This window comes from Varroa jacobsoni, unplaced genomic scaffold, assembly GCF_002532875.2.
Source record: "Varroa jacobsoni isolate VJ856 unplaced genomic scaffold, vjacob_1.0 scaffold_1346, whole genome shotgun sequence".
Classification (NCBI taxonomy): domain Eukaryota; kingdom Metazoa; phylum Arthropoda; class Arachnida; order Mesostigmata; family Varroidae; genus Varroa; species Varroa jacobsoni.
In genome coordinates, this window is record NW_019214248.1 from 79108 (window position 1) to 150584 (window position 71477).

Consider the following 71477-nt stretch of genomic DNA (forward strand, 5'->3'; position numbering starts at 1 on the left):
CAGAACTATTAAAAGCCAACTAACTTATACGTTAAATATTTGACTTTATAAACGTAAATATTTGAGTTTATAAAGTTAAATATTTAACTTTACAAAAGTTAAGAGCCGCAAAATTCTATTGGGCCGAAAATATAAAAGGATATTTTCTACGATGTAAACATACATGTGTGAATGAGTATTAAACCAATTGAAAATCCTATAGGTTTCTAATAAAACATGTCAACCTTTTTTTATGAGCAGGCTATCATAATAATCACTATTTTGTTATTTAAAAGTTGCCAAACTTCACTGGCTAGCCATTGTAGCTATGGTAATGGTCCTACATTACACAATTATGTCGTCGAATTGTAACGCATCGGAAATTACAGAAGAGAAATGACAAGCAAGTATAAAATGAATTTTGTACAAGCCCAAAAAAAATAAAACCTAACACGTCGACCATAACGATAATAACAGTAATGTAACAAAGAGTTGAAATGAAGCGATGAGACACTTTAGACAAAATAGATAGATTGTATGCATAAGTGTCCAATGATCTTCTGCTGCTCACATACAGCTTCCAGCAAGTTTCTCATGGTCCTACTGATCATGTCTCAGAGACGTTTCTGGTCATGAAAGTGTACCTTGTTATTGGTTCTGTTATCAGATAGCTCAGCCAGTGAAGCATATTGTATTGTGGGTATATCTCATGTAGCCCAGTTTTTATTTATTATATATATATATATATATATATATTACAGCTCGCAATACGCAATCATCTGCCAAAAAGGTCAGGACTTCGATAAAGTGAACAGCTTCGACAAGGTCCCTTGTCTAATATCTCTTGTTTAATGGTTATTATTGGCGGAGCCAATAATAACCATTAAAACACAACATCATTAGCGAAATTAGTTTTTTTTTTCAGTATCAATAAACTAATAAAGTGGTTCGCCTTATTATCCGCTGTTTGATTCACTCAACTCGGTTTAGATGAAAATTTGTTAAGAAGCACGCCGATCGTTTGTGCTGTGTATCTTTTTTCATTACGTCTTGTCATAAAAATTTAGAGTTTGTTATAAAAAACGAGACTATGTATACAATTGAGAATCAGTGATAAAAAAAGGCGAGTAAACATCTTTGTCCTTCCAGATTCAATACCCGCTCTGATGAATAGGTTAAAGGTCCGTCAGCTTCTTGTCACCGCGAAAATAACGAAAACATATTTTCTTTCAGAAACAGTATGTGAAATAATATAAACGGAACCGCTCTCAGGCGAGGCACTTACTGGATGTACCGTCAAAAGCTGTATTTCTTGTTCATATTCATTGTTTTCAGGCACACAAGGCCGAGGGGCGAAAACAACAGTGTGATCTTGTAATTCAGTGACGAACATGACACGGTCTTAACACACTTTAAGAATTCTGTTGGTTTGAGTTTATAAAGTCAACACCGATGTCATCAATTCGATATTGGGTCAGCGTTTCGTCCACATATTGTTAATGTCCACTAATCAGTAAATCTTATCATTGTCTCACCAAACAAGCTAGTGAATTTTCCTTTCAAGCTGTGAACTCGTTTCTATTGTGTTGTCTGGATTTCAACAAGGCTTTATGACATTGTATTTCATCCGACCTTTTCGTATGAACGCGTCTAGAACAGACAGGCATGTACTGCACGTAGAAGGAACTTTACTCGATATTTGTGTCAGCTCAACAAACGTCTATAGCGTGATATTTGCTAGTATCGCCTGTCTATTCTATGGGCTTTGTGAGCGAGTTGACCGTAAGATTATTCTAAAGCCGGTGAAGATGCGCATCAGTTTATGCTTCTTGCTTGCTTTTCATTTGGCCAGCCAAAGACAACAGGCCGTAGCGACTGTCTTCGCTACTATTTCAACGACAACAACAACGACGTCATGTTTCCAGAAATCTCTCTATTTAGGCACGGCGGCGGTGCGGAACGAAGTTGAATTGCCTGTCATGGGGTGACTTATTTCGGCCATTTAGCGGTGACGCTGGAACGGAGCTGAAGACGGACAGCCAAATAAACTGTTTTGTACGTCCAGCTGGCACCTGCCGTTTGCGGATAACCATGACGGTACGAAAGGCAACAGCAACAACGAACCAGATGGGAAAGATTGACTGCATACAGTTTACCAGAATAGCATACAATGCTATTCTGGTAAACTAATTAAACTACAAGATTGTAGAACAGTTGGACGGAGACATGTGAAACGAGACGACAAAGCGAATGCGCTACTCAACGATGCAAAAAAGAAAAGGTTAATTAGAGATATCGTTTGTTGATTGTTTTCTCCGTTCCTGTTGCCATGCTCCCTTTGCACTGAGTTTTTTCCCAAATTGAAACCCGCTAGTTAATTTACTTCCATCCATTGTTAAAAACGCCAATGTATAAACGTACTCAGCTGAACAGTTTTTATCAGAGATGAGTATTCCGTCCGCAGAAACGATTCTTCATTCTCTAAGCGATATTTTTACATTTGGTGCTTCGTAACATTAGTATCTGGCAAAAAAATAGATGTTATACCACTGGCCAATGAATCAGAATAGGCCATCTTGGTAAGAGTTGGTATCCTTGTCGTATGAATTTTAGGAGCTGTTATTATCGGCAAACCGATCCGTAAAGGTAATGATTTCATTACACTGTTGACACTTTTACATATAGGTATCTATGAGCAGATTGTCTAGAAATGCGAATTTTACAACAGTCACACGATAATGTTATGACGATAACCGAGATAAATGACCGTCGGCACCTGCAAGCCTTTTGTTTTCACCGAAACAGGCGGATCTTAACTGTTGAACGGGGACCTTACCCAGTAGCTTCAAAATCAAGAAAGGATATTGAACGAGTCACATGTCTTCGTTTTTATAAGTCACTTTTTTGCCTGCGTGCGCTTTTTGTATTATGAAACGACGGTTGGCCTCCAAGTAAATTAAAAAAAAAAACTGCTTGAAACAGAGCACCGCAGGAGCCACTTTCACTATTTTGTTAGTATATGATCAATTGACGCTCCGCTCACGCTGCTAATTTCAGTTCGCTATTAACTAGAGAAGTGAGCGACATCTGCAACTACGAACTTCATAAACTGTCTCTAGAAAAATCCTCGGTGAGGTTTACTTCTAGTATTATGCAACGTCATCATAATCTTATGATTCACCTTTGTTAAGAAAAAACTTAGAATTTGTCCGAAATCGTCATATGGCCTTGAGACAAACTTGCTAGTACTGTTGAATCTATCGGACAACTTTTCGTCGATATAATATTTGTTTAAGAATAAATTCGATAAGGAGTCACGAACCTACTTTTTGGACACGTACGGGTTGGTCGGCCGACACGAAAAGGATCATCATGCTTTCCAGTTTCGTGAAGAGTGACTGTAAATAAAATTTAGCTGAGCATGAGGCTATCGAGTCATATTTTATACATCATTAAATTACGGCAACACACACGAAGGAAATACTTATGTCAGCGCACGCTTCTTAGCGCCATCCTGCCGTGAGACGGCGTGACGCACGTCTGTTCGACTCGTGTCAATTAAACCATTCTATATCTGTTTTGACACGTAACAGAAGAAAAGCGTGCGAGCTATCTGGATTTCCCATTTGTCCTCCTGACCCATGTTTACATTTGCTTTGACCTATCGGCACCTCTGTAACATTTTGCCGGGCGAGAAGACAGCGCCTCCTAATCTGTTTGACAAGAGTGCTATTGTCTTGTGACGAAGGTCGGGCCTGCTGTAAACAACGCCGACAGTGTGACTCCAATATAATCATTGTAAAAGAACCAAGTTTAATACTTATCCTAAAGATACTCAGATCGAAGAGCAAAGGGCTGCCTTCGTTGTTCTGTAATAGTGTTTGGTTGAAGTGAAATGCGCTTTAACACCTGTCCGATGACAAACGACCGCGGCAATAACGATAGCAATTAACATGTTAAGTCGAGCATACATAAATGTACAGCAACAGAATAAAATTTAGAGTAAAAATAACTGTTGTTAAAATGACAGATGATAATGATGTAAATTAGATAATAATTTAAATTATATTATATTAAAAAAAAATTAAAAAGATAAAAATTGATATCTTAAGATGTAGTGACCTTCGAAAGGGGACAAGGTTAACAAGATCTCGCTCTGAGCTCAATCTAATAGATGAGTTTCTCATAGATGTAGTATAGTATAATATTCTTATAAATGAAATTGCTTAGTAAATCAACCGATGCAAGGTTATGACGACACAAGGTATGCTGGAAATTTTTTGCCGAGTTGTCTAACCTTGTAAGACTACAAGCACAACCTGTCCGGTTACCGAAAGTAGGCAATCTGTCTGCAGCGACCGACTGTTTTTGAGCTCCTGTTTCAGGACACGCGATCTTGGTAATGTATTAATTATGGCGACAATACGCAACAGTGAAGATACTTTATTTTTCTATGAACTACAGGATTCATTACCATGCAAGAGTTATCTGGACATCTATCGCATTTTTTCGCTGCCGTAAATACTATCCATACTTGGAGAAATAAATTTTCGCGCGATGCAGCTGACAAGAATACTGCAGCCGTCCAGACTGCTACTTATCATAGTTGGTAGGCCTCAAGCAAGTGCCAGCTGGACAACCTAAAAATTTTCTATAGAAATGTATTTTTCGAACATTTCAGCTGGCGAAATTTTCATGCAGTAGTAGCAATGCTAGACAATTTCTATAGGTATAGTGTTCACAGAGGGCATAAAGTAAATAGTTATATTTGGTGGCTCCAACAAAGAAGAATTATGGTAACTGTACCGGTGGGTGTGGACGCACCGTAAAATCGTACTGAGCAACGAGATCCGAAGTAGCTCTCTTCACAGACCAATATGTTGATGTGATCAAAGGTGGACAACGTCTCGAGACGATAATCCAATTGAGCAGAAGCCCGTTATTGCGCTTTGATGATGTTCTAAGATAGCGGCGCTCGATTGACGTGTTCTTGATCATAAATAACATTGTATAGTACTTCCTATGTAACCAATACTGTGGGTACACAAAGAGAGGCCACCGAATGACTACTTTTTCTACGACTACATCAATGTTACGTAACAAGTGCTCTCTTATCTTGCAATAATCTATCTGAGAATATTACGGCGACCATAACTAAACATTAACAAATATGAGACTTCTCCGCTCAGTTTACTAAGTTGCTTAAAATTCTTTATTACATGAATTTTCTTTATTGACAATATTATTGCTTAATTGCGAATGGAAATATTCGGAAGTGGTGAAAAGGGGCTACGATAAATTCATCTTATTAAGGGACATAAAATAATCGAATTCTATTTACAGCGGGCCAGGCCGGGTAAATGTTAGTTGACCTCTCAAACGAAATGGTTGCCGGTCCCTCTCATTACCCCATTAGAACAAAGACCGCAATACCGTTTTGCATATCAACCACCGACGACAGCAAACGATATCGGCGTCCGAATCCGCTTCTGTAGCTGCAGGTGTTGTTCATCTGTCTGTTATTCTGTCACTTTTGCTGAACTCGGTGCCGATTCGTTTGTGAGGGTATCCGTACCCGCAGGTTTGCCTCTACTAAACAAACGATCATAATTCTTAATCACACACACAGAGACATACCACAGAGGAAAAATAGCTCTTGTTACAGCTGCCATAAGAGAACGCCGGCAAAAGAGCCCGGTTTTCACTGAGATGTTCAAAGCCTGGCCGAATTTGACTCGATGAAATCCAGCGTCATAAGCCCCTGTGAAGCCTTGGATCGTTGCTGTGAAGGCTCCCGCGTGGGTGTATCTGGAAGCAGGCATCAGTTACAACATACGATACAACCACGATCCGACGTTGCCAAGTCACTGGCAATGAGCGGCTAGTTATTAACCAAACGCGAAAACTAGATGCCATGGTACCAATGGTGAAGTCAAGCAGAAGCAGTTCTCGTTTGTTCCATTGGTTCATATCATCATTAAAAGCCAGCGCTTTTCTCTCTCCGGTGCGATACCGGCGCGATCTGTACGCGCATTTGTTCATCCGTTATGTACGTATTGTATACTGTATCACAACGGTAACAAATGATCATCGAAGATCCGAGTGGAAATAAAGTCACCACTTTACTAAACAACATCCAGGCTACTTGGGAAAAAGAGATTGATACTGACGAATTAGTCCTTTGACCTTCATTTTTCGTTACAAACGGGCGAGAACAGCTGGAGCTATGATTGTTGTACGTCTCGGCCCATAAAATTCTATCTGGTCGTCACACTTTCGAACATAATTATTCAGAAATGACAAAATATCAAGGAGTAGTAGTATGGTATGAGACACCGGAACTGTCCACAAGTTGTAGACAATATAAGCACAGCCTTCGTAAGATTTCATGGCACATATTTATTGGCTGTTATATATAGTGTATACGCGGAAGACAGATCTGAAAGTATTTTGAGGATTGATCCGATTGAAGGGTGCAATAATGTGCCCAAAGGAAAACGAATGACCTTACATAAATTCAAGAAGTTTTTTATTTAATGCACGGCCCAAAAATAGGTTCTACTAGATGGGACCACCACCCACAGCACCGTGAACAACTTTAGCTATTTAAAATCAGTGCTCTTTACTGTTATCAGTTGCCATGAAGCATTTAGAAAACTGGACTATTATTTTCCAATATCTGCAATTAAACAAAAAATGAAAACTTGAAAACTCATACTTATCACAATGACACACTTTATTCAGAGATTTATTACAGTGGTGCGCATATGCATATGACAATTTGGCTAAAAAATATAGAATTTTTTTAGTAATTGTTTAAATAGTCCATTGCTCTCTTATTACTTTTTTAATCAATTCAATGCTCATGAAAAATGACAGCGAGGTTTCCAGCCTTAGCTGGTCCACCTTTTTCAATACACACACATATTTATTATAAACCGTACGATTTATCGTATATACTTCATAATGTTAATTCATTGCATATAAAAGTGACTGTAAATTTTATTTATTTTATGCTATTTAAATTTTATAGTAAGTTCACAGGGAGAAGGTATGTTTTAGTCTTAATCTATAACAAACATCGAATGCATCGAATGCGATAGTATATATTTTAATTGCTATTTTAATCTTCAATGCGTATGCATACTTGTGATTTACGCACTTATTGTAAAATAATAGATTTTTAGAATTAAAAGCCATCGAACAAAAAACACGGCGCACCGTCTGTAGTTTTTATTACCACTTGTTTATACATAAAATAAAAAATTGGATCAAAATGCACAAATTTTAGAGGAAATTTTATCCGTTTGTCTTCAACTTTGCACGCCAAAGTCAATTCCTCCCCCAGAAAATTTGGAATCGACCGGTTGAAAGTTAGGACATTTTGTTGACTTACACATTGAGCTCGCATATGGAAATGCCCCGGGGTTCAAACACAACTACGAATAAAAAAACTCAATTTCGTAGGATCGCTGCTTTCAGATCGACTAAGGAAAACTGTAGTTTGTTCACAGAGGAAGACCATAAATCAGTTAAATTGACCAGCATGCATATACCAGTTCTCGGTTTCCAGAGTAACAAAACGTCTTTAATTAAGAACGTGTTAACAAACTAAATAAAACGCAGAGCTTCCTGCTTGAGTTGGCGCTCCAATGAAACGGTTTCTGCCACATTTCACAAATGAAAAGTTCCATTCTGTTCAGAAATAGCACAATGTCTATAGATAGTAGGTTTGTATAGACCCATTAATTCCGTCGTTTTATCGGGCTCATCGCGATTGCTGGCTCCTCATACGTATCACAGTTTTGTATTGACAGCAAACGTTTTCCATTTTTATCATAAAACACTTCTACGGAAAATGTCAAAGCAAATATGTAGATCTTATGGTAGGCAATGTAACCATCCCGAGCTATTTGCGATCGGACATAACCATCGGGCACCGGTACGAAGCACTCTCTCGTATCCATATATTTTTAACTATTTCATTAATTTGATTCGTTCACCCGCTATCAACCGTCGGACCATCTTCTGTGAGACAACAACGGCCATTCTGTCAGAGCTACTCAGATTAGAATTGCACCGAGATATTTCACACCTCACAGATAGAGGATATCGACGTCCTACTAGTTCAGTATTGCGGTTATTATGACGTCCTGTGGACCGATGTATTTGTTGTTCTATAACAATTACACTTATTGTTGTGACTACGACTCTGGTGTTGATTATGATGGTGGATAATACGTAGGCAGTTACGCATAAATAATCGTGCAGAAGAATTTTCGTGGCACTACCACGGCCATCATGGCAGGCTGTTAAACAAGCGCGTGATGTCTGGCATTGCTGCGGCTGCTCCACGACGCTTTGTGTGAGGCTAAATCGCAGAAGGTGATCTCCTTCTGTATCGCTTCTTGATGACTGATCGTCGATAGCAGTGATCTTGTGGTCTTCCCTTGATGACGCATTGGTAGATTTCTCAAGTAGGGCGGTACCGGCTACAAATAAAGCCGTGGTCGGTACCCCACAGCGCATACGCTTTTCCTGTCTGAGTAGCAGTTGGTTCACCTCAGAAGCACCACGGTCACTGCCTAGTAAGCGCTTTAGCAGTTTAGTGAGACTCTGCCCTTGCCCCTTTAGTTAACATTTTGGTGGCAATCGCAATTTCTCCTAAAGGACCCCCCGTCCCCTGTCCCCCGTCCCTGTGGTTCCATTAAGCCCATCCAGGTAAACAGCAAAAATGCATATACGAAGCTGTTATGTCGCGTAAGACGCACCTATACAGCTATGTATATATATATATAAGGGGGTCAACGAGGCAAGCATTAGTCTCTTGCGTTAGCTGTCTGAGGCAGGTTTCCTATAGTTGCTTCTTGTGTTATGCTCTGTTGTGTCTAGAGGTAAGAACGAAAATCAGAGCGACCTAGGCGCTGAAGAAGCACAGCGTAATTTGGAGTAACTAAAACTAAGTTCGTCGAGAAACTTCCCCGTCTTGGGGTAGCGGCAAGCAAATACAACAGTGGCAGCGTAATCTTTGGAACAGAAAAAAGCCATCATCGACCACATACCATGCGGCCTTCTGTGGTAGTGATCACTGTACTTATGGAGTTTACTATGATTCCAGTTTGCTTCTGTGGACACGTAAGAACTTTAGCTTTCTCGAGTACGTTATGATTGCACGATTGAGTTTATAGCCAATAAATTTAAAGTGCGGTAATTGTAAGCAAGTACGTCAAACAGCAGAGAAGGTTCCAAGGCTCTTGAAATGAGAACACGTTCTATGTACGTAAAATATGTGCCAAAGGCTTCAAAATGAAACAAAGTATGTGGACATGGAAAGGTCAGTAGAAAATTCCTAAGCGAGAGAGGCTTTTAGCAGACTTCGATATCATTCATATCGTGCAGAATTACCTTATTGACTTATCAAAAGATCTCGCAAGTAGCTCAAATGTAAAGAGCTCCACTTCAGTAAATTCGAATTAAGTACACTCTCATATTAATTAGTGCACTAATCGTTGACAATCTTGAAAACTCACGTTTTTTTAATTATTTGCTCAGAAGAGTGTGTTGACATATACATAATTCGTTGATCAGGGGCACAGATAGAGCGCACTCTACATACAAGATATTCAGTTAGTGATTAGGAAGCTAGCTAGAAAAATGTTTTTTGGGCGATTTTAGTTTATTCTTAGCATATACGAAATCGAACAAATTTTCTAAATCATATTTAGTTCCATGAATGATAATGTTCAGGCCGTGTGCGGCATTGACCTGATAAAACCCTACACTGCTTTGGAATCTCTGTACAACACTTATGCAGCCTCGCCATAACGACTTGAGCTAAAAAATAAGCCTTATGGAAACCTCAGTCTCGTTCACATGCACACTGACTGTGGAAAACACTATTTCTATTTAAACATGCTACACAATATGACTGCTTCCGGCGAGCTTCGTCTGAAGAAGTAGCCAGTTTTATTGACACAACACCGCCATAATAACTGTGAATTTTCGATTTTCTGCACGCAATTTATGTAGAATGGCGGTGGTGGTGGTGGTGGTGGTGGTGGATGGCATGACGGAGATAGCGGGGGCTTTAGTTCGTCGTTTAAGAAAGTCGGGCCTCCCGTCGTTGGCAGCATTGGGGGTCACGGCGGGGGAAGCTGGTCCAGTGGCGAATATGGGTCTGGTCACGGCGGGGGAAGTTGGTCCAGTGGCGAATATGGGTCCGGTCAGGGCGGATCGTCAAGTGGAATCGGAGGTAATAAACAGTACGGAAGCGGGCATTTTGGCAGCGGATGGTCAGATGATCAGAAGGGAGGCCACGGAGGTGGCTGGAAAGGTGCGGAAGAGTGGAGGCCGTACCACTTCGGCTACCAGACACATTCACATGATGCAACCACTGCTCGTGAGGAGAAAACTGATGAACATGGCAGGGTGTCGGGATACTATACACTGATGACTGCTGATGGACGAAGCAGGAAGGTAAGTATGTGCTCACTTTGTTTCCTTTTTTTTTTAAGTACGTGTTTGAATTTTGTTTGATTATCGAAGAGGGTCTACACCAACGGTACATTCGTAGCCGCACGAACTTTGCACGTATCGAACGTGTTTTTTTATCGTGATGTTGAAGGTGTCGTATGTGGCCGATGAGCATGGTTTCCGAGCAAAGGTTGACACCAACGAGCCAGGAACTGCCAATGAAGATCCTGCTAGCGCCCATTTTCGGTCATCCGCTCCAAAGGTCGTACACTCTCCAACAGCGCATAAAAGTGGCCATGGAGAATGGCAAGACCAGGGTCAGAGTAGTTGGTCTGGAGGACATTCGAGCGGTGATGAGAGAGTACGTGGCGGTTGGCAGGTAAACAGCTGAACAAAAAGCGTTTATCATCTTTTTCTAAGTGGTATAAAGAATTCTCATTCATATTCGCTCATCAGTACCGAAATAGCAGTTTGTACAAAAATCGCAAAGCTGCCGTGAGCTCTTAAACCGTCTCTGTTGACAAAATCAAATTGTGAAACTCATTACCAATTATAACCCGATAGGTGAACACCAACGTTAATCACGGAGGTTGGACTGGTGGCAACCGTCAAGACCGGAACAAGAGATGGTAAAGGCCAATTTGCTAAGCCCGAGAAGAATAATTTACCAGAGTGCTGTGCCGGAATCTCTGAACGGTGAACGATTCATTAGCATCCGAGAAATAATAATTTTATTATGCTATTTTACTTAACCAGATCAAGTATTCAAGCTAGCCACTTATAGCTTAGCTACCTGGTGTGAAAAAAACTAAATCTTCCATCGACGTTCTTCTGACAGTGAAAGCTGAAGCCACCGCCCGTTTGAGCGTGTTTCGAACTTGTATTCGTACGATCTAGGTTGCTACTATCAAGCAACGCCATAAAATCATATAGTCTAAAACTGCATAGAGCGTTTGTTAGATGAATCCCATAAGGGATTTGGGTAATGTAGCAGAAATGCACTCAATGTTTCAAGACCTCTACTTGTACATTAGTTAACGTTTCGACTTATATGTGGTCCATCGTGCATATGGGCGTACATTCGTTAAATTTCGTGCTCGTCAACGACGAAACTTTGAGGACTCGTACTCCCTGCATGCATGCATGCACCGTAACCCTTTGCATCCTGTTGTCGTTACGTTTCACGAACGTCATTTGGTCTATTATATGTAGTTGAATAAAACTGCTCTATTAACAGAAGACCTTTATGATATATAGTCTTTGAAACGCTTGCTTATGAGCTATGCGCTCGTTCCTAGATGGATTTACATACATACATACATACATACATATATATATATATATATATACGAAAAATAATTATAGCACAGGCATTTCAAAACGCACGACTAATAACAATACAGACAACGTCTATATCGAAGAATAGTTGTAAAAACAAAGCCGACCGGAAACAAATCGCTATACACGCTGGATATGAATGTATTATGAAGCGAATAAATTGGACATATATGCACATATAATCCTATAATTGTGTGTTCAATATTCGGCAATACAGTTTTTATTGCTCTATTTGAAAAAACTCTTATACAATGGAACCTCTCTCCAGCTTTTGCTGTGTAATGCTCTATGCTATCGTGACCTGCTTACCTGTAACGGCCTTAAAGCGAGCATCATCAATATAGAATTGTGGATATCTCTTCAATTATACAGTATTTGAATAAGGTATTCTTATTCATTACGATGAATATGACGCCTTTTTCTGTTACTTTAGACTATTTTAATTCAATGTTTGTTTTTTAGCTGTTGCTGGTTTAAGCTTTGTGATGCAAGATAGATTTTCCTAAAATTCCCACCATTGTAACTTACATCTACTTGGGAAGAATATTGCTAATATTATATTTAGTCACCATATCTACTTCCTAAAACGTGTCGATGTGGGCTGGAAGGCAGTTGTTCCCTGTTCCTCATGCGCTTAATAATCTGCTGTATTAGTGTACGAAACCCTTTGCATTGTTAGACTGAAAAAAACACCCAGTTAAACACACTAAAAGATCTGTTTTGTAAGCCATCGCATTACATTACATGATTCAGATAAGTTTACATGGTAAACTTATTTGATCGCCCTTGTCGGCGGGGGTCTCCGGCTCTGTCGGTTAATGGCTTCGTTACTCTACCACTTACTCTGCCGATATATACACGCTGTTTAGCGTAGTCAGTGGGGCTAAGTATCCGTGATATCCATAATAGACCTATAAAGCCAGCTTACCAATTTTTGAGCACTTAATGATTTCCAGGCTACGAGCATTGGCAAATTTAGCGTTCACCATATAATGGCACAAAGCGTACGAAATGTAATGTTCCCCACAGACGCAGTCTTCGATTTGTCTCAGCTGTTGATAAAGCGCACACTCGTATACTAACAAACCCGATTAACGAAGGCCTCAGTGCACTATCGATCTATTCAGTTAGCGAACAGATATACGCTCGGTAAACTGAGTTCAGTGACCATCAGTCTCCGTACCAATAGAATGTATGCTCAACCATTTGAAAAATCCTATTGGTTTAAATCACATTCGGACTGCCCGTATTTTACAACGGTTATATTTTGAAATACGTCTGCTGTGTTTTAATACTATAAATGTATTTTGCATTGAATTAAATACTACTAATCTGATTTGGTCATTTCATTTCGATCTCATAACGACGAAGCTATGAATGATCAACAAGAGTTTCAGTCAACACAGTGTCCGAAGGTCTTAGATGCGAACACCAATGGGGTGTCTATGTCAGCATGTTATAAAGAATCCACTGATGTTCCAGCTAGACCCGCAGATGTGGCTTCTGGACAAGCACAAGCACCTGGACAGGGGATGTCAAAGGCCGTTTCATGGTCTAACATTTATCAAGAATCAGCAAACACCCGAAATTGTTCAAATGTTACGGCATCAACAAATACTGCCGCAGTGAGTACTCTACCCCCAGCAAAAGATTCAGGAACTCTTCGAGCTCCTCCTATCGTAGGAAGTACCAATATAGAATTACCTATGCCTGCCGCGCTACCACCGGTTGTTTCTGCATCTTCTGTGCATTTCGAAATGACGACTCCGTCTCCAGCGTCAACATTAGCAACAACGACTATCCCTGCACTGTTTGCAGCCCCTGCAGCCATAATGGCCCCAGTGTCTACACCGGCCTCAGGAATAGCTTCAGTTTCGGGTCCGGTTCCTACCACGGACCCTGCCCCGGTAGCAGCTCCTGTTCTGCCTGCGGTTTCAGGCATGCCTCGAATTCAAAGTCCGACGTCAGCATCCCTTCCAACGTCGACTTGCTGTGATAGTGCAGGCGTTTTACCCACCCAAACGTCTACTTTAAATCCGGCTGTTGCTCAAGTTCAGACCGTAGTACCGCCTGAAACCCACTCTGCAGGCTCGATACCCATGAAAATACCGATGTTACTAAAGAACTTAGAGCCAATGATGCTTAACAGTGGTTTTAACAATGCTGCGACTGTTTCATCCCCAGGCACTCCATCGACGTTGCAACCACCTGACACATTAGCGGAAAATTTGAAGGATGGAGGCCAAAGAGCCAACTTGATGGAAGCTCCACAGGCCTGTGTGACGAACCTCAAGCCAGAAATAGGGAAACTATCTAACGCGGCCGATGTCAAATTGCAGATGTCCAGTTTAAGTTCACCAATGGGATCCTCGATTGAGGAAGGGATTGAGGCCAAAAATGCAGTTGGACTTGCTCGCCCTCAAGTCTATGTCGCCCGTACCCCTTCCCGTCATAATTCGCAGGACCTACTAATGGTACCAATGATTTACAATGCAGCCAAGTCTTCCCAGCAGCAAGTTTCTTATCCGTCATCAGTTCCGCCATCTCCAGAAAGGCTCGCTCAAGATGAAATTCTTCATGGCAGCAAGGAGAATCAGTCAATCTTAAGGGAACCGCGCAGGCCCTCCTGCACGTACATGAATTCATCCATAAACGAGCCAGCTGTGTCTACTCTCCCAGTGGTTCGTTTCACTGGTGTCAAGAAAGTTCAGTTTAGCAACAGCGGGACTTCCCTGCCGCGTGTCAAATCTGCTACGCCTTCAGACCTCAATGAAGTTGTGTCTCGTAATTCAAGCAATTCCAGTTTATCGGGAGTGTACGATGAACGGCCCGAGATGATCATACACCATCAGCTGATGTTACCAAACCCTGTGATCGTTCGTCGGACTTGTGCTCACAAAAATCATTTTATGTCTCTCGAGCTGTTCGTCTTCTTGGTGGTGATTCTGAACCTCGTCTTTCTAAGTTCGGTCGTCTACCGAACTCTATACGATGAACTCAAGCCTGCCCAAGAGCACGTCGTAAAGTGGACTGCAACGGTTTGAAAACGATTTTAATCTTTTGAAAATGTGAGGCACGGTTTCAGCGTTCGGGTACCCGATAATGTGCTGTTAAAATATGCACTGAGTAAGGCTTTTAGGTTCAAATATAAGATCAATTCTACTGTTTCTGTATTGTGGATTGTTTTTATATTGTATTTATCTTAATTTTGGCCACATACACATCCACAATAGAAACATACTGTAAGGTGTTGATCTTTAGAATGCAGACCTTTAGATAACCACCACGATATAATCAAAACGAATTGCCATCGAGTCCCTATTGCTCAATAAGCCATTTCCATGGATTTACGATTTGACGGATTCACGGACAATCGATATCTCGCAGTTATTCTATATTTATAGTGAAATAGAACTCTCTACATACTACCCAACCGTTGAGTTTTTGAGTCGTAGTGTGGACTCATTCGTAGACGAACGGTGAGTTGGTGTTCGTAAAACCACGGAAATCTACAGACTGTTTGATGGTGTGCCTATTGGAGCCCGTATATATGTAAGCACTGGACGCTCACGGATAAGCTGTTTAAAATATCGAAATGACTAAGTGAAAGGCAGTGGCATAAGTGAAACGTCGTCGTATTGCAAAACTTAGCCTTCTATGGCATAATTTACAATTTAAAAGGAGTTGAAGAAAACACAAAGAAAATAGCGCATCTATAATTGAGGGTCAAGCAGGATAGCGTGAAGTTGCGTTACTTCCCACTACGTAGAAAGAGCTTGTTTCTAACAACAGGAGGCTGAGATTTGAGAGCTGGAAGCACAAACGCTGTAAATTACCAACTACAGTAAGTAGATATATTGGGAGCATCTACCACAAATATTCATAGCAGCATCTGCCAGAGTAAGTTAGTAGCTAACTAAAACTTGCCTTTATTACTGAGAACTAGAATACATATTGGCTATGTCATAGGAGTTAATTCAGAGAGCACTATACTTTTTCAATAAAGAATATTTAAATCAGGAATGAGGTATCTGGTTGATTTAACTTGTGGTCAGCGACCCTGCACTTTGGGCTTAAATGTGCTTGGCTCATCGGAATTGGTATTTACTGGTTTTCGCGTTCAGAGATTTATACACCAGAACTGACGAATACCTAAATGGTTTTCCGATAGGTATTCACCTGGAAGTACGACGCCACCGTAAAATCGATCTTCATTTTTTTGAATACCACACACTCTGAGAGCTGGAATAGAGTGAACTGAACATTGCTCAATTTGTTTATGCTTAGTTTTTTTACTGCTACAACCAGTAGCGCTTGTTGAAGTTTTCAAGGAGGTTCATATAGCGATCAATCTTCTGTGGACAGGCCAAACGAAGCGTTTTTTTTTTATGTACAAGAAGAATATGTGGAAAAGGATAAACTGAGAAATGCTAAATTGTTTGCTTAGCGTATAGGAGGTTTTTGAGCGCAAATACGTGTCGAAATGTCTGCTATAGAAAGCACTGTTGCATATGGCCTTTAATTTTCGGGATTTTGTCGACTTGGGATAAGTCGATAATTTTTTTGAGTGGTGCATCATTTCGTCGGATATAGCCTGTAATTTTTATTATAAAGTAGTTTAATTGTTTTTGTGCTTATATATTTCTTTCTTTCTTTCTGAAGTGATGGGCATGTATAGCTGATTCATGTCACTCTGGTTTCTGGTCGAAAAATGAAACAAGTAGTTGTTGTAATACGTACCGTTTCTATAACACTCAAACAATCAAACCTAGAACACATGTATATATATATATATATACATCTCGATCACTTCAGAAAGAAAGAAAGAAATATGATTGATATAAAACACATTAGTTGAGCTCGACTTTTACGTGAAAAGCTAATAAGAATGATTCCACACATTTCAGTCTAAGAACCTGAGTACCCTATTATTATTGGGATACTGGTTCGACATCAGTCCATTATCCAAATCGTGAGCGTTCTGTCAGAAAGAACCATGCCCAATGAAGAGTTGTGAATTCCGTTAGTATTTGTCTATTACGTTTCCTTATAATTTAAAATTCTAAAATGTTATATATAGGGCTGCTAGACGCTGACTAGTAGCTAGTGATTGTTTCTGCCCATAGCTACTATAAGCTGCCCTAATTTCGCACATATTCTGTAGTCCACACACCACCGGCTGTAGTCGCAATTGATAGTCAAAATGACTCATCTAAATTATAACTTTACGTAGTATATGATTGTAGAAAAAATTCTCTAGGTGTGAAGTCCCAGTTAATTTAGCTAGAATTCCACATGCAAACATGTCCTTGTTTCGTCCAGGTAACCGTTTGAGGTTAGGTGTTTCTCTGTTTGGAAATTCAAGCGAACTCCATTGTGCTTTTGAGGAAAACATAAGCACGTGCGTACGCAAACTTTTTCTCTCCCGTTCACAGCCACTTCGGTAATTATGCTTAAGGTAATTAGGTTTTCATTAATTGATGTACAAAAAAAGTTAGACATTCCTCTGAATTGTAATATGCAGCAACGAAGGTCGAATTTTAATGGAATATATACGAAGCTAAGCAACTGTAATAGGCTGATCTGCAGTGGTTTTGAAACCTTATAGTAAAAACAAATACGGCCAGTAAATATCGTATCCAACCGAGCCTACTAGTTACGTATCATTTGAACTTCTGGGAAAGCGGCTTCGTCTAAGGTACCACGGATAAGTGCTCCTCTTCTTGTACGTATAGCAAAACAGGTAATAGCAATGGATGGGTCGACAACCATTCTCGAAGTGCAAAACATTGTCGATTTTGTATTTCATATATATATATATATATATATATACACCATCACTTTAACTCACCGATCTTTCTCGTAATGTTGGAATATTAGCCGACACATATGTATGCTATAGTGTAGTTATATTATTGGATGTTTCCCAGTAGCAGACTTTCTCGTACTCCAGGCGCTTGTTTTGATTGACTACAGACGAACGAGCTTAAAGGTAATGAAGTTATAATAATAATAACATAGAGCAAACGACAACTGATCCAACATGCCTTTCAGATGTTTGCGTTTCGAATACTTATATGTCTAATGGTCTCTGCTCTTGTCACGAGAGTAGCAAGCAGCCCTTCGAAGATAATTTGGGTCTACCCACATGAAGAGCCCGGGAAACAGACCAGAAACAAGCCAACGAAATCGTCAAGCCTAGTTTGGGTTCGCAACATGCAGAGCAAAGTTCTTAAGCAAAATGGAGTTGATCATCCCATAGTATCCACGAATAAATGACTTCTAGTGTTATATATGTACAATGATCGTGTGGTCAGCTGTGAACTGTTTCATAATGTAATGATGCAGATCCATTTACAAGTTTCAATTCTGCAATGACAGGTGGCACAACTTGCTCCATAACGTTATAGGGATTTGCGTGAACTTTTTCGGGTAGAATAAAAACGTGTGTCACCTAAAGTCAAATAGTTCAGGCTCGTCAATTATGAAATAACTTCATTTACCAACAGCATTTCTTTGAACGTCTTGATGGTATTCTTTCAACGTTTTTACATCAAGCAACTAATGTCCAGCATCCGTGCACGGTAAATACGACGGGTTTATACTATAAATACCATGACATACATACGCAGTTGATTTTCTATCTCATGCTTTTGTAGAAGATAAGCTGAGTACGCCTTAATGTTAACAGTTCATCTGATCACGAAAAAATGTACCAGATGACGTTCATGCCACTGTGTGATACTACGTTTGTCTCAATGAATAATTTGTCCTACCCAAGACTGGTTGTTAACAGAATGTGTCATTTTAGTGAGTCTCAGCCACAAATCCGAACTTCTCAGTAGGGCCATTGCTCAGATATATGTGAAAACCTATCACTACTTCATATATTAACTACTAAACATTTTTGTGGCGGCTCGTACAATCTAAATAACACAACAGGTCATGATGTTTTCATATTTTTATATTGATGATTAAATTATAACTACAACACGTTAATAGCACATTGAATAGAATAGCATCGCGTTTGTGAGTATTGGTCTATAATTTAATAGCTGTACTGAATAGAAAGTTGGGAATGAATGCCCACTTAACGATCGCCAGCGGCAAAGTCTTTGATATTTTGAAAACTCTCGCAATACGACACCCGCTAAAATTTAAAAGATCGCGAGAATGGATGGAAATAACTATTTTTTTTTGATAACTGCTAAAATTTATAAATTACGGAGATTACTTAGAATAGGTCTCTTGCAAGCGACCAATATTCCCTATTATTGTAGAGCTCCTATTTGCTCCACATAGCAAAATGGCTTCTGTAGAGACTAGTTCCGAATGTATCGTACTAGTACATCATCTTCCGGACAGTCCAACTTGGTACGGAGGTCGATACTATCGCCTAACCAGGTTAGAATGGTGCATATGAGAGAAATACGGGATTGCCTCTGCAGTTCCTCGATCCCCCAGTTAAATATTTCGCGTGCAGATTTCGGCAAGAAAAATCAAAGGACGCTTGTGAACCGACAAACTAATTCCAGTAGATATTAATGCGGTTATCTATGAAATGTCGTCAACTTCTCAACACTTACGTACATATTCATCCATCAAACCCTTTAACTCCAATAGTGAAGACAAGCTCAAGCTTCACATGTGTTCTTATAGTTGACTCCAGTCCACGGCTGAGCATCATCTTAGCGAACGTCAATGTAATTTCTATCAGGGTAAATCTGTAAAACATCAACACGAGCCGGCACACAGTTGTAAGCAGGCATATTACTGTACAAGCTTAACCCCGTAGACTTCACTAGCTTTCAGTGAAAAAGACTAACATGATATTACACCACATTTTTCCTAATTTTTTAATAGGTTAAAGGTCACTGTTTGTGAAATAGGTTGAAGGTTATTATTTCATCAAAAGGGCCCGGATTGAACTGCATCGGTTAACTGAAAGCGTATTTGCTGAAAGCTCGACCTGATAAATCGATCAGCGAGCCAAGAGCAGGTAATCTTCATATTATACCATAAACTATGCACCAACATGGATCCTGTTTTAGAGTTTTTGTGCTACATGCAAAAACGCGGGCGGCAAAAGGTAAGTTCACAGTTGAAGCAAAAATAGGAAAAACTTACATTTAGTTACTTCAAACAATGAACATACCTTGTATTTAGCCATCCATGTATTTACGTATGGTTCAACAAGCACATAAGTTCTTAGGTTGCTATTCTATTGTATGACGCTGAGATTATGCTGTTAATAGTCTAGAGGCGCCTTGATGAAGACTTGTGCACAGTGATGAAGCGTATAAGCTCGCTTCATCACTGTGCACATTCATGAGCCACTCCCAAATACTTGTGAAGCTACAAAATCAACGTGGCAGATGAGGAAGTTTAATCAAAGTTCTTTTTCTACAGCAGTTAAGAAGCACATTTAAGGAATATTTACACCTTTATTTTTTCCTATCCCCGTACTTAACTTGGCATTGTTCAACTAAGGAACAGCTCCATATAGGCAATGTGTTCAGCGGATTTAGCAGCACAAAAAAAATGCAATTTCTTTCTTCTATAGCTGTTTCCTATAAATATAGGCAAAAAGAATATACTTTTGTTAACGAAACAAGCTCATCAGGGTGAGTGGCGATCATACAACTGCTTTTTCCTCGATAACCAACAAGATTAGAACGATTAATTACATGAAGATATAACTATGCTAAAGACGAAGCTTGGGATCCTAAGGAAAGGCAGCGTTACATGGTTTAAAGCCCAGTGCATCTTAAGGTTTCTAGTTAAGAGAGTTTGGTCAGTTCAAGCTAGGTAGTATTTTTGCCTTTATCTGCAAGGTTTATAAATTAATATGTTGAACTATAATCTTTTCTGCTGACCTGTTTAGCTGTCTTGAATTGTTATTAAATCGTTTATTATTCTGCCAGTGCTACGCGCTCATGTTAACACATATAGGCTCCACCTGCTGCAGAGCTCAACAAAAAGGAACCTAAATAATTGACTTATATAAATATACCTATAAATAACTCGTCTACATTGTTTTCAAATTAATTCGATCTAATGAATCACTGGGTAAAACTTGGTCGACAAAACAACCCGTTATTCTCGGTAACCGATGCTAGTGTGAGATTAAGCCAAACCAAAAGCAGAAGTTGTATATCTTATCTTACACTTACCTACAATATATTCGAAAACAAAGATAAATCCGAAATATTTATGAAATTATCCTTATCCTTATTCTTTTACACCACGATTTGAAAAAAGCGGGTCCACTTTCCTCATGTGCTTTCAGGCTTCTCATACCTTCTATGAACACTGGAAACCCCACATGCGGCTTCTGATAACGTTAGCTAGTGCTGTTTCACAGACGGAGCAGTGCATTCGAGACGGCAATCTTTTAAAATTTTTCAATCGAGACATGGTCATCCATATTCATCAACTGAATGAAAAGCTCATCAATAGTTTACAGCTTATATTTTTAAATACACCATTCGATCATCTTATGTACTCATAATGTCATCTAGTTTTAGCTACTTCTTCCTTTTCCAATAATATTCTTCCTCTAAGTGAAAAATAAAAATAACCATGTTTTTGTAGATTCTCTATATTTCATTATTGAAATACTACGTATTTGTAAATTGAATAACAGCAATGACAGGTCTTGGCGGTAAAAGCAACAGTATGTCTTTTAGTAAATATTCAAAAAATGTGATAAGTACTCAAAAAGATAAAACCAATTGAATATGACGCCTGTTATCGATCTATAAAAGGAATATTTAGAAGTGGTTCAAGGTCGATAAAAGGTAGCAAGAGTTAGAAAAACTTGGGTCATTGATTTGGGAACAAAGTTCACACCGTGTATTTTAGTGTTCAACTCCAACACCTCCTTCAGGACTCATAGTAGTTTACTGCAAAAGCTAGCGGCGACCACTTTTGCCTGTCTATAATGCCCGTTTGCATATGTTGTCTATCTGTTAAATTGGCAGAAAGTAACAGCGGCTTATTTCTACCTAACAAAGTGCAGAGTTTCACAGGAGGCCTAAAAACAAATTAATTAACTATGTTTTAACTATCACTCTATCTATCACCTTCTCTCACCCCCTAAACTAATTTATTTATTCTCTAAATTTTCAGGTATAGCGTTGAAGAGCTTGCCCAGCTAGATACCTTTCTCAGTTTGCTTCTGACAGGTGAACTTCTATGAATTTCAGTAGCCCGTGACTGAAAAAATACAAGTCCGCAAAAGCGAGTCTTAGAGAATATTAAAGATATAAGAGAATTTACTATTCAGACCTTTGCAATAAAAGCTTTAACGTCACTAAAAAGGATGACTTTGCCTCGTTTATGGTGTCTTTTCTGATGGAGAGGGTCTTTCTTTGCTTTGTATTGACGCAAAGACGTTAGTGGGCATCAGCTGTGCATTGCATGAAGTGCTGAGAGGTAATTAAAGGACATTTTCTGTTTATGGGGTACCCGGACTGCTAACTCGTGACAAAAGCAAGCGGCTGAACGAAATTACCGAAAAGAAGAAGTTGAATATTGACAGCCCGAAGCTTATCCAAAATAACCTAGATGGACTGAACGACATTATGCTTTATCATGATTTAAGTCACCATAGTATTTGTGAATTAATATTCTTTATTCAGCAGTTACCTGCGGTCCATTTGGCCTACCTTCTAGATTCAGACGTTTTTTTCATTATGCAAAGAACTTGAGGCATTTTTAATTATCTCTAATATTATTAACGATAATTAAAAATCCTTTTCTGCTTGTCAGGTTTGTTATTCTAGCACCTATTTTGTCTTTACATTTGCCGATATCGGACCATAAATCCGCGTATGTTAGGCGCAAATAGCAGCTACTGAGCTAACCTCCACACATGAATATTTATAAACGGTAATTGGTGGTTACTTGGACGTTTGCAGACGGTTTTTTTAGTTGAACCAGTAGTTTTTGCAAAATACCATATCTCGCATCTGAAAAGAAGTCGGTGGTTCAAGCGTTGCCAATAACATACGCTTATATATTATATACAAGTGTGATTAACACAGTGAATAATGCCTTTCAATAAGCATAAGCACACTCTTCCATGCAAATGCTACCGCGTAGTAAAAAAAACAGCCTAGATTCTGTAGTATTATGTGTGAGCTCTAAATTATACTGCCTACAAACGCCGCATTTTTCTCATGAAACTAAAATATGTAATAGTTTTATTAGTATATTTCACCAGTAGTTGATCAAAATGAATGAAAAATTAAACGTTTGTTGTCCCATTGTATTAACCTCATTCCCATACAGTTACTCGTTACTCGCGTCTAAACGTGATGGGGCCAACCATTTGATGAAATGTCAGAACACAGAAGGCCAACCTAACCTTTGAGAAAGCCTGCAGGACTCTGCAAGCCATTCAAAGTATTCTGCTTTCATGTGAACTACGTGCGTGAGAGTGACGGTAAGATCATTCGGTTTCAAGCGTACAAATAGGCTTGTCGTTGTCATTTACACATCCGTTCATTAAATTGTCCGTATGTTAGGATTTCTTTCCACGAAAATCGCTCATTAAGCTTAAGAATTAAGTTCATGCTTTTGCAGGTTATCATTAATATTAATTAGCAAGATCGCCGTTCAATCTCTACGCACTATCCAAAGTCTTTCAAACTTTTTTGCGTTTTTATTCCACAGTTCACAATGCCTTGAGATAATCTGACACTGAAAACGTCAATATTGCACCACCAATCCGAGTTGTTTATCCTTTGATGAATCTTGGCTGTTAGTTAAATCAAGCTACTAACTTCATGATTTAATTCAAATGTAAATATCTTCAAGAGCTACTTTAACCAACAGTATCGCAAATGAGTGTAATTTGAGACTGATAATGGCAGGCATGTAGGTAGGCTCCTGTTGGATTTCGAAGCCGGTTTTGTTCTTATGTTTAATATTGCCTTGCAATTCTTGGCATGGCTTGTCCTTGCTCTCAGCATGACGCCTGTCATCCAACTGTGAATACCTGACGTCCGTAGGCAATAGAAGGAGATCATTACGTCTTTTTTTCGGATTCTTTTACCCTGCATCAATTATTTTTTTTGCAGTCCTGCGCAGTCCATCCTTTAGGAGTCTTCATCGTCTCTTTGAGTTTATTTGTCGCCGTAACTAGAAATCCAAAAGATAGAGGTGAAATCTGAAACAAGAGAACTGAGTTGTACGTAACACGAAAAATACTTGAAAATCTTACCCATTATCAGATCGTAAGTATTTAAAGCACCATAATCGACACCCAATTCAATCCGGCAGATCAAGTCAGTCGTGAAAACATAAAAGAGCTTATGCATATTGAGCCTTACACCGTGATTTTTCGGATGGTTTATGTGCTCCTCAATAATATATATTATTATGCTCTCATATTCTCTCACTCGTAGCTTTTTTGCTATCAGCCAGTCTGTCGGCAATAAACGTAGTACGGAGCTGTTTGTTGAAATTAAATTTACAGTACAGCTTCCACCACCGAATACAAAGCGTCGATAAAACACTAATGAAAACATCTGTCATAATGTCCTTGTTGCAGACAACAGAAATAGAGGAAGCTCCGTTGGAATGGTCGTAGATGTCGCTATTTTTTTCTTCGCACGATGATACACGGACCGCAATCCCAGCCACAGATCAAGATCATTCCCAAGTAGCAGGTTCAATTCCGACTTTTGTATTTCGCGCTTTTTAGAGACGTTAGAAATGCTCCGTACGACGCTGTAGCCCGACGTACAGTAATGCGGCGGAAACAGTTAGTACATAAGTGAACCACATGCGTACCTTCGAAACCGACCCACAGAGATTGTCATTGTTTCGGAGATACTTCACAGAGCCAATGCGTTCTTTCTAGCTCACTGTGTGCAGTAAGTGTCTCAGCTAACAACAAAAAAAAAAAAAGCTTTCGAACACCCCGAGTTTCCACTAGTTTCTAAATATCCTTAATTGATAAGACTGTCCTTTCAAAGTTCGCGATGATTAAGGCAAGTTTTAACACTCTATTATTGAAGGTCCGATACGCTTTTTCTCAGTAGTTCTATTATTACCTGTTTTACTTTATTTTATGCGTATGGCTGCGTGCGCTAACTGTTAATGAAGTAAATCGTGAACAAGATTCGTTCTTTTAAATAATAACACTTATGATTGGTATTATTCTGTAAGGCGTATGAGAGACCTAAAAATGATAGTGAAGATCTTGACGTTTTGTGTGATGCATTCACACTTAAGAATGATCGAGGGTAAATTAAAAGAATTGAACCGATTGAAGTAAAAAATACTAAATATACATACGTCCATACAACTGTGACAGATTGCAGCCTAAATACAAGGTTATGTTGCTTCGAATGACTAAAATCTGATTATAACTGTACCTAAACAGTTGGTAATATTCTTGCGTCGCTATACAACGGAATATATTATGATACGTTATAATCAATTTTTACCTATGATACAAAGTCCAGGCGCCATTTCACTAAGCGTCATTTACTCAAGAACTGCTTTTAGATTCATTGAAGTCGCGTAATTCGACGATGACACATGCTTTAACCCGTTTGTTAATCCCACAAGATCCCACCTAATTTTAAGAATATCCTAGAAGAGCAACTTTAAACTACTTGAGCTAATATGTTTACTCTTGTTAATGTTGTTATTTATACCAACGTTTGGTCAATAAACAAAATTCTTATTGGCTACTGCTTCTTAATTTAACAACAAAATAATGAAAATGCCGATTTTGAAAAATGCTGAAATGAATCGATGTGTTGATTATTCGTTTTTTTTTTAATAGACGCCATTTCTTTCATCGGCCAAATCAGAGATTGACTTAGCCATTCCTTCGAACAGTTTTCAAGGTTATAGGTCGCACAGAGGAGTGATCCATAGCTATTCAAAGCACTTTTCATTTGATCACATATAAATCTCACTGCATGAAGTCAATCGTGGACAAGTACTGAAAACTGGAAGATTATGCAACACTATATTATTCTACTCCTATCGTAAACGCGGCTTTTTTGAAGAGGACAGAGGTTACACGAAGCCATTATGTTTTACGGTGGTTTGGGATACTTTAATCCGTTAAAGAAAGGTTAGACTAATCCGTAGAAACTATTGCTAGCACATTGCCAATTCGCAATTGGGAACCGCTTATTTGGTTAACCATAGATAAGTATCCTTTTTTGGCTTTGACTTACACGCTAAGCACTCAAGCTTCTCTTTGCAAATATCATTTCAATTTGATATAAACCCATTGAATCAGCATTACATACATGGTGTCATAAACAACGTTGCACTACAGGAAAGCTTTCTCCAAGAATAAGGTGAGTCATACATACTCTAAAACAGCAACTCTAATAGCATGGCCAAGATTTTATGTTGATGCTACAAGCTTTACGTGCCGTTATACCGCCGCTGAAAGCAACCTAATTGAAAAATGACAGATCATTCGTTTAAGCTGTCTAACATGGGTAACACCGAACAAGGTGCTAATGTCTTGAATCTACAGCATTGATGCATAGGGGCACGTGCGTGCCATTTGCGGCCTTGCTCAAGTGTATTGTATAAAATAGAATACAACATTATATGTTGTATTCTATTTTACACAATACCTAAGGCTTAATACCAGTCTTTGCCACATGCTCCTTTTATGGTGATTGAAATGTCTACTTGAAGTTGCCAAAATGATTTCGTTCCTATAACGAGTAACGAAGTGTGGTTCGAGTGCTTTATAGTGTTGATATATAGAAACATATACAGAACGTCCAAATGCCCAATTTCGTCGCCGGATATTGTCTACCGTCTGAACATGAGTCCATTGACCAAACAAGTGTATAAAGATGTCTAAATTGACCTTACTTGTTAGTGCCCATGTTGAAAAAAAACATGGGACAAAACCTTGTTATATATTTTTAAATAAAATTACCTCGTACTTGATTGTACAAATTGATGTCAGCCTTGTTACATATGCATTCATTACTTTCATTTATTTCATATGGTTTAGTCATTTAAAACGAGATTATATAATTCTGAATTTAACCATTAAGTTTACTTCTACATTCACCTACAGCTTGTGATGTACGTATATGCGCGTATTTACTGAACTAAGAATATCGAACGAAATGAACGCAGTAGTTATATAGCACTTCAAGGAGCTAACGCTTTAATATATTTCATAATTTTTAGAATAAAAGTTCTTATTCAATTAAGGAAAATATGGAAATTAAAGTCTGTAAATATTAAACTGTTATTTAAAAAAGATTCAATGATAAACAACTGAAAATATTTTGTACATAGAAAATTAATGTTAGGTAAATTATTACGTATCATTCACTTAAAAATGGAATACTGCAATCGAGGTCTAGACCATGACTACCTAACGCACAAATGGCTTCGAGCGATATCTTTTGAATCCACAGGTACACGGTCAGTACACGAACTGTGAGTATCAGGGCAATAACTATTTGTCTAACTTAATTATGTTTTGGATTTGTACTTGTGCTCAAGATCGCCTTGGCGCAAACTCTAGGGTGCGCGAAGTATTTAGTAAGAACACCTGGCGTAATCATATCGAAGGAAAAAGTGGTTGTCCAATTACCTCTTACCCAACCATAGTGATGGCCTGTAGCAGCGCTATCGATAGGTGGAAGATAATAAAAGCACCTTGGCATAGCTGCGCGGGCAACGGATAAGAAGGGCACGGATAAGAACGATGAATGGTTCAGCACTTTGTATTCTGCTTACCCCGTTATAGCCAAAGCGCCCGCTTCATGGCCGGCCATCGCAAACGCATCCATCCATTCGATATCGAGAGCGATACCAAACAATCACTGCCGCCGGTGGTAAATTAAATTTCGTTTGAAAGTTGTCGGTGTTTTCTGTGGAGCTGCTGTTGATGTTGATGTTCTTACGCGATTAGTGCGGAAATGAGCGCCAAATGGATAACAGCGATGAACTACAACTTTACTTATCATATTCCAAAATTTACTAAGTTTAGCTACTAGTATTTGTGGGAACGTGCGCTAGATGTAGAGCGTTCATTGAACCTCATGTTCGGGCCGTGCTATAGCATTCAATACTTGTCACATTTGTCTCGCTTTAAATGTTGTGAAGTAGCCGGACAGCAAATTCCAGACCGGTAAGTTCTAAGTAGAAAGTTCCTCGTTGATGGCTTTCTTATTTTAGGTGAGGAATAGAAATGAATGGACATGATGTGTCATTATAGAAGCATAAACACCTAAGCATGTGTCTATTATAGCACTCTGTAATAGCAAGCTAGCAGTTGGTAGTGACTGTGTTCGAACCAGTGTTGTTGTTGTTTTGAGTCAAATGGCGGCACTTCCAGTAGTGCATTATAACTAGAACTGTTGAACAGAGACACCGTTAGTGCACACAGAAGTTTAAAATAGAAAATTGTGCCATTTGTGAAATGGTAATAACACGGCTGCGAGGAATACCTTAAGTAACAAGTGTTTTCACGGCGACAACTGACAGGAAAATTCGTTAATGGCTATTAGTTTATTCTGACACCACATCTTCACGTATGTACATTCAGCCAGCAGTTTTGCATCGTTGTAAAATTCGAATTTATCCAAAAGTGATCATTTAGAAGATAGACTTTTAAATTCGAGTAAGTAATCTCGTGGTGATGATATACTACATGACAGGTTTGTGCGTTGAAAAATGCGCACACTCTTATTATTTCGAGTTTCGTCATTCCTTTTTTTTTTTAATAAATATGATTTTGTAACAACTGGACAAACGTTTCTGCTCAGCGATTATTGATGTTAGATTAAACAGTACAGATGACAGAAAGGTTGAGATCATTTTAGTAAAAAAAATCTGCGAAAGCTGAAAATTATAACGGGCTTCGAAAAATGTATTTAATTTGCAAATTGTTCCGTCGTTCTGACGGCAAGCAGGAGCAAAGGCTGTCTTAAAGTTAGTTATAGCTGCCAAGTTTAGCAACGTAAAAAATGCGACATTAATGGAAGAAACGCTAAACGAGTATGTAGTGTTTAAAGCAGGCGAGTGCTGCTGTTAATTCAACGTTTATATGTACCAATGATATGCTAAGCATCGAACATTATACGAAAAGTTGACTGAGCTCTTTTCAAATTCATATAAGCTTCTCATGCACGTGAATCCCATTAGGTGCATTTGGTGGTGATCGCCTGATCCGTATAAATCTATATGGCCGTTGTTTTTATCCGGAAATAAATAAGTGAGTAGTGAATAATAGCCTGGGGGTGCCCTCGATCGTCTTCTGTGGGGTACCTAAAGTTATGGACTCAACAGGAGGAATGGGAAGCATGCCTGGCAATGCTGGGGTTCCGCCAGCACAACCTCCTCCGGCAGGACTTCCCGGTGGTGGCAGTGGAGCTGCCTTGGCTGCACCCACGTCGGCGGATGCCTGTTTATCGATCGTACACAGCCTTATGTGCCATCGACAGGGTGGAGAAAGTGAATCGTTCGCAAAAAGGTAAGAAAGCTTGCGATGGTATGTAAATTTATGGAACCGAATATTCTCCGAGAACACTTATAGGGTATAGTTAAGACCTGAGGATTAGAGAAACATATATGGTTTTTTAGCATGTACTATATAAAAAGCAGAGAAGGAGAACTTTTTGAAGATCCATCGGGAGATTCTATTGGAAATGACGCTGAATTTACACGTACTGAGTTTATAACAAAAAAAAAATCAGCGATTGTTTTATACTCACACGGTAAATAAACGGGCGAGTTTTATAATAGTTCTATTCACTCTTTGCTGCTCGCGACAGGGCTATTGAGTCACTTGTGAAAAAACTTAAGGAGAAACGAGATGAGCTTGACTCGCTGATCGCAGCAATAACTACAAATGGAGCACATCCCTCCAAGTGCGTTACGATACAACGAACCCTTGACGGAAGACTGCAGGTCGCAGGACGAAAAGGATTCCCTCATGCCGTGTACGCTCGAATATGGCGTTGGCCTGATCTACACAAAAATGAACTCAAACACCTGAAATGCTGTCAGTACGCTTTTGACCTAAAAGCTGACTGGGTGTGCGTTAATCCTTACCATTATGAAAGGGTAAGCATGCATCCACGATAATTAATTTTTTATATCACGTGTAATACGGGAAAATTAACTCGTGCATTATAAATAATGAGTTATGAAAATATAGCTGGACTGCTTTATCGTATCACCTGTCATCTGAATTGCTATCGTTAATAGTAGGATGCTGTTTTGTAAGCCTCCCTTATATAGTGTAAGCTCTTCATAAGCAATAGCATCGTACCACAGTTATCACGGTGTTTTCTTACAGCAGGTTTCAGCTGGTCTGGACCTCTCTTCGTTGTCACTACAAGCATCATCAGCAGGTCCATCAGAGTCGGCCGTTTTAGGACATGGCGGACATCATGATGAGGAACTGGTGAAGAACGAGTGGGACATGGGGGTGCCAGGCGGATACATGTCTGGGCAGAGTGGACGGCAACAGCAACCCCAACAAAATCCATTCTACGTTCAGGTTGGTTTACTAGCCATTAGTATTGATAGTTGTTGAGCAAAAAGTTTCGCGTAAGTCGCTTTTGACCTAGAAATATTGTGAGTGATCTGGCAAATAATTTCAGATGTTTTGATCAATTATAAATTCGCCTATTGGCCTCTCAAGAATCCGTTATCCACGTTCGAATGTATGCTTTAAGGTTTGCGTGGAAAACAGTACTTATATTGTTTGACAATGCAAGCCACGATGATTCTTGATGAATTGTTTTATAAATGAGTTTTATAATAAGAACGTTGTTGGCGACTGTTGGATAATTCTTCAATGACTAAACTCCAATAATCGGGCTAACTAGATGGCAGCTTTAGGAAACACTAGAACTCTATACTCTAAGATAATTTTTAAGCGTAAATATGTCGATGTTATGTATTACAGTCTGGCCGTCCAGGTTCCTCAACATCTAGCCACAGTAGTTGGGGTACTTCGCAAGGCACACCTTCCAGCGGCAGTACATTACAGTATACAAGCGGAGATCAACTGGGTCAGGCAGCGTCTCAACAACAACAACATCAACCAACTCATTACTGGCATCAGCAGGTCGGTGTTGTTTGTCTCATTATGGCGGAAAAATCGATTGTTGAGAAGTTGTTAATTTAAGTACAGCTTTATGCCAAAGGCAGAAATCTTAATATTAGTTGTTGATCTGATTAGTTTTGACAATGGTTATTTTCAGACCGGTCAAACTACTCCGACCGTTCTCTTGAGTTCGCAACCCCCGCCTGAGTTCTGGTGCAGCATCGCGTACTTTGAGCTAGACCAACAGGTATGCAAGTAAGACGCTTCAAACCTTTATTTGAAAAACAATAGGCATACGAAATACTCTCAACACATGTGAACCGCGTCATTTGCTTGAATTGATACGGCTTGTTTTCTAGGTCGGCGAAACTTTCAAAACCCCATCATCATCTCGGCATGTTCTTGTCGACGGTTTTGTTGACCCTTCCGGAGGATCGAGGTTCTGTCTCGGGGCCCTGTCCAATGTTCATCGGTATGCAATGCATTAAAAAAAAAGAGTAATAGTAGCTTCCTTATGATATGGACATGCAGTGTTGAAACTCTTAGTCCTACTATCTGAATCCTTACTACATGCTATTTTTTCATCAAGCAACGAGCTATGCTTTATCAGGCAATTTATGTACATGGTTAATTGTACTTCAGAACTGAAGCATCCGAACGTGCTCGAATTCATATTGGCAAAGGAGTTCAACTTGATGTGAAAGGAGAGGGTGACGTCTTCTTGAGGTAATATACATTTCCCCTTGGAGTGCTGCTTGCCGAAATACGCGCTTCATAGAATATTTTAGAAAATCCTGTTGTAACCTGCATCGATATACATAGACGGATGATACCTGAAGGAGTGCAAAAAAAGTATTGGAAGTTTAGCTAAGTGGTAGGGCTTATATATAATTCAGCTTTAATTATTGTCATCAAAGCAGATAAATGGCGCTGTGTATGGAAGTACCACTGTTTTAAATTACCCCGTCATCTAATATATATATAATAGGTGTCTGTCAGAACATTCGGTGTTCGTACAAAGCTTTTTCCTCGATCGGGAGGCTGGACGCCAGCCGGGCGATGCCGTCCATAAAATTTATCCTGGAGCCTGCATTAAGGTAAGAAGCCTTTTTTATTTCAGTTTCTTTATAACAGTAAAGCTTCTTTTTTTTAACTAAAATATTACGATTTCGTATGTATTATGGTATTATCCATAGAACTTCAGGACGACTACATTTTTGAAGTATTATATCAGAACTCTATATCATGTCATATAATGTGGTGCATAATATATCTGTATTTCTCGTTGTTATTTATATCGAAACAGTTGAACATGGGCTGACATGTCAGGCGTGAGTTGACTCACTGTTGTAAGAATTTCCAGTCAACACTTCATCATATGTCCTCTGTATTCTGTCGGAATCTTTGCAGGTATTTGATCTTGCGCAATGTCACACGCAGATGCGATGCAAGGCACAAAGCGCTCAGGCAGCGGCGGCAGCGCAAGCGGCCGCAGTTGTTGGCCATATAGGAGGAACTGGAGCGTCAGGTGCAGTTGGAACTGGCCTAACCCCAGCCATTTCACTGTCAGCTGCTGTTGGCGTCGGCGTTGATGACCTTCGACGTCTCTGCATCCTTCGACTGAGCTTTGTTAAAGGCTGGGGGCCCGACTATCCTCGTTCGTCAATCAAAGAAACACCTTGTTGGCTTGAGATACATCTTCATAGGGCATTACAGCTGCTTGACGAAGTCCTTCACAGTATTCCTCAGCAGCAGCCTCCGCCGCCACCACCAACCCAATCGTCCGTTGAATAAACGAAGTCATTAAACGAAAACGGGTTATAATACAACTAAGGGCAATAGTAGTATTATTATTAAACTGTGAAATATAATTAGTGAACAAGAGGACTAGACGACAGTAAAAAGCGCTAAAGTACAAATTCATTACTGTAACATGTAATGTCCTGTAACATCTGTAGGGCTTATTTTGTTAGGTTTTATTCAAGAAAGCCTCTAGAGAGTTTCATGCTGGTATATGCAAATGTATGCCCCAACTTTTGGGTTTATATCTTACTTTAATTGAGCTTCTAAGTGTAATAAATTGCAAATAGTTCATAATACTGCCCAGGTGAGCTGATCAACCGTTTTGAGCTTAAAGACCAGTCAACGCCATGCCTTTTACATACGTCAAAGTGCTTCTGTTTCAGCTTTTTCTACGGTTTTACATCAATATAAATATAATTACAGTATCTGCAAAGAAAACATTTAAATAATGGGAAAAGTGTTTCAAGAAGCTAAGTATTGTACTTTTGGTACTGTTGTGAATTCTACTTTTTAGAAAATGCTGGGATCTATGGGAGATATAGTGGGAACCGAAAATACATGCATGGTTGAGTCTCATGTTATGTTGATTATATCGGATCAAGTATATCGGAATCGGATCAAGTATTTAACATAATGACATCCTGCGAGCAGCAAAGGATGCTTTCAAAAGTGGTAGACTTGTTCATTTAATCTCCAGTACTACTCTGGTATGCATATCATAAAAATCAGACATCGATATAAAATATAATGATTGATAGGCTTTTGTCCAACTCAAGTATCGAAAATTAACTTATTTTACGATAAAATAACAATATATTCATTATGAAAAACAATCAGAATAGGATATATTTTCATCAATTCAAAAAACTGGTTGTGCTGTTAGCAGCAATGCCATTCTATGCTATTAAAATTATTTCGACACGTTTTTATTTTGATGATTGTTATCACCAGCCTTCTTATTTAAGAGTATGTTTAAATTATTTAAAATTTTCATATAACTATCAAATGTACTCTTGTGATGTTAAATATAAGAAGTGGAACAAATAGGGCAATTTTGTTCTCGATCCACTAAAAACATATAGTGAACATATAGATATACCCACACACATACTTGCATGCCTTACAAAATTAATTGTTAATTACTGTGTATAGGAAATGTATCAATAAACTGTAGAATTTCGGAACTGAAAATTTTAGCCTGTCCATTGTGACAATCAAGCTTAGATATATATGCTTATTACACAAGCTGTGTTGCTGATAGGAAAAACAGCCGTATTGACGGCACCAGTAGCAAAATACTGCTCAAATATGAACCCTCTAATGATCGTCTGCGACTCTGGACAAGGGCTGATTAACTGAAGTCGTCGCAATTTGCATAGTATATCTATTTTCATTTATAGAGGAAATAATGTGGTCGTATGACGTGCTGTTATACGTAATACTTCAACATTAATATATGTATACGGAAAACGGAAGGAAACTTAAGATTGTGCAGAGCATGCTATGGTTTCGCCATGTTCACCGTTTACGTGGTGTTATAGATACGTACGGAGAATATACTATGTATAATCTTGTATTTAGCTACTCTTTTTCACGTTTAGAATCTTACTTAACAATGTTCCAGTTTAGTGTCATTTATTATAATAAAATAAATAAATAAAGAATTAGTGCATTCTTTTCTAGATACTAATTCCTCTAGTACGGTATATATACAGTGTAGACTCTCGGAGTGAAAAAAAAACATCCAACATATTTTTTTCACAAATAGCAACAACAGCGGTCTATTTTACCACTTTGCGGTTGACATTTTCATATTTTTATTTTCGTAGCTTTACAGCCGTAGTTTTCGTAGTTTTTTTTTCTTAAGAAACAAAAGGACAAGAAGCACCTTATCATAGGCTCACCTCCTAAGTTTTCGATGAATGTTTCATTGCTCTCATTTCCTGAAATCGCTTTATTTCTACAGGCTCCTTGTTAAGTCCTTGATGTGTTTTTCTTATCCTTAAAATTCCATCGCCCCTCTATAAATCCAAATCGAAAATTCTTAGCCCCATCGAAATTCGTTCGGGCCATTAAATTCGCTAATGCTGGTATTTTTGTTGTTGCTATTCCTCCTCTAAATTGAACGTCATCGTTGTTTTACGCTCCTTTTTGTTATTTTCCTTGCCATGTTGCTTTTTGTCATCGTACGTTGTTCATTACGCCTCCATACGTTTACTGCAGTTGTTTAGTTTATCTTTTTTAATGTATTATTTATTATCTGATCAACATCATCATCGTCGTCGTCATAATTATCATAAACATCATCGTTTGAATCCGCCACAATTGAACGTTTGAAAATTCCTTCTCACCCTCCACGAGACTCGACTCCCTCTGGTCATATTTATATTTGAACAAAATACCCACACTGGAATTAATTTGCAACTTGCTCCGATCGGTAAAGGCTCACTAACTCAATCAAAAAACGGAAGCCTGTTTGTATGCAAGTTGATTTAGTGCATTTTTAAGTGTGGCCACATTGTGTTAAATCTGCACCTTATTTTCGCTCGATGCTCGTCATTTGCGTCTTTGGGAACGAACGGGTTAAGAGCTGACGGGTCGCCCCGCCACCGAGGGTAGGGAAGTATATAGGTTACCTGTGGCTGTTTATAACTCTACTGTTCCTTCTGTTTCTGTTGCTGCTGCTGCTGTTGTTTTCAAAAATGACAACGTCAACAACACTAACGACATTCGATTTCGAGGAGGATGCCACGACGGACAATGCTGGGGTAATAATGCTTTTGTTACTATCATGGGAAACCATGATCGTGCGCGACGTTGTATGGTGTTCTCTTTTTGTTGGCCAACGCCAACTTGCCAACTTTTGTGGTTCAGTTGCTGTGTTGATCGTTTCGATGATTATCATCATCACCGTTACTTTTATAACCGCCTGGTTCATAGTTGTGCTTTGTTTTTTAATGATAATAGCAATAATAATAAGAATATATGTCGTCTTGTTCTTGTTAGAAGCATCATTAGTATTCTTATTATTATTATCATATTTTTCTCTTTTTGTCTCTCTCTCTTTCTCTCTCTTCATTTCGTTATTTACAGCAGTCGACGGTTGCGTGATCTTCATCTACTTCGCCCTCGCTTTCGCATGGGGCACCATCAGCGTCGTCTAGATCGGAAAATTTATTCCTGCTAGTCACCACCTGGAAAAAATGCCAAGGCAGGGGAGTAAATTAAAGTTTTTTTAAAGAAGTAGAGATTTGTTATCTTTCTTCATTTTGTTTGTAGCTAGCTTATAAGAGCTGTTGCATTAGCACATGCTAATTAAAACATTTTTGAAGACCTACAAAGATTGACCAACATGCTTATCTCGTTCCGGAACTATATATATATATATATATATATGTAAGAGCACGCCGTTTGGGAAACTTACGATGGTTTCATTTTCGTTTGGCTGCTGTGGGGCTGCCACTCTTCTATCGGCACGAGCCTTCCGGTCGCGTTCTCGCTTTTCTTTTTCTTCGCGAGATTCATCACGCCACGATCTCTCTTGTTTGGGTTGCTGATAGGAACGTGGAGTGGGCTCGTTGTTATTCTCGTGGTTTACGTACTGAACTTGTGCAAGTCTCTCTTTTTCGCGTTCTTCCTCTTCTTTGGCAGCCTCCTTTGCTTGGGCAGCGAGTTTTGCCTCGATCTCTCGCTCTCGGGCGGCCGTATCGACCGGCTTGGCAGCTCCAAAGATGTCGGCATTCTTGGGCTTATCAATCTTTGGTCGAGGCGGTTCGGGAGCCGGCTCGTCTGCTTTAATCGGAATCACCTAGACGTGGCATTTGTAGTCGACAAAATGAATCTAATGGTTATGTTTAAATGTTTGTATGAAAGTAAAATATAACATAAATATTATTAATGAGAAAACAGGGACACAAAAAGACACTTCAGTTCAAAGCAATTTTACATTCGATTGAACTATAATCAATACGCTTTCTTAATAAGTGTAAGGTCCTTGTAATTTTGTCCGAGGTCATCACAAATTTTTGTCGCTAATTAGTTCATTGCGTGAACTTATATAATAATAAAAACTGCCCTACGTTTTCAAACAGCACTATATTATGATGGAGTTGAAAAGACACTCAGTTAACAAGTGCTTATCGCATACCTTAATGGGCTCGACGGGCTTCGTTCTCGGAGCTAAATTCAACTTCGGTCTTTCAAGTGGTCCTCCCGAATCATCTCCACGGTAGTCCCTCGAGTCTCGTGGCGGTTCGTAGCGACCGCCGAATCCACCACGATCGCGATTGTCCCGTTGTTCAAAACCACCTCGGCCTTCGCTCGACCTCCAGTCGCGACTCATCTCACGATCCCTGTCACCAAAGCCCCCGCGATCCCTGTCGCCATAACGGTCACCATACCGATCACCAGCCCTCGAGTAGCCTCTGCTGTCTTCATAACCGCGACTCATCGGGGGATCTTCTCTGCGGGAGGCTCGCCAATCGGTGCCCAGGTCCCTTTCGGGTCTATCATTACGATCGCTTCGAAGGCCAAAGCCTGTCCGGTCTCTGATGCCAAACGGACCTTTGTAATCTTCGTACTCGCTTGCCAAGCCAATTTTAATTGGCCTGTTTCTCAACTGATCCCCATCGAAGCCGAGCGCTTCAACGAGCGAACGACGGTCCTCGAACTCGGCGTAGCCATAACCCCTTGGTCGTTTGGCGCTGTCGGTGACGAGACGAATCGATGATATCTTTAACAGAAACAGGAAAATTAAAGGAAACGTAAGGTTCTGGGAAATAAAAAGATCTCAGCTAAATGAATGTATGAAGTCCAATGATTGTAAAGTCTTATTATCGAAATCAGTGGAAAACTTTCTGATGAAATACGAGGTGGGTTCGGTTACCTTTAGTTCATGAAAAAAATTTGCAATTTCCTCTTCGCCGATATCAAATGGAAGGTTTCCGAGGTAAGCAGTATATGGTGGCTCCGTTGGGACCTTTGAGTCGTCAACCCGACCTCCTCGGGAAGACATCGGAGCTGTGGGAAGAACCATCTCGTGGATCGTTTGTGCTAATGAGATAAACACAAGGTTAGCGGTATAAAAACCTTAAGTCGTTTGCTAAATCATTATGAGGGACTTCTGTATAAAATTAAGTTCATCAAATGCGCCCCAAATGCTCCCACATTGCAAACTTATTTCGCTTGAAATGATCAGAAAAATCGATCAAGACAAAATTAGACTTTATAGAACCGATAGAGTGGATCAATGCTTACTGTAATTGTTTTCGTCGGACCAGTCAATTTTCTTTTGGACTAGCGTATACCCAGCTTGCACCGGCTTTCCACCTTCCGAAAGAAAATCGGTCAGCTCCATTGTACGCCCCTTCATTTTCTTTTTACCTGGAGGGATAATGTAGGTAAAAAAGAACCTTTAATAGAGATTTGAAACATACTGAAAACGTTTCTTAACAGCTCACCAAGTATTCTGCCTTTAGCTTTACTGAATGCTTCAAACTATCGTCTTTTTCAGAAATGGAAGTTTCAATACATGCATAATTCGTTCACAACTGTGTATGAAGAAAATAATAATGGCCAACCAATAGCGGAACATAATTTCTTTCCTAGCATTTCATCTTTCGGGTGCAACTGGAGAGTAAATACGATTCCAATAAAGGAACCCCAATTCGGTCGAGTTTTAAATCACAATTATTGGAACATGTTGTCGTTATGCAGAATACGTGTATGTGCATTTCGCATGCAAAAATTATGTTTTGAAATTATAGACAAGCAATTTTCGATCCGAGGAACGATGCTTAAAAAGCATCGTTAGCACTACAATCGTATTAGAAGTTTCACGCATCATTCAGCCCAGCTTAAGATGTATTGCCGCCTCCCTCCTTTCTTTAAGTACGATCAGCCCCGAATACTGTGAGACAACGACGATCACTACCGGAAATTCAGTGACTTTATGAATTTAGTCCCAACTCAAACAATCGTAGATTAACTAGTAAAAACCAAAAACAAGTCAAAGCAAAAAACAAGTGTGACAAAATTATTCTCCGCATTTCGCAAGGTGTTACGCCTAGTATGCAACTATACTTAGGTCATTTGAAATTATTGTATCGGTGTTTGGCTAATGGAGACTAAGCAGGATTTTTCTTGCCTGCTTTTTTTATAATTAGCTATACGTAGCCGTATACAGGCGCAATTTTGAAGATTAAGTGTGGTTTGTTAGATCCGAATTAAAATCTTAACGTTTCAAAAGAAAGAACATCCTGGTGGTGATTCCTAAACTATGTACAGTAAACTCTTAGTGGTAACCAATATGATATAAAGAGCAAATTGTCACAAATGTTTATGCAAACTCTACAGCTGTACACAAATATATACTTCCTTTTTCTCTTTACCTCTTCGAACATTTATGGATATTCGGCCTATAACAGATATTTCTAGGCACATACTTTTCTAATTAGTACACAAGTATGACATTGTTAATTTTAATACATTAGCAATGTCTACCATTATTTTACCTTTATAGTTAAAATGAATAATACCACCGAAATACTGACCGAAGCGCTCGGGTAGACTCGCTCTTATTTTTTCGTTAATTCCAACGATATTATTAACACAGTGCATTGTAACTATACCGTAATGATGTAATTCTTATTTGCTTCCATAATGTATCCGACAGAATAACCAGTCTTTTTCTACCAGGCGTCTGCCGGTTGCCTTTATTTTCTGGAACCACCACAGCTGCATGGTCACCCCCACCAATCCCCCTCATGGAAGCAACAGCGAGCAACAATGACAAAGACGGTTGTAGCGCCCCACGAGCACATACAGCGACCTTGATGTGTTCTTGGTGATGGTTGCCTTGCGCTTTTATCGTTTAATTGACGGCTGATAGACAAAGGAAAAGGATCAGCTTAATCCATAGCTGTCAACAACAACGGCACAATGGACTGTGGCACACGCCGCTAAGATCACATTTTCATTATCGAGCCTCGAACGCTGAACTGTTAAAGATTATGACCCCAAAGGCCGCGGCTCCTGCAGCTACAGCTACTGTCTTTATTTAAGGTACCCTCATAAGGTACACGCAGATCGACATGGTGATCCGTGTACGTGAATACAGATCATGCACGGCAGCAACAGCATACAATTCGAGTGCTGATAGAAGCTTATTCAGAAAATATACGTACATGCGCAGCGACATTGGAGTCCGTAAGAAGTCGAGTTGTTTTACAATATGGTATTTATAGACGATCCAACATATAAGGCTGGCTAATCTTCTTGTTTATGTTGCCTTAGCGCGGTGAGTAATTGTTCTAGTCCTTCGATTTGCTTAACCCAAATAACGCCTATGAGTTGATAGCGATCAGGTGTAATATCAATGCTTACAGCTTTAACGCGTATACTGTCGCAAAGACTCAGAATTGGCTATTCATTAGGCGCGCCCCTTGATATTAAATTACGTAAAATTAGCTCATGGGTGATTACGCTTAATAATCAAGTAATAGAACAGGGTTGCCAGAAACTATATCAACAGGGAACATATGAACCTGGTTAATAACATATGTTCATGAATTCTAAATAGATACAGTTATATATTTATAATTATTTCAGAATGCGGCCGTAGGTGTCAATCTATTATCTTTCACCATCATGACCTTAAAGACGTTTTCAAAACAACCCCTCCTCGCATAAGACTATCTGCAATGTTATTTGTGAATGACGTAATGGAGTGTAGCACAATTGGCATCAAACGTTGAAAAGAAAACGGGTCAAACGAACGCTAATGTTTCGATAGAATCTCTTGCTAGTGAGCAACCTGTTTTTGAACTGATAGCAAACATCAGAATTACATACAAATACGAAATAAGCTACTATGGTTTATTAACATCTCGAAAATGTTAAATTCAAAATCTAGTGGTCAATTTTGCAAGTTTTATAAATACTTGCAAGGAGTGAGCAGGAGTGAGCATTAGGCACACACACAGACACTCATATATATATATATATATATGTATATATATTTTTTAAAAACATTTGTCGCCAATTTTGACGTTGGAAAGCCTCATGAGATTTTCTCGGTATATTATTGAAAAACCTCAACACGCGCTCAGGCCTCATTCACAGGCCGAAATTGACACTGGTCACTTGCCCAAAATAACGAGTTGCCGGCTAAGTCACCATATGTCTCTGTGAGAAGACCAGAACAAATAAAAACGGACAGACGCAAAAGAGCTTATTTCTTGTAAACAGCTCCTTCTGTCCACTGGCCAAGCAACAAAAAGTGGAAATTCGGCCGCGTTACATTAAATCGACATCGCCATGTACAGTAGGAAAGGGATATATAGCAAACCACACATACACACATTGTGTTCGTTATTGCTGCTTCCTATCCAGCACATGACTGTGCAAATAGCAAAGCAAAAAAGCCATCCGTCATGGAGGAACAGCGTTAGGAAGACTCCATTTCTCAGGTAAATCAATCATTCTGCCTACCATGTACCTAGATAGAGAGCGTACAGGCAGATAAAGAGAAATAGGCAACGCATACCAGCCTTAACAAGTTTTGCCTTTTCTGAAGCACCGCCCCTTTATATGCCCTCTAGGCTATTTGGTAAAACACGGCCGATAGAACGAAAATATGTCTTCCTTAACGGAACAGCCCAACATCTTCGAAAAGAGGAAAATCGAATGCCATTAAGAAAACGCGGGCGACTCATCAGCCAACAATGGGCAGGTGACTTTGCACCACCTATAGAATAGGGCAAGTGTATCAGTGTCGCGCCCGTGACTCGAAATTGTTTCGCACACTGTAGCCAAAACAGCACAGCAATCAGATCGAACGCAATGACGGAGTTTCTGACACAAACTCGTCAGCCGATGCATAACTAAGCTCGTACGGTTGACAGTCAAGTCTGACCCGCCAGAACGGGGGGCCGGTGTGCCAAGCAAACCGCCATAGCTGCAACGTATGTCGTGCCCCGTGGCGGGTCGTTTGCCGATTGAGACTGCGTGTGAGTGTGTGTCGGCTTGCCGTCTTCGAAATTTCGGCACAACGCAAGGGAAGCATGTCATACATCTCCGGCGTCAACTTCAGCTATGTCGTAAACTTGAACTGAACAGCATTTAATAGCACACATTATTATATTAGTACTCACTCATTTTGTCGCGATTTCTTCGCAATTTCACAGAAATCGAAAGAATGGAACAGCACCGCTTTGATTGCAGCCCCGTGGACCACGTTAACGCATCCAACACCGACCTCTTCCGCGTTCGATTTTCCTAATCACGAAATGTATCATTCTCAGTTGTAGGTTTCTAGCGATGCAAGGGTCGCCGTAGACAAGGATTGATTGTCACAAATAATACAATAAACAGGACACTATTTGCTGCCGAAACGAAATAAAGCAAAGTGATGCTTCGTCCAACTACACTAGCAAAACAGTTGGCGCCATAATTTAAATACACAAATGGCGCGACCATCGGAGAGAGGGCGTACCCATCCGAGTGTCAGAAAAGATGAAAGAGAGGAGTCACCGGAAACTATATTCCCCAAAAGTATTTCCCAAGAGAGATGAGCACATTATGACTGTTTGGCTTTCGTTGATGTTGATTGTGTGGAATTGCTACGAGGTTACAAAAGAGTAGGACTCCGACCTATGAGTTAAGTCTTCTTCGGTGGGTCTTCAGTCTAAGCTCAGATATGCATTCAAACACAAATTCATCCTTATTTGACGACAGGTACTTGATCGACGTAATTCAATTTTACGATCAATCCTCTAATGAGTCACTGATGGCAAGACTGAATTAACGACTAAGGCATTTTTGCATTTTGATCTACAAGCATTAAAGTATTATCTTTCACTGCTCCAGGTCACTATATATGTATATACATATATGCCATTTAAAAGTATCAACTAAATAGATTTATTGATATTGTCCAAATGCTAAAAAATATATATTACAGGACACGGTTTTTCTTTTAAATAATACGTACCTGTATTTAGAGATAATCTGTCTCTACATAAAGCCTACCTATTATATAGGTAGCAAAATCTTTAAAACTTTATCTTGTTGTTATTAGAAGCGGCAATAAAATAACCAATGAAAATTGCCACTCGAGTGTTTTTCTTTTTTTTATATTTAACGGGATCGCGGCCACAGTATATGATTTATTTAGCATGTGGATTAGGTATTGAAGAGAACATACAATTTTTAACAGTTTCTATCTATAAGAATAATAACAATTCCATAGAAAGTGTACTTTTATATTTGTTCGAATATTTACACTTTTCAAACGAAATGTTACTTCGCTCCTTGACAAAATTTAAAGACTCATGTTTTAATATATTTTAGCCTTTAAGAAACATGAACTTAAACTAATTGGTTCGAAGCAATTAGGCTAAATATAATAAAATGGTTCTAATCTAGCTTAACCTAGCTGAAGTTAAAGGTCAATTACGATGATTTTGTTTACTGTTCTGTCGTAAAGAAACTTGCTCTTTTTCAAGCCGTAATATTATCTCAAAAATCGTCTTATTATCATCGAAATTACTGTTGTTTTTTATATTCCATTGTTACGGTATTCAATTTGTAGTGCATGTAGTCTGAGGTAATAACAATATGGACATGTCCTATGCCCTCTTGCAGTATAAACTTACTCATTCCGATCCTTAGGCCAAATATATTAATATATTAGTAGTAGCACTATCATAGGGTAAAGAGATCGCCACTGCTAAAAGTTGAAAACGAAGTTTTTTAGAGGTGTGATATTAACCCGTCGATCTATCAACTAAAATAGCTCTCATTTAATGCCGCATGTTGCCTTAGGCCCCATCTATTGATTTTTGTAATATCAAGGAACCAAACAAATAACGCAAACTTCAGACTGCGCCTCTACTGGTGATGGAAATCGGTTTTATATTGAAAAAACTCAGTCGACATAGCCCGAAAATTTTCGACCTAGGGGCATTCAAGTGCCAATGTAGTGCGATGACGTCAGATATGTTCAGACGCGGCTTTAGCAAACTCTGCTCGAAGAACTTTATTCGTTTCAGCGGGTGAAGTAATGAAAAAAAAAATATGAAGTAATCTGATTAGATGCAAAACTGGCCTCTGGATTACTCCACTAAAGCTAAAACTTGGTTTGTATCGAGATTGCTTCGAGAGTACATGGTTAGTCTGATTAGATACAACGAAGTCAGTGTTCTTCCGACTATTCCTTAGCGTTCTTATATCGTGCATTAAAAACGTTCACATCAAAAGATACCTCTGTAGTATCAATGTCGAGTTGGTAGAAGTAAGAAATACGTCAGATCTCGCCAGGAGAGTTGTCTTAGTCAGCTGCAAAAAGTCCTGATGATGATAAGGTTTATCACGTACGAAACTGACCTTAATAGGGGGCTGACAAAGCTCCTTTGGTTGATTCTTGGCAATCTGGTTCTGCACGTGCAATTGTTCAGGCCATTCTAACTGCATTCGCTCCTTTTTAAAAGTGAGAATAGAGCATATTGACCATTCTGAAGCCAGCAGATCGCTGCGCTGGAATATCTGCTGCTCACAACCTCGTTTTCGTTTTTTTTTTTTACTATATGCTCTATTATTCATTATGCACATTATCACCGAGATTTTGTTTATCGTGCATAGTTGGGATAGCTTTTGCTATCAAAACGCGCCTGACTTATCATTCAAGTTGAATAAGCTGACGATGTTTTTACAGTAACTCTGTCGTTTACCACGCTGGGCTACTGTTTACAAAAAATGGCTATACGTTTTTGCCTGTCGCATGTAGGAAAAACTACTGGCAGGTAGCAAGATTAGATACGAATTATTTCTGGAGATCACACTAGGCAAAGAACTAATAATAATTGCATGTTAAAATGTGATAGTCTTAAGAATTATCTGTTGTCTCAAATGGACGATGCAAGTTTTTCAAGAGAGAAGCATGATTCTCTACACGATTTCGACGAATCGTAGTCGTCACTTGATACAGTTTCACTCAGTTGCCCGAAACGTCTGTGTGGTTAGACTTCGAAAGGCAAATTGTTCAGGCACTGAGGTAGTGTTTAGTCCTCAGCAGGTCTCAATGTAGCTTGCGGGTCGTCGTAATCCTTTCATTTTGTTGCAGTATTTTTCTCGAGCTCTTGAACTAAGTACAACTAGTTATACTTCGCGACCCGTTTCATGTAATCAACAATCATATTCTCAATAAAAATGTCGACATAGCCCAAACATCTTCGACCTGTTCAAGGTTTACCCACGCTGGTTATTTCACATATTCAAACTAACCAGTGGTTTACGAGATGTCGATAAACCGTGACAATTGACGCCTAGGGGCATTCAAGTGCCCATGTAGTGCGATGACGTCAGATATGTCCTACTCAAAAATAATACGAAACCAACTTATACACTATTTACTGTTTAGATTGAGTATTGCCTCTGCGTACTGTCTCACAGCGTCGAATGGATTTGATATACGCAATGACGAAAATCGAGTCACAAAAAGACAGATTTTTTACGTAGCGCTAACGATGTTTTAGGCGCCATCTATGACTAACGCGAAGAAAACTTTTTTAAATTCCCTGTGTAGATCAAATAGAATCCTATTTATCTTTACTGATAGTAGAATTCCGTAATTCCATAATAGATATTGTGGGTACCATATGACTAAGCGTACCTTATATTTTTAATAATAACGTTGTATGCAACAACGCAACAATATATGTTCTCAGAAAGATGTTGAAGACGTCTTGATTTGATATACCTTTTTCAAAGCATAGGCTGCATTAACACATATGGCTGGCCACACTGTGTAACACTGGAAATTTAACCAACGCAGTTTTAGGCGCTAAGGAAATTTGAAACAGAATTATATAACGAAGCACAAAATCTGCTATTGAAAAATAATAGGTTCGTTTCATACACTGCACAAGGATGTTCGACCCTGTAAGTACCTCTGTTTCAATGTAGAGGTTTATAGCCCTTCTGATTTGGGAGTCTAGTTCATTTATCGGCCATATATGTTTAACTTCCTCTTTCTCGTTCCATAGGGCCTCGTGTATTAACGATCCTGACATAAATTAGAATCAGCTGAAGTAGCTCAAAAGAAACACTGTAGATGGTAATTTTTATTATAGGGACCGTTCCCCTTGAGTACTTGTACCCCAGCAGGTTTAGCAGAAAAACACGCCCATTTCTTACTATGCACTTATTTTACTAAACATGTGGTCTTTTTAAATATACTCTTGAACTGCAACTACTCAGGTTATATCCGTAGCGGTCGCTAGTAAATAGTGCGTGGATAAAGCGAGGTCTGCCTTCGGCGCCGAATGTATTGGAAGGAATTGAATTTATTGACTGCAGTCAGTGCAAAAGTTCTGTCAAGGTTCCCATATTTGAACAAAGACACAGGCAAAGCAATTTCGTTTAGGGCCGTAACTATCGGAAGCTGCCAAAGAGTGGGGGTGTTCCACAGAGCAGTCAGCCGGTGAGGTGTCTTCAAATCTTCTAAGAGTAGCTGCTTTTTTAGTTATTGTGCTTTTCGGTGAAAACGTCTTCTAAACGACAAAAGCAAGGCGCGGGGGTCCCGTTAGCACGGCAGTAAGCCTTGACAATAAAATCATTTCCGGTTTGTCCATTAGTACCGCTATCTGAAAAAACTATCTAACCGTTTCGGAGTGAAGAAAGACGAGTTGACGCAGGCCTGTGCCCTGTAATCCATCGTGGCCATAGCTAGAGCTACTAGTAGAAATATCCCGATACTGAGATTGGCCAGAGACCAGACCCCAAGGTCCACTTAGGACACAAAATCGGATCGGAATTTGACGTCCACCATTCAGTCCTCTGGGGAAGGTGAGATGTTTTGAGTAGACAAATTAAAGGTTGGTTAATACGAGATAGAAATCAAATCATCAGACGAACAGCCGCTCGATCCGCTTTTTCGTATTGCGTAACCGCACACTCGAAGACGTAGGCAGCCGGGCCGTTTCGACAGTGCACAGATGGCTATTTGAAATAACTGCGTTGTGATTATAAGGAAAAAAAGTACGAGGACATTCTATTTAGGTCGTTCACTAATGTTAGCCGAATGTTATCGTTATAACGTTTATTTGGGAGTAAGCCTCATAATTTCGTGAAGAAAATTGAATATTAACTAACCTCTGACAGGTGGTCGACCACAAATTTTCTTTCAACAGTAATAATAACATTGGTCTATTACACTTGTAATACTGGTATGTATAAGCGCATTAAGAACAGGGACTTTATGGGCTTGGCGTTTTTTATAGCGTACCATTTTTTATATCAGAAGATAATCGCTATAATCAATCAACAATACAGTGAATGCTGAAACTTCTGACTTTTATGTTTCATCCCGCCAAGTCGTGTAACACTTTCAAAAACTACGTTTTTCGATTGGCCGATGCTCCGTGTAGTGCTATGAATGCAAGAACGACAGGTTTGGCCTTCTAGTCTATTCACCATTACCTCTACTTTCTACGTTGTTCCGCACAGTGATCTGAATTCAAGTTCTAAGTTCACGATATGTGCGTTTGTGCAAGTTCATACAGCTAATCCGGCCGTAGAAGCTTTATCTATCGGGGAAGCGGACGTTAACACGATGCTACGAATGATTACCCACTTATCGGCTATGCTATTTTAAAGGAGACCAGTAAGACCATCTACATTGGAGATAGGTATTGCTCGACACGTTCGATCCATAATGGCGTTGAACTAAAGTAAAAGATGCTTTTATATATGAAATTATAGATCGCTCGACGGCTAAATGATATACATGTCCTATTTTTGCACAAAAATATAATATTGTAGTACGGTAATACGTTATAAATATAATCATATCGACGTCCCAATCGCCGCTAGGCCAACTTTGTCATTCGACAAGGCAGAATGTGACGCTAGCACAATTTGATGCATCGTCTATCTGCGCACAGCAGCTTCTTTTGTTCAGGTTTCTTTGGGGTATCTATACGTATGGGTTTGGATCGATTGTCTTTAAAATAGATTTTCGTTTCTATTCCCCCGCAGCCCTTCTCGTTTTACTTCCGGAGCTTGACCGATTTTTTTCACGATTTTTTCTTTTACCAAAATCGTAAAAATTTAAGGAATCGGGTATTTGGCTGGTAAGAACATAGTCGGTCAGGTTAAATATGACTATTACTTAAGTTTATCATCAGAAAATTGTTTTAGAAGGATATAATAGTGGGTACTCGAACGCCTAAGCGCGTGTATGGGACTAACTTGTGCCAATGTAACAGGTAAATAGATGTTACATAGTCTAGTTCAACGTATCTATACGGCTATTGTCCTCACTGGTGGTCGTACCTCGTACGTATTGTTATGCGTATGATGAATCTAGTAGCTTCACAATAAGAATAAGTGTATTTGACTCTTTTTTTGATGATTTGTTTCGCCGTAAACTGATTCCATTGGCAGTGTAAGGAATCAAAAAAAAGATGTTTTATTGCGCGCATATTTTCTTTTTGTTATAACTTTGGCGAAATCGGAACATGCTGTAAATTGCTCTAACCTATAGCAAAATGTGTATTTAGCGTTGCGGCGGACGGAACGTGACCGCAAACCGCTGTGGCTTCATAACTGTGTCTTGATAAGGATAAAAATCTTTGTAGTTTCTACTGAGCTAAAGAAACTACCTGAGACGAGTTCGACAAATGCCGTGAGATACTTTGTTTATATAGCGTAAAAACATACGTGGAAAAATCTATCGTTGGGCGCTCGTATCAAATCAATGGATCAATTGAAATGTAATAAAAACTCGAACGTGTGCCAAAAAAGAGGCATATTTTACACTTAGAAGGTATATATATGTATATATATATATATATATATATATATAGTCGTATCCTTTCAAATCGGTGTTCATGTTATTCCGGTGCAAATTAGTTTAATGAGAACCCAAAGATCAATTCGTTGTTACTTTTCTATTTCTAAGCATGATCTAAGACGACCGGATAATTACGTGATGGAAGATAGAAGTTCGATTAGTTACCCATTAGCTTAAATATCCGAAACATTCTGTTATAGCCAACGTGATATACTGAACGTATTACTGCCGAGTTGCAGAGCGCTATGCCGCAACGTCCGTTATTATCCATCTTGAAGTAATACAGCGTTCGAGTTGTTTGTTACTGGAAAAAGTCCGGCTCGGATGTTGGCGCATTATGAATATCAAAACCTTTGCTGTTTCGTCATGGATTCTTTTGTAAGCTTTTTTGAATGCTGGAGTAAATTGCGATGTGGGCAACTTCATCAGCGAGGACAGGGTTATTCCTGTACAGTGGTAGTGGCAGCAGCGGCAGCCGCCTATGCACTCGATGCCTCGAGTCGTGCTTGAAAAAAGGCAAAGATACGCTTGTAGCAGTTCCGGCGGCAGCAGCGTTAGCGGTGGCGGTAGATCGGTTAGCTGTTTGGTTTGGCGGGGTAGATGTCTCAAACAGTCGTTACCGCCGACCGCGCGCTCCCCCACAGAAACGACCTGGCGGCCTACCGGGTTTGCCCCCAATACGGTGGCCACTGGCCCTCGCCCATCTAAGGGAAAGGCGGCACTGTTCCTCATGACTAGTTTAAATTGAAGAGCCGCAAAGACAGAATGCTAAGGCCGGTTTGTCAGTAGAAAACGCACTCTGTTCATCTACGAATACTTTCCCGATTGCCTATGAGAACAGGCCAATTGGTCGTCATGATGCTCGTTCCCGTTTAAAATGTCTGTGCGTGGCAAATGGTGCAGAGTCTTCTTTGATATTTTATAACCTCTCACTAACCCGCCGGTGGCATAGAGTACAGACTGTGCGTATAAAGCAGAATTTGAGAAAAGTATTAGGTTCTCAAGATGGCCAAATACACACGCGCAGAACATTCTGAGACCTCGGATTACGCTTGGTTTTTGGAAAAACATTTTTTACACGCAGGCATGCTACAATTGCTAGAAAGCGAACGCACTGTGATACAAAACAAGTAAGAAAGAATGATTGTATTATACGTGTCGTCATATTGAATACTGTTTAATCGACAATAAATGGAACCAACTTGCACTACAGAGTCAGCTGGTCAAAAACGCGTTCTGTGTGTTTGTTCCGGTATACGTGCGTACCATGTGCTCGGTCCTGATAATAAGAGTTTGCTGAATAGAATGAGGATGCTATTCATACATGAAGGCAATGTCAAGGAAGTTGCATAAAGTTTTTTATGCCACGTGCGTGAAAATTTGCTTCACCTTCCTACGTGACAAAAAAGTATTTAAAAAAGTTCCAGTTCCTCAATTGGGTTTACACGATAAACTAAGAGATTCCCAAAGTTTCTGTGTTGTCCAAAAAATCAGTTCAATTTGGAAGCTTCATTCATAGCAGCATCGCTAGTATCGTTTTTTGAAGGATTTTGTGAGTCCTGACAGAAGAAAAATATTCGTGCGTCAGTGGTTTTTCAAGTTATTGTGTTTTAAAGTTGTTGACTTACTGTATATATTAACGTTTTCGTGAACGTCGCATCAATTTTTAAATATACTTAAACTACGCCAACGAATAAATGCCATGATTGGCAACGAGCATAGCAGAGCTACCGCTAGATGCTTCTCTTTAGACGTGTAGTAAGTTCTTATTTTTCTATTGAAATTATTTTGATATCTACCTATTTAGAACGTTAATAAAAACTACAACGTTTCTAGTTAAGCCGGTTATTAGATCCCTTTTGTAGATTTACGCTTGCTGTTGTATGGCATTAAACGGCGATATTGTTCTATGCTGCTGTGTATGTTAGGAAACTTTATTAGGAAAAAATAAAAAATGGGCGCGCATCGCCTTGATGCTATGAGAGCATATACTATTTGAATACAGAAAGATTTGTTTGGGTGCGATGCATGAGGGTTATGAAACCCTGTAGCTGGAAAAATCAGCTAAGTCATTCTGAAATTAGATCACGATTTCTGTAGAGGCAGAAAAACTGAATGCTAAGGTTTGTTCACACGCGATCCAAAGTAATACGTCTCTCACTTTAAAGGACATGCTAACATTACTGACGATACGAGGTGCTTTCCACATTTGCCTACCAACAACTGAAGCTTTCTGTCGCGTATCAATACGCATTCTTAACTACGATGTAATATAACGGAGACATACATGTAGCTGGCTCCGGAGCAAACCGTTAAATGGTACGCGAAAACTATAAGATTCAGCCTAGTCTTCCTGGACATAATAGGGCAGGAGAAAAAGAGCCATTAAAAGTTTCTCATGCACTCATTGGCTTCGTAGTACTCAATTTTGCTGTTCTGGTACTGTCATCAGCAGCTACTTCCTTGAGGACAGCCAAAGAAAGGGCTATCTGCTAGTTTCCCTCTATGTTCTGTTGCTTTCTAATTTCCTGTGTAAGTGCACCGTTGAGATGAAGGGAAATCCAGTTTTTATTGGAGTCGCTTGCCAAAAAAGCCACTGAAAGACGTTATAAATACCTTTATTTTATGCTGTTCGATCTATTTTATCTAGAAGAGCAGGTTGTTGGTAATTTTTTACAAAAAAAGCGGCCAGGGTTTTTTTTTTTTACAAAAAAAAAAAAAAAACCCTGGCCGCTTGCCAAATTTAGCCTACTGTTATAACCAGCTTGCAACGTCTTATGTATGTGATACCGTCGGAAAGTTAATTTGAAGGATTTATAAACAAATTGTTTTTGAATCTCGTTTCTGTATTATCAGGAAAACGAACTTTCAGCTTTTCATTTAAGGTAAACAAGATTAGTGGGTTTGTGCTTTTTCTGATAGCAACTAAGACACACATTTACCATTGGCTTATCTGGACAATACAAACATGTTTGAAGAAATTATTCAAGTAGACTTCTATCTATTCCTATCGTAAAGCAATGAGCCTACAATTAAAACAAGCTAGTTGGAACTTAATGAGTTCAATCTCCAAGTATATTCTGTCAAGAAAACCCTAAAGTTTGCCGTTGATGTGCATGTTCTGTGAAGTTATAACACTTATTTAGCCATTTTTACTATGTTTGAGGGTAAGCAAAATCGAGTTCCAATTCAGGGACCCCCAAGTTCCTCGACAGGAACCTTTGTGATAAAATGTGTCTATTAAAAGACGGTGACGTATATCAAGAGCAACCTGTATTCGAAATGTAGATATGCACAGTTGGTCGCCTTCTTCCGCCCTTTAAATTTTTTAAAAATATTTAATTTGTTTTACTAAAATTATAAATTTACTTATCGAATTCACTCATAGAATACTATTTATTCATATAATTCTAGAATAAATATGATGGTAGATGACTAGGTAATGCAACTTGGAAAACTTCTACATTCTCAAAAATCTTGTAACGCGGTTATATTTTTTTCAATCGATTCCTTTTTCCGAAGTTATTTTTCGAAATATTATTTAAGCGCCTTGTTTTTCAGTCATATCGTGAGGCACAGTGGACGCGGATGCTCCTGTCTACTTGTTTCGATTCCGTTTTCTTCGCACCATTACCGAGCGCTATTTATCACTGTTCGTTGTCTTTATGGAAAGCAAACGTGTAAAAATTTTCCATAGAAAATGCGCTCCCGAATCACTCGATTTCCTAGTAACTGACGTGTTGTGTACTCCCAGTATATTTACCGCGTTCATCATCCCGGGAGCATTTGGCCTAGTCATCACACGGCTATCTTCAAACGGCTTCGCGAAGCGGCCGTGCAGTTTCGCAATTGTGTGGTACTATTTGTCAAATGCGAGCAACCAAAAAAGTAATTCGTTACTATTGCCACCTGGATATTAGAGAAGTCCTGGGTTTATTAAAGTCTAGGATTAATTAAAGCTTGTTGCAAAGTCATTGCGAGGCTTGGGAATTAGCGAATGCACCAGGCGTATAGAATAAAGGACAAACTCAAGCATTGACTGCTCCGTAAACAAGGTCGAAGACTTGCACCGATATGGCGATAAAGCGATCGATAGATAATGCCTAGTTTTTATTCCCGTTCTGTACAGGACAAGAGGAGAGTTGTCTAAGTTCCAGTTGAATCAAAGTGTAATTCGGTTACTATTCAGTTACGAACACGATTCGTTGCAACTGTTTTTGTATGCAATGAAAGGTGCTACGTGATACCCCTACCGCACCCGTACAAACGAAATAAAGGTTATTACGACGCATGGAGTCGTAAATCAGATTGACCGCAATGCCTATCTATGCCACTTTTGAGAAACCCTTACAAGCGATGTGAACGTATTTGCGCAGAACAGCTGCGTTTAATGAAGAGGCTCACAAGAAATATCGAGTCCAACTTCAGTGGCTGCCTGTTTTTCCTCGTTTCTGATGCCGCTTAGGATGCAGCCATGTATGCTCTGCACAGAAGCGGTTATCTGTTAACATCAAAATTACGCCGACAAAAAACAATCGAATGTATAAATTTCATAAATCTATCCATACTACAAACATTTGAGGTTTCATTCAAATACAACATCAACAACAAAGTGGCCTCCATTTGTGTTCTTCACGGCAGCTATTTGCTTCACCCAATTTTGCGTGTATACGGCTCTATCTCTAAAATGGCAATACGGATATTTCTTCCAAGGTTTTTCCACCGTTAATAGATGATCGTAGACCCATATTCCTCAGAGCTATTTATGATAGGTATTTATATAAAAAAAAAAAAATATTGTCTCGTACGGCTTCTAGGGTGGAAGCATCATCAGCTTCCTTTTGTCGAAACTGTAAACTTGGTCCCTATCAGGAGATGATTGCAGGTCTTTTTGCGCTTCAAATGTTACGAAAGGTTTGCAAGATATGAGGCTTTAAAAGGCCGCTTCTTTATTTTACCAATGACGTGCGCAGCTTACTTGAGGAGCACTTATATGAGCGGCTGATCTTCAGAAGTAGTGACGTCGAATACTCTCTCAGAAGTTGCGACGCAAGCAAAGTGTGCTACGACGATCTACAGATGGTAGACGAACCCTAGAAAAATAAGCCTGTGCTGCCACTTCAAAGATAGGACCAACTGCATGTCAAAAACTGGCTAAGGCAAATGGCTATGTTTAAGTGAAACTTGAAATGTGCAAGGTCAGTGATAAACAAAGATGTACATAAATACATTCGTTCTTTTTTTGTTGGCGTCATTTTGAAGTTGTTCCTGTCAGGTGATCCATCTGTATACATTATAATTTTGTATATTTCAAATCGCCCGCAAGTATTATGCATTAAGGTGTTTAAAAAGTATCAATAATATGGCTCTGTGCCAACCGTAATTGCTTTAATTGTCTAAACCTTGGTTGTCGAAGTAACCCCTGTGGATTATTTATTCAATTCCTTACTTGTTTTTTTCAGGCGTTTCTTCCACCTTGCAAAAACGGGTTATTTGGAGAACGGGGAAATCGAAACAACACAGATATTGTTTTTTTTCTACAAAAACGGCACACGTGTGAGCCATTACAATATCGCAATGAACACATGACCTTTTGAGTTTTAAACTGGTCTGAATTTTGTAAAATGTCTCGTAGGCGTTATTAAGCGTGCTGTTTCTTTTTTCCATATTCTCTTTCCATAGATGATCATAGGGTCATCGTCAACGTTTTTTCTGTCATGGCCGTAGACATTGACTTGACCCGGCATTAACTAGAAGTTTTCAATCATGTTTGAATGACTTTGTTATTTGCGCAGAATGTCTTGCACGGTCTTTATTGTAGCATCTTGGCCTTCCAGAAAGATACAAATGTGCATGACCTTAGGGGCAATCTGCTCTTTGGTTGCGCACGGCCTTAGTCCATTTGCATTAGTACACACACAGACTTCGATCACACTACATAATCTTTGTTTTCCTCGCCATGATGGCAAGCGCAATAATTAGTACCCATAAGTACATTGAGTAATCACTCGATTCTTTGCTTTTTTTTCGTATTATAATATTACCTAGATATTCTAGTGAGTGTGTTTTTCCTGAACCTAGCTTACGTTCTCGGCAATATCATAAGAATCATTCAAGGTCATATCGTTTTTTCCCAGGCATGCCTCAAACGTTCCTAGAAGGGGAAGATTAATGGACAAATACAGTGGCAGAAATATTTTTCCTTGAAATAACATTACCCTGTAGAATTTTAGAATACAGATCTTTTTAGGGCAGCCCGTCTACGTACACTGTACGTTCGCTGCATGTACTCATAGTCGTCTATAGTTCTTCATTTGCTTGTAGCTGTTTCGACCGCTAAAATACTGGGAACTTTGGCGCAGCCCCGCTCGCATGGACGGATAGATAGCATTAGCCCGTTTGGCTTCCGTCGATCTTATAGGTCTCGTTTATGGCGGTCGGGGCCCGTGTCAGTTAAGGATACAGTGTTATATATTTATGCACGATTTGCGTAGATCAGTTAAAGCAACTTAGCTCAAAACATTAGGGCATTAATCACGGATGCTTATGGAAACACAGACCGCGGCAAAGGATCGCCAACAGGTATTGGAAGGTAGTAAAGGCAGAAGAATGAAAACGTCATTCCACGAAAAAATTCCCTAATTATTCGAACTGTTTGTCTTGTAGCAGACACTTACCTGTCCTTCGAAAAACATTTCGAAGTTCTTTTCAAGTTAGTAACTCCGATGAACAAAAACAATAATTACTTTTAACGTATTTAAACTTTTGCGAGCTCAGGCACTTGAGTGCATACTGTCAAGAAGTAGAAAGTTTAGATCTTTTTTTACTATGGTTTTACATGATTTACTTCGTAGATGTTTTTAGCGCAATTTCTACCTACTATTGATTTTGTTTCCTATTTGGTTTATTGGCTGTACGTTTTGTATAGGTTATAACGATTACTTGTTAAATACGGCCTAGCACATCTACGAGGGCACTTGACTCGTATCGTACCGCTGATTATTATACAGTTGTACATAATTCTATGCCAAAATGTACAGTTTTATTTACTTACTATTTGCGAATAACAGGATTCAAATGCATGAAGACACCAGCGGTCCTCTATGCCAATTAGCGTATTTGTTAATACGGTGCTTGTTAAGTATCCGTTTTCCAGCAGTAAGTTAAGAGAATCGTAGCACTCATCTGGTAGTGAAAGGAGCTCCGCACAAAGAATCGCTTGTCTCAAACAGAACAGCTTAGCTTGTCTGAACGTCGTTGGCGCAAACGATTATGACAGAAGATCTAGAAGATTGCATACAAGAACGCCGAACGATTAGGCATGCATCTACATACATATGCAACAGCGGCGCAGTGTCTATAGCACACGTGATACTCCTCTTGGCGAGTCCGTAAGTACGCTATAATGCAACAAGGCGTATTAGGAGTGTCTTCAATGAAGCAGAGCTAATTATACACGGTGTGTCAAGCAGCCTGCTAATTGGCGGACCGATATACGAATCGCATGTAATACACGTAAGTAGGCCTAACACAGTTTCTGGGTTTATTTTTGTGTTATGTTTAGCAGTCAATACGAATCTATAAATTGCAGGTATATTTCTACAGCGAATCTGAGTTTCAGCCCGCAACCCTTTATAAATATTTGCTACTGGCTGTTCAGGCATTGATACATTATTGTAGTTATACATACACTGAATTCACCCACAGGTGTTTTTGGTACCAATATCGGTAAACGCAGTAGGCCTCCATTATTGCCGACACGGTATTTACGGCATGCTTATACTGTGTATTTTTATAGAAATTTTTTCAAACACTGTTCTGGAGATGGTTTCGTCATGACGGAACTTCACGCTTCACTTCTTGTATATCTAAGAAGCCTTCAACACATTCATCAAGCAAAAGAAAGCGCGCCTTCCGAAGTGTGAACTTAACGCGCAAGAACTAAGATTCATGCACACGCTCCTCGTTATGCTTCCTCTTTCCTATCGTTGGAGTTTTGGGGTTTTCATAAGGACAATGCATGCACCGATGTTTCACAGATTAGAGGGTAGATCTCTCAACGATAGCAATAGAGAACGATATTTTTCGCTGACTAAAGAGTTAGCCTTCATGAATATTAACATTGTTGAATATGTGACACAGCATGGTAACGGTGGCTTTATAAGAAAATAGGATTACAACGGGCCAAAGGATAACGTTAGCTCGCTGAATCTAGCGAGATCCGTTTACTGACACAAAGTGAGGTCGATGCGTTCCAATATATTACCGATAGAATCTGAACGTTTTTTTTTCCTAAAAACGTTTACATCGTCGTTCTCTGCTTCAAAACATCTGATTACTTAACAGTTGTATCATTATTAAGTAGTATTCGTGTTTTCACTGGATCATTGAAAGCAAGCGGATTAGCGAGAGGCTATTTTATTTATCAATTCGTTGATTGGATTTTGAAAATGTCACACTTCTTCCGTTAATGGCCGCTTCTACACGCAATGCAATGCATAGCTTGGCTGCAGTGGTCCAGTTAGTCAACGATTGTGACAACGGTCAACGGAAAAGGTAAAGATGGCAAAAACAGCTTGACTCAGATGGTCACCATAGCCGTATTATATTTGTTCAGTATTACAATAGTACCTGCGAACTTCAATATACGATCCTATCCGTTGTGTCAATGGGCAACAGAAACAAATATTATCGACTACTCAACGATCTAGTATTCAATTAGCTGTTAAGTATGTACGTGCTAAAAAGGATGCTAAATCTAGTTAAGGAATTCAACAATGTGACTCCATTGGCACTTTGCATAGCCGGTGTTGATTTTTTGTGTGCCTCCACCATTGAATGATGAATAAGTAATCCCCTCTGAAGCAGATAGCACTAGAAGGGCATATTTAACGCACTCTGAGATGTGTACCTGGCTAGCTAGTACATATGGTGCGGCCAGGGTGCCCTTTCGTCGCCGCTTAAGATACTGTCAACCACACGCGAAATCGAAGAGGCTCTTGCGGTTTCACCATTTTTTATTTGTCTTAACACACATATGATTACTATGTCATCCTATAAATCTGTTCGAAATGTAGATCCGCGGGCAAACTCCAGAAAGTCTGCCTTGGCCTGCTTAGAACTTGTTCTCTCTGAGCCTTCGAACGGTGGCAAGTCCTCGACTGAAAAAATGTTCGCACAGTGGGAGTAGCCGAAGGCATTCAATTAGCTGTTAAAATGCTAAGGTATTCTAGAACATCTTAAACAGACCGGGATGTAGCGAACTTGTGGACTACATATGGTCCATGTAGATATCCGTAACAAAACATTCTACCGAAGTCCCAACGATGTTCGGAGCAATTAAACAATGCATAGGAAAATAGAACGATGCATACATATTTGAATGACTCATATAAATTATCGTTATCTCGACCATTTTAATATGCGCTACTTTTCTTTTTACTTCTCCCACTAGCATTACATAGTCTATATATGTGAAATCTCCTAAGCTTTTTTGTTTTGTTCCTTCGAATTTGAAATCATCGTAACGCTTGTTGCCCTCCCTGAAATGTGCTTTTACATACTCTGCTAGACGCGCAATTACGGATGAGATGTGTTGGGGGGACACATTGGGACCCAGGCCATGTCTCTGTGCCCACAACGGGTCCGTTCTTACTTTATTCCATATATAGTTGGGACTGTACGGCGTCAACAGGGAAGTGAAACGAGCACAGGCGTCCTTGTGCTTCAGGATTCCCTAGCGAGTCGTCAACGTGCACGCTATTTAGGCTTACCACCCTCACTGCATCGGCCATCGAAGGCCGGTACAAGGTCTTTCAAGGCCCGGTTGTAGTGGGCGTTGCATTGGCATTGAGTTGCGGTCAGTCCGCAATAAATCTACAATAGGAAAAGCACAGAACAAAGTACATCGCTTTTTTAGGTTTGTGTGTATCCTGTGTAGAGTAAAATGGTCTGAAGGTTCGAAATAGCGGACCCTGCTTAGTTGTCTCGAGCGGCCCGAGGATAGGAAAGAAAGAGTTAGCTCCTTTCTACGTCTACCAAAGTTACCGTACATGGAGACGCGTGCTTTTCGATGCTGATGCAAATCTAACAAAGGCATTAAACAATATTGCAAATACTGTTCATTGTTGAGTGTCCAAAGGTCACAGAAGTGAGGTTTATAAATCTCCCGGAGAACACCCAAAACGTACTCGTATGATTCCACGTTTGTTTTATTTCGTTTTGTTAGTAATAGTAGTTTCAGGGAATGGGTTCAGTTAGTTCACTGGGAAAGCGTGCCTCTGACGATATCACAATCAGAAATAATGATATATAGCGGAACGTTTAATGTATAATTAGACTTGTAATTATAGTAGAATTGCTCCGTCGCTCGCACTGATAAGGATACTGTATCTCAGGATTTGCGCCGTTCTTTCTGATTACTTTCAATGGCGAGTTTTTTTTACATCTAGAAATGATTCCCTTTGACCGCAATAATAACGAGCGCGAAAATATGAATATTCTCACTATAGTATACTTGTTGGTTGTTGATAGATGTCTTCGGGTGGTGCATTTATATTTGCAAAACTCCAAAGAGAGCCTACAAATGTTGCTATATGTTTTACGAAAACATTTGTTTTGTTTCTGACAGCACACGGGAAGATAGGTAGCCTGACGTCGAATTGGATTCGAGATATCCAAGTAATACACTTTGCCCTTTTTTCGTTTTGAAATTTTTGGACCGGCCTGAATTAAGCAAAACTATTCAGGATACTTCACGTAATGACATATACTTAGTGAAATAGAATTCTATGACGAGGCTTAACTATGGATCTTAGAAAGCTGAGGTTCAGAGTATACCGATACGCTGGAGCAAGCTCTAAGACTACAAAACTATTAACTATTTGAAAGTAACGATAAAATGTGTGCAAACATGTACCAAGTGTGCATGTAATTTCCGTTTTCAATTCCCCGTGAGAGGGTGACCTTTGGGAGTTAAAGATTGACCAACGTAACAGGTAAATTATTTTTGTGTACTCAAATCATTTATTTTTTTCTTTTTGTATATCTAATTACGTACATGTATCATAATAAAACTCTGTGATGATTTCATAGAGCATATAGCTTTCCTGTGTAATTGAGATTTATGAGCCCCTAGAATCTGTTGGCGTTTTTCCAAGAATCGATCAGATCGTCTGTAAGCTTTTGCTTACGAAGTGATGCCAGTCTTCGTAAATAATAGCGAGGGATAGAGCAACAAGATGAATTACTAATATCGCAAGTTTATTGGCTTAATGCTAATTTATAGCTTATACATTTTTTTGATATATTAGACACACAAAATGTAACCTACTGATAGGCGAATATGGCGAAATCCGTTATTTTTTCCGTTTCTTATATTTTTGTGTCGTCGATAGCTCTGGCGATACGAGCCCTCGAAGGTCAACGCTTTCCGTCGCATCCGAAGTAATGGCACTTTCAGAGCCTACAGAGAAAGGAAATTTAGAAATCTCATATGTAGTGAATGCGAGACAACGAAGGATATATACATAGGCAAATTCTGAATGGAAAAGCCTAGGTGTTTTCCACCCACAGTGCACGAAGCCCTATTTATTTTCATTTATTTTTTTTATCTAGGTCAATAAAAAAACTGCGTATTTCATCTTCTTAATTTAATTGCCCTTTTTATTTTTTATTTGATTTTTATTGTTAAAAAGCCCTATGTGTGATCTATCGAAATCGGCTACAGTGAAACACATCTTGAAGATGTATTTGTACTTCTCCTGTTATCATAGATTACTATCTACGTATATAAAAATACTTACCACAGTACCACGTAGTTATAAAGACGTTGACTAATTGCTTTAACGGAGTTTCTGCATAATGCTTTTGCAGGGCGCTGAAATCACACAGGTTGTGTTGAATCTTCCAAGAGCAGTGCTCTTCCGCAAGATGTCCATAACAGTAACCATGCTGCTAGTAAGCCGGACGACCTACTTAGCTGTCACGCTAAATAGCCGAGTCGTATTAGTTCCTGATTCGTTGCCCGATACGATATCGCTGCAAAGGGAAAATAGATTTGGTCCAACTTGATTGAATGTATCTTTAGCAGGCACACACAGTTTGTCTGTGTCCTATTTGGGTTGATCGATCCTGCTGTAAAAAAATTGTTGCGTACTTTAAGAGAATGTTGCCATAAGAGGTTATATAAACACGTTAGATAGTACATTTCATATTCCTCTTCTTTCACCGAACTTACCTGGGACTTATTGATTTGTTTAAAGCGTAGTTCCTAAACGTTGTTAATTTTGCTTGTAAATCATGAGCTTTTCTCGGGGAATTGTAGACATGCGCTAGTGATAATTAGTTGATGTATGTGAAACTTCACGGTGACGTTGCCCCTGGAGTGCCCTATGACATACGTGTTAATTGTGACGGGCAACTATTGTCAAGGGCATAACGATATCTATTAGTCTGCGTTTGGTGGTGCGTCATGCACGGCTTACTATTCGTACATGGCGAGTACGCAGCTATAATGACTACTACGGGACATAATTAAATGATGCATTATAGCCTATTATGTTGTAGGACCCTATTAGTAGAGCCGTACTCATACAGGCAAATAAGCATCGACAACACGTAGGTACCTCTTCCGTGGAACGAAGAGAATTACGGACATTCTACTACACGAATAAGGACAAATATAACCATTGATACGTTAGACGGCCCTGGCCTTTGCGAAGCAACTCCTACTACCTAATAAAACAAGGCGGGCGCAAGAGCAATCTCTATAGGATGTTCTGATCCGGTTCCCCGTGCACTTGATAAAGCGACGATAGCGACGATGATCATCAACAAAGGGGTGCTTCGCTGAGCTTGGGTTGCCCGCTCCACTACTGAAATGGTAATCTGTGTGTTCAGACAAGCATATGTGGATAATATCAGCCCTGAATCTAATCCGGATTAGCCTCTATACCAAGACTCATAATTACTTGTGTGACGCACAACAGTAACTTCGATTTACATTTCTTTCTGTGCTGGCTGTACCTGTGTAATACGAAGGAGTTTATTGCCTTTCGATGTACCATATAAAAACTGACGCGGTTAGGAAAGAAACAAATAGATGAAACATAATTCGTTATCTCCGAGTATCGGTGATAACATTTTATAGCAACGCTTTTCAGCTCTGCATCGATATCTTTCAACGCATCAACGAATTTTGCTCTGAAAAGCAAGAACGAAATTCTAGATTCCGTTTGCTTAAACGGGTCCCACAAAACAATCAGCTAGGTTATTAAGGAGTGGCCTGTTGTAGCAATGGGCCATTGCGAACTGAGAAGTTCCAGAAAACCTAATTAATTTTTGTCAGTAAGTTTCTGAAGTACACGCAGCATCTGTTTTCTTGCAAGAGACGTGAACTACGACAAACAATGTTAGTGGTTCACCTGACTTATCCGACTAACGGAACCCTCAGACAGTCAATTATAGAATGTTTATTCAAGTTGATCAGGTACTTGAGTGTTGGAAGAAATACGCAACATGTTTGCGCTAAAGTTCAATATTGTAAACAGTATATAACTTGTTAGAGATTATTAACCTGTAGGTTAAAGGTATTGAAATTAGTTCAACCTTTTAAATAGGTATTGTCGTATGCCGAAATTTTAAGATTTATCCATCAGTTAGTACACGCCTTGCATGTTTTTCGTGGTACTATTGATTTTATTGCACTAAAATACTAATGGAATGGGCGTGCTGGCAGTACCTTTGTTATCGGTCTTTGGTTTCCGAACTTGCCATTTTAACCGAACTAAGAACTAATAGTAGAATAGAATATATCTAAAATACACACCAAAAACAGTCAATTGTGTGTCTAATAAAAACGAGGACAACGGAACACACATTAATTCTTTACAACCTGGCTTTGAAACAGCGGTCGATAATGCTGTCATATTATATAACAACAAAACATTTACCGTTATATTTCTCCGAAAGTAGCAATTTTCGAATCTGCTATGCGCTCTTATGCGAAAGTCTGCAAAATGCCGCTCCTGCCTGTTCGCGTCGTTAAGAAGCCAGCATGGCTATTCAATGGCGTTGTCAGAGTCCAGTGATATGGTCGTCGTACGGCTGACGCTGGCGCTTGTGCAAATCATATATCTTGTGTCCGGATGCATAATATCTATTGGATCTAAGTATACTGTGTTAAAAAAAAAAAACATTAAAAAAAGGCTACGATATATGAGCGCTGTGTGATTTTCCATGAACGAAAATTTTGCGAAATGAGAATGATTGTTTTTGATAGCGTTTGTCTATACGAGCTGCCTATCGAGCCGTCGGCCTGTATTCAACTGTATATTGATGGAATCACGAATTGCTTATCCGAAGCAATGTATCTTGAGTTACACCATTCCATAGTGTCATATAGGGCAAGGTCGGAGATACCGCTTTCGAATTGCACGTAAATAGTATCATTTCTGTTTCTTCTAGCATCTTATTTTTTTATAATATTTTTTTTCAATTATATATTTATTTATTATTTAAATAGATAAATAAAAAAAATATTTATTTAATTTAACCCTGTTATATTGAAGTGATTATGCTTGCGTAGTTCACTTGTTCTAATCTGAATCGAAAAATGTGCCATCGTCAAAGAAAAAAAAGCTAATTTTTTTTTAAATTTTTAAAACCATTGCTGACTGCATCATTATAAATTATGATTCTATGCATATGTAAAGGTATAATGAAGGTTATTTGCCAGTTGTTGAAAGCCACAAAAAAGTGATATTGACACCTGGCTCAAAAATACTGTTCATGCATACGACGCAGGTGAAATAGGCAAAGACAACTTTTAATAGTGCAATTTCAGTTTTACCTATGCAAATTTTAAAACAATCGGACAAAGGACGACCACCTGTTAGTTACTGAACTCTTAGGCTAAGCAAGCCACATATACGAGCCTTCTACAAGTGCTGCTTGGACCTTACCCTGTCTGCCTCCCAAAAACTCGTTCGAGTTGAAAAAATAGTGTGTGACATCACTGTATAAAGTGGAAAATCGGATTGTCAATATTTTGAGAACATCCATGCCATCCATGCAAAAAAAAAGTCGCCCTATAACGTATTTATTTCAAATGGTACAAATTTTTGCTCCAAAATAAAAAAGAAAAGATGGCGTCGTTCTCTTAAAGACGGTTAGTCTGGCTTCAGAATGCTTCAGCATCAAACAAATTTACAATTAAACAGGTCAATACTTTCGTATCTCGGTCTCTGCTATGACGAACACATACAGAGCCTACTTACAATGTTTGTAAATGAAGTTCCAGTTTAATAGAAGAAGCCTTGGTAGTGAATCCATCTGAAAGGCCCAAACGATTTTACTCATTGTATTTACCTTCGTTTAGCTTACTCAGCCGTGGTGCTCTGTTCGCTTAATTTTGAACTAAATATAGCGATTACCAGCCACCGGCCGTCAGGCCTATGGGAACGCTGTGGTTAAATATTCGGAATCCTTTGGAGCCTCTTTTTTCTATACTTTCCAGCGATCTATCCGTCTTCTTATTGGACAGATTTATGTACGGATATTTCGTACTCCATCGTTAATGTTTCGTTTTTAAGGCAAATAAGACTTGTAATTTTGTTCTACGTGCCTAGCGAATATTTCAATTAGGAGTACGGCATATCTCCATTAGCATTTAAAAGGACACCTTCTTAGCAGCGGACGTGTATATTATTGTCTGTTCCGGGTACCAAAGGCACAACCTTTAAATCCTATTTGCAGTTTTCCATTGTTAGCCGGTCCGAAGAAAATCCAGATGATTTAGTTAGCGGGCAACATCTATTTTGCATTTCCGCCCGAGGTAACATGTTCTTGTATTGTTTTCAACGGCGGGACGTTGAACAACTGACCGGCGACTCGATCAGTGACTAGTTCAAATAGAGCGTCCATTACTAGTAGTTAAATTCGGACATTATCGACATGCGGAGACGCTGTTCCTATTTAGGACCATATACCTTAAGGCATTAACTTAGGAAGACATCTTAGTGCTATTACGAGCACAGCCAACATAATGGAGGCTCGGTAAAGTGTACGCAAAGTAAGGTACGTTTATGGACCTTTGCGGTAGCTTGTTAACAATTAGCATAGCGTTTTAAATACCAAGCAAACATTGATTTATCAGATAATATTCGAGATGACTCTAGATAGGATGATCATTAGTTTTACAAGCTTTACGAACAATGTGTACTAATATTCCTTACTTGTTCCGGACTTACAATATTCCTGGTACATATGGCTATGGTAATTGTTTCATAGCCCCTAGAGTGCAAATTCTTCTAAGTCCTATTGTAACAATAATAATATGTAACTATTTGTTTAAAATAATTTGACCGAATTGAGGTTTAGTTAATTTGGTTCAACATAATACAAATAGACAAACGTTACCGTCACGTACTTGTAAGTCGCGTGACCATTTCAGGTCCAAAAAGAAGGTACTTCAACGCTTCCTAAGTATAATTGTCTTCTTTCCATTGAACTAAACATTGTACATAGTGCCTATAATATACTAATGCAAAATTAAGAAAGGTCTCGCCTCTAGGCACAATCCGAAGTGATCACCTTTTTTTTTTTTGCCTGAAACCCTTTTAGAAATTCGCAGGAGCAGAATGGGAGACCGTGGAGTTGCCGTTAACGGAGCTGTCGTTATTGAGGCAATAAAAATACCACATCTACGGGATTTGTACACAATTTACATAAAGTATGGGCATATGCCGTCGGGATAGCGAAATCGTGAGCCCGGTTCTGCTGTGTGAACATTTTTTGCTCTTGAAGGCGTTGCTCGTAGAGCGAGTGGGGAGAAGCGATGTCGTAGGTTCTACGTGCAGCTATAATGGCGCGTTGAGACTATTTGATCGAGTGCGATTGTTTCCCCGCTTATGAATTCCTATGAGATAAGGATTCTTTACCTACACATTGTATCCGACACGAAAATAGAGATTATCTACTTGGCGTGAAATTAATCATACCGACTCTTTATAAAAAGCTATCACAAGCTTTTGCTTTCACGTTAACTAGATGAGACCTTGTGTTTCAATTTTGAGTCGGACCCATTACGTAGCGCTTCGAAAAAACTTTCCTCAACAACACAGACGTCACTGAATGTAGTGTACTACTGAGTATTAGCCTCATTAGCAGTCAAGATACATCTTGAGCTATAGTCCCAGATCCTAGACACAACAAAACGATTTTTTGGCATTTTTACCATGCAACCGTGTGAAAAGGCGCGACCTTTAGATACAGGGATGAAACTTCGCAAGTATACACATAATACTACCAAGAAAAAACTTATATTCATGGTCTAATAGCAGTTGGCTATGTAATGTAATAGAAGTTCTTTACTTGCAGCGTTGTCCATGGGGGGTAATACATCGAATTCTGTCACATTTATTTATGTCTACATCAAGCTACGAGGCATGACACTGGATAAAGCCCTCGGACTGTGACACACGTTGCTTGTGATTGATGCGAAGTACGTGAACAAGACACTGTCAACGCTATCGGTTCGTTCGCGGCTGGTGTAAATGGCAGATGTTAATTGGACTGGCACAATTGGCGTTGATCAGGAACAGTTAACACAGTCAGGTGTCTCTAATAAGCATAGTTCTGAAAAAAAATAAGCCCATATTTCATCGGTATCATTTTTACCAACAACGCGATCAGCGTCATAGTAATTAACGCACTAGTTAATATTAGTAAGACCACTTGCAGCAGTACCGTTACGTCTGCATTCTATCGAAGCAAGGAAAATATATTGGGGAACTTTAAAAAAGTGTCGCAGTTCATTGTTGTAGTGCCCTGCAGTAATCGTTGGCTCTGATTTTCCGGTCCTAAAGCTTGCTGTATTGAATAATAACGGAAATGTTTTCATATTAAGTATTCGCTCTGCAAAGCAGTTTATCTGATACTTAAACGAAAGTGCTTGATCGGATTTTTGAATCAGAGATCACACTGATTTGAAATTTTAATTCGTAACCAGGTGGAAGTTGTATTAGAGAAAGATATCCTTTCAACACATGTAAAATCGATACTGGCACAATTCTGACGTAGGACAATTTTCTTCTGCAATTGACATATATGCTCATCGCCTTTGGAGGAAATTCGTCTGTATAGGAAACTTCGTCATAGTTTGAATATTTTTTCCGAGCTGTTGGCAGCCAAATCCACATTTTTTAAGAATAATTTTGTTTTCTGTACAAGATCACCCTTGCTTCATCGTAGCGAAGGCACGAGGTTCGTCTTAGGTCAGCTAGCGATAATTTCAAGTTCGACGGGCTCTTCCGGGAACGATTTTTATGAGCCAAAACGGAAGACCCACGATAGAAATCATGTTAAAAGGAAAAATCTAACAGGACTGCAGAAAAGTAATTTCTGATGTTTCCGTCGTTTTTGTGCAAAGAGGCAAGTGCCCAAATAAATCCTAACCACTAGTGTCTTCTAGAGTTTGACATTTCCTAGGCATATTAGGCACTGGTATTTTTGTTTATTGTAAGCTTAAACTATATAGTCTTTTGTGTGTGATTTGTTTGAGTAGGACCTGGGTAGGAGAAAGGTCAGACGTAGCAGTGTTGCTTAACTCATAATTACTGCAAAGAAAAAGTTAATGGTCAATCTAAACAGGGAACTCTGAAAATGACGTAGGCAGTTTCGCCCATGCATCATAGGTACTATAGAAAGTATGGCAGATATTACTTGCTGTAGAAGTGCATCCGAGAAGATGTCTCTGTTGGCGAGTCAAAGAAATTCATTCAAACACTAGTCTACATTTTGGGGCAGCTTATGACTACGCCACAATAACTTATCCCAATTCCGACGGGGCTAAAGGCAGAGGCAGTTTTCCTTCTGTGTTGAAGTGCGTCGTATTGAAGTCGAGTAAATAAATGGCATGCTAAGAGAATTGTGACATCGATTTCTGTTGAACGGTATAAGAAGTTGTCTGTAAAACAATAATCTATTTAACACAATAACTTTTACAAAATAATTTTCGTCTACACAGATTCTTATATTTTATTTGTTGTTAAGGTTGTTTATACCGCAACGCTTTGCGTTGCTGCATGAAATTCTATTTGTGCAAAAAGGAAGATGCTTACGAAGGGAAAACGACCGAGCACTATGAATTGTTCCGGAAAATATCCTATTCATCTTGCGTCCCAGTCTATTTCTGGCGCTAACTTAGCAAGGCTGGTACGGCCTGAAGGCCATAGCCAATGACGCCATCACAGTGCCACTATGTATAAGCTTGCCAACCCACCCGCGGTGCGGCCGACATTAGGTATAAACTAAAAGATGCGTGCTCACAGCCACACAGGACCCAAGTTTCTTTGCCATTTAGGAGTGCCTTCTGCGTTGTACCAGCATCCAAGTGCTAACACTCGTGCCTTCTAACTAATGAAAGCATACGTCCAAACGTACAAAAACTCATAGGCATACAATCTAAACAAGCTGATTGGTATAACCGCGTATAATATAGTAGGAGCACGGTCGCTTGTTGACGCTGACCTACTTCCGAACGATTAATCAGACCTAAGTACCCGCTCCTAATAAGCTTCACCGGCATAAACAGACACAAAGATGGTTTTCTGCTGTTCTTCTTCAACTTCCTTATAGAAGTCCTTCTAGAATACTTTGCTCGTTCTTTAATGCTAAAAAAAAACGAACCTTCTGTTGTGTTTGTTTAAGGCAAATGAATGAATGAAAAACATTCAGAGGCAGACTGACTTACGTTATCGATTTTTACGCATGGACAGCGCCAGAACGCCAGACCGCATGCACAAATCGTGTGAGTTATAAAGTTTCACTTTTATAAAATATTTTATTATTATTATTATATTAATAAAATATTAACAACTAAAGTGAATAGTGCATATAGTAAAAAAAATCAAACGACGGTATCGGTTGTTTAGGCCGAAATGATCATCTAACAAATGCTACCTATTGTTTACAATCTATAACGCGTGTACCCAAAACGAATCGAATCCGTGGGGCTATTTACGGTATATTTTCTAAATAAGATGATTTTAACGGGCAGTAGCCTGGTTTTGTTTATTGACATATGGGCTGCATAGCTAATCACTCGATTATCGTCGTAGCTCTTTCATTTTTAGGGTATGGAACATTGGTAGTGTGTACCTTTCTATTTTCTGGTTATGCTTCTCAGCAAATAGCTTTGCGGATTGAAGAGCCATAGACGTACGTGTGGGCCAACCAGCTCGAGCAACTGAAAATCTATCGTCCCAGAGTCTGCTGTGAGTTGTGGAAAAGTAACTTCTTAGGTAGTTGTTCGATGAGTACTTTTCTGGTGCGCTGCACATATATTGAGATGTATGGGTCAAGCGTTCTATTTACTCTATCTCTAAATGAGCACAGCGGTTATATAGAAACGAAAGTTTTCACTGACAGAGCTTCTTTTCAGCGCTAGGTAATGACGTTACGGGTTTATATGGGGCTCCAGCGATAGTCACATTTTTAATTCTAGCATTAAAATAGGATCACCGAAGCCGATTTGATCCTGCATATCCTACTCTAATAGAGTCTCGCAGCAACACGTTACTGGTTGAGTGAGAATAGAAGCAGGCATTCATCATGTCAAGCGCCTATAGTCTGTATTATTTCGCTATAAACCTTCGATTCTAAACTAATGCTTTTGCGGCGAACCCTATTTGTTCATCGGATTGAACCTTTCGTGGCCCGGGCCTAGAATGAAAGTAAGTACCGGGTTTCAATAGCCCATCCACTCGAATTTATATCGGTGTTTAAAGCATTTAACATGCTGTACATACCTCTTTCACATAAACGAAGAGTTATCAACAAATAATAGCGTAATCTTCGCTAAATTCGAATGTGTGCATTTTAATTTCCTATTTCTATCTATCTTCAAGCCCCTCGGCCTTTGAAGAATGAACGCATCTTAATGGGACAGGATTCTCGCTTTTCGTAACTTTCGCCCGTCAATACCTAACATATAGGTCTCGCAACGTTTTAGAGGTGGGCCGATCGTCAAGCAACACTCAGATTATCGCCGCCATTTTGAATTGCTTATTTGATCTGATGTCGTGATCCGGGGATCACGACATATGAATCTGAGCAGGCGGTAAACCAAAGACGCATTATCCACTCTAAGTCGAAGCAGTAAAACTTCGTTGCGAGAGCAAGTTGTGTATCGTATTGTGAGTCATTTTTGCCATTTGGACTTTACTATCGCTTTACGTCGTTTTTTGTCAATCAATACGGCTTTTATTGATTTCCTTGCTAAAGGGAAAAGTCAAAGCGGGCAGTTTGCGTTTGTCAAATGTACAGCCTTGCCATCCGACCACAAATCACCATCTCTTGTATTACATTGGCTGTTTTTACGTTTGGACTCACAATCAAATCGGTACTTTTCATCTTCATTGACGACTTTGCGCAAAAACGTCTCATTTTTTTTATTAACTAGGTAGAGAAAAACAAATGGTAAGCGCTAGTCAGTGGTATCGTTACCCGTATATAGAACCCAGATTGTTTATTTCCGTATTTATACTGATATCTGACGGTTGGGCTAAGCATTTAAGTAGCGAAACCCTATCTATGCATTACGCTCTCTAACTCAGCCACATGTTCACTCAATATTCAGAATCGGCAAATGGTCATTTATCTATCTTTTGTGGGTGGAAAATTTAAATGGCGGAAATCAGTCTTGGAACACCCCTTCGAGCGCTATAAGTTCCCTTCCACCTTACGCACGATCTCAGTGATGCCCGTCGTGCTTTTTTCTCTAGCTCAAGAGTAGTAAAGAAGTCAGTAATTTTTCAAGCTTTCAAAACAATGCCAGCGCGACCTGTGGACAATGACTTAGCATGATACAAACATTATGTGGTTTAGAAGAAGCGACGCGCAAAACGAGGCGCGCTTGATGTGCACCTGTTCAAGAGCAAGGATCAACCTCGCTTACATGTTTCGAACCGTAACAAGCCGTAAGGAATGTGTCCTACGGTGACGGCTCTGAGCGAAGAAGGATGACTAGCGTAGCAAGGACAACAATAATGGTATCCTGCGTGTGTAAGTCAATTTGCAAACTCAAAATGCGTTTGAATGCGGCATGCAACAGTCGTAGCAGCGTTATATGGCGGCTGCCGTACGAAGAAACTAAGCAAATGATATCGGGAACGTTCTCCTCTCGACAGATAACAATCGGACTACGAATCGGACTGGGTTGTAAACTTCTGCGGCCTTTATCTGTGACGTGCAACTTACATACAGAGCTATTAGCTGACCCCGTAATAGTATGGACATTCATTGGCATGAGTGTTGAATTTTAGTATTCGTATATATATAGTTTTACCCGATGCAAAATTTTTCAACTCTGATGATTCCTTGTATTATCTCTGCGGTTTTGTCTAATTTTGATCTAATCGTTGTCAAATTGTTATTCTAAAATACCAAATTTTTCCTAATTGTATTATTAAGGATGCCTTTTGCTTCCGGTTCCAACAGTTCTAAGGTTTGACAGTCAGCCATCATTTATAGTTTTTCTCTTGATAGATGAACGTATCGGAGGGCATTGTATTCACACGCTTCCTTACCAAAACCTTACACTTACAGCATAGGAGGTATAAACCAGGTGACGAGGAACACATGATAGCTTTTAGTTATATTTGTTAATTAGCCTTTGTTTTACAACGAGCGTAATGAAAAGAGCTCCGCTGAAATGGCAATTTGGCTTTAGATGTGTTTATTAAGCAATTGCATGACGATTATCTCCTCTAATGCACAGAAAGCATTGCAGTCACGAGTGGTTCGTATTACGCATTGCTTGACGTGTCTGCATTTCGACCTAGCGATTGCGTAGGTAGCCTTACTATTTTGTACAATTCGTTTTCGCGACAGAACGATGCCCCTTGCTTTGCGTATGGGCGTACAGCTTAATCAGTTAACGTAACCCTATCACGA

General features: G+C 39.4%; 5 protein-coding genes and 2 long non-coding RNA genes across 25 annotated transcripts in view; 4 read left to right on the plus strand and 3 right to left on the minus strand.

Moving 5' to 3' along the window:
- The window catches only part of Exo84 (exocyst complex component Exo84), a gene marked incomplete in the record, with an annotated part of 9194 nt that extends 8256 nt beyond the window's left edge, over window positions 1–938 (plus strand). Inside the window, 1 exon segment of the mRNA XM_022848351.2 lies at window positions 1–938. This exon segment is cut by the window's left edge and continues 667 nt beyond it.
- A 7830-nt stretch (window positions 939–8768) lies between these two features.
- On the plus strand, window positions 8769–11972 carry LOC111269029 (uncharacterized). The gene is made up of 4 exons (XM_022848343.2): window positions 8769–9114; window positions 10009–10455; window positions 10604–10831; window positions 11017–11972. Exons 1-4 carry the CDS (start codon window positions 9043–9045, stop codon window positions 11083–11085), a joined length of 816 nt encoding a protein of 271 aa, XP_022704078.1. The 5' UTR covers window positions 8769–9042; the 3' UTR covers window positions 11086–11972.
- Window positions 11973–13196: 1224 nt separating this feature from the next.
- LOC111269025 (uncharacterized) lies at window positions 13197–18255 on the plus strand. Of its 6 annotated transcripts, none has more exons than XM_022848331.2 (4): window positions 13197–15634; window positions 16698–16812; window positions 17113–17248; window positions 17845–18255. In XM_022848331.2, exon 1 carries the CDS (start codon window positions 13236–13238, stop codon window positions 14832–14834), a length of 1599 nt encoding a protein of 532 aa, XP_022704066.1. In that variant the 5' UTR covers window positions 13197–13235; the 3' UTR covers window positions 14835–15634; window positions 16698–16812; window positions 17113–17248; window positions 17845–18255. The 6 variants fall into 6 exon arrangements, with proteins under 6 accessions (XP_022704066.1, XP_086828042.1, XP_086828043.1 ...); XM_086971916.1 differs by having other exon boundaries at window positions 17113–17233; XM_086971917.1 differs by lacking the exon at window positions 17113–17248.
- A 4164-nt stretch (window positions 18256–22419) lies between these two features.
- On the minus strand, window positions 22420–27547 carry LOC111269028 (uncharacterized). The gene is made up of 2 exons (XR_002685518.2): window positions 27398–27547; window positions 22420–23965 (listed from the first exon to the last, which is right to left on the minus strand). It is a non-coding gene; the product is annotated as an uncharacterized LOC111269028 (long non-coding RNA).
- A 99-nt stretch (window positions 27548–27646) lies between these two features.
- LOC111269026 (SMAD family member 4) lies at window positions 27647–33859 on the plus strand. Of its 4 annotated transcripts, none has more exons than XM_022848337.2 (10): window positions 27647–27937; window positions 28954–29281; window positions 29583–29874; window positions 30110–30313; window positions 30725–30886; window positions 31023–31112; window positions 31225–31337; window positions 31508–31591; window positions 31854–31962; window positions 32276–33859. In XM_022848337.2, exons 2-10 carry the CDS (start codon window positions 29085–29087, stop codon window positions 32657–32659), a joined length of 1635 nt encoding a protein of 544 aa, XP_022704072.1. In that variant the 5' UTR covers window positions 27647–27937; window positions 28954–29084; the 3' UTR covers window positions 32660–33859. The 4 variants fall into 4 exon arrangements, with proteins under 4 accessions (XP_022704072.1, XP_022704074.1, XP_022704073.1 ...); XM_022848339.2 differs by having other exon boundaries at window positions 27648–27937; window positions 30113–30313; XM_022848338.2 differs by having other exon boundaries at window positions 27648–27937; window positions 29083–29281.
- A 591-nt stretch (window positions 33860–34450) lies between these two features.
- On the minus strand, window positions 34451–42069 carry LOC111269027 (eukaryotic translation initiation factor 4B). The gene is made up of 6 exons (XM_022848341.2): window positions 41821–42069; window positions 37925–38050; window positions 37554–37720; window positions 36816–37400; window positions 36093–36476; window positions 34451–35862 (listed from the first exon to the last, which is right to left on the minus strand). Exons 1-6 carry the CDS (start codon window positions 41822–41824, stop codon window positions 35752–35754), a joined length of 1377 nt encoding a protein of 458 aa, XP_022704076.1. The 5' UTR covers window positions 41825–42069; the 3' UTR covers window positions 34451–35751.
- Window positions 42070–56043: 13974 nt separating this feature from the next.
- Window positions 56044–71477, minus strand: part of LOC111269032 (uncharacterized) — a 22938-nt gene continuing 7504 nt past the window's right edge. Inside the window, exons 2-8 of one of the 11 annotated variants that reach the window (XR_002685520.2) lie at window positions 65895–66158; window positions 63800–63854; window positions 62474–62697; window positions 60326–60560; window positions 59854–59985; window positions 58085–58397; window positions 56044–57682 (exon numbers count right to left, since the gene is read on the minus strand). This is a non-coding gene — a long non-coding RNA (uncharacterized LOC111269032). The other 10 variants (XR_015314437.1, XR_002685521.2, XR_015314441.1 and 7 more) reach the window with 10 other exon arrangements.

Bases quoted from the DNA above. Each gene is read 5' to 3' on its own strand.
- LOC111269029 (XM_022848343.2), top strand. From the start codon at position 9,043: ATGCGGCCTTCTGTGGTAGTGATCACTGTACTTATGGAGTTTACTATG. The intron at 9,115-10,008 runs GTAAGAACTTTA...CAATTTATGTAG, and splicing joins CAGTTTGCTTCTGTGGACAC to AATGGCGGTGGTGGTGGTGG. The intron at 10,456-10,603 runs GTAAGTATGTGC...GTGATGTTGAAG, and splicing joins CTGATGGACGAAGCAGGAAG to GTGTCGTATGTGGCCGATGA.
- LOC111269025 (XM_022848331.2), top strand. From the start codon at position 13,236: ATGTCAGCATGTTATAAAGAATCCACTGATGTTCCAGCTAGACCCGCA.
- LOC111269026 (XM_022848337.2), top strand. From the start codon at position 29,085: ATGGACTCAACAGGAGGAATGGGAAGCATGCCTGGCAATGCTGGGGTT. The intron at 29,875-30,109 runs GTAAGCATGCAT...GTTTTCTTACAG, and splicing joins ATCCTTACCATTATGAAAGG to CAGGTTTCAGCTGGTCTGGA. The intron at 31,963-32,275 runs GTAAGAAGCCTT...GAATCTTTGCAG, and splicing joins ATCCTGGAGCCTGCATTAAG to GTATTTGATCTTGCGCAATG.
- LOC111269027 (XM_022848341.2), bottom strand. The intron at 37,401-37,553 runs GTAACCGAACCC...TTTCTGTTAAAG, and splicing joins ATTTTTTTCATGAACTAAAG to ATATCATCGATTCGTCTCGT. The intron at 35,863-36,092 runs GTAAGTTTCCCA...CATTTTTTCCAG, and splicing joins CAAACGAAAATGAAACCATC to GTGGTGACTAGCAGGAATAA.